Source organism: Notolepis coatsorum (assembly GCF_963971535.1).
Source record: "Notolepis coatsorum genome assembly, chromosome: 15".
Taxonomy (NCBI): domain Eukaryota; kingdom Metazoa; phylum Chordata; class Actinopteri; order Aulopiformes; family Paralepididae; genus Notolepis; species Notolepis coatsorum.
In genome coordinates this window covers 2,334,623-2,406,711 of record NC_140179.1, presented here as the reverse complement: position 1 = coordinate 2,406,711, position 72,089 = coordinate 2,334,623, and the positions used below count along the sequence as shown (strand labels likewise).

At 43.9% G+C, this 72,089-nt stretch overlaps 2 protein-coding genes across 2 annotated transcripts; one reads left to right on the top strand and one right to left on the bottom strand.

Moving 5' to 3' along the window:
* Positions 1 to 18,899: 18,899 nt before the first annotated feature.
* Positions 18,900 to 31,021, bottom strand: LOC311241936 (uncharacterized protein). Its single transcript, XM_084330889.1, has 9 exons — positions 30,914 to 31,021; positions 28,026 to 28,228; positions 26,643 to 26,741; positions 26,404 to 26,499; positions 24,962 to 25,072; positions 24,747 to 24,870; positions 22,146 to 23,340; positions 21,986 to 22,035; positions 18,900 to 20,932 (listed from the first exon to the last, which is right to left on the bottom strand). The coding sequence occupies exons 1-9, from the start codon at positions 30,945 to 30,947 to the stop codon at positions 19,674 to 19,676; spliced, it is 3,171 nt and encodes a 1,056-aa protein (XP_084187015.1). The 5' UTR covers positions 30,948 to 31,021; the 3' UTR covers positions 18,900 to 19,673.
* A 10,084-nt stretch (positions 31,022 to 41,105) lies between these two features.
* On the top strand, positions 41,106 to 55,760 carry LOC311241626 (protein adenylyltransferase SelO-1, mitochondrial-like; the record flags this gene model as incomplete). Its single annotated transcript, XM_084330502.1, has 9 exons — positions 41,106 to 41,620; positions 49,572 to 49,775; positions 50,734 to 50,911; positions 52,663 to 52,793; positions 53,574 to 53,851; positions 54,073 to 54,235; positions 54,920 to 55,105; positions 55,318 to 55,474; positions 55,557 to 55,760. 9 exons carry the CDS (start codon positions 41,106 to 41,108, stop codon positions 55,758 to 55,760), a joined length of 2,016 nt encoding a protein of 671 aa, XP_084186628.1.
* Positions 55,761 to 72,089: the final 16,329 nt, after the last annotated feature.

Below are 72,089 nucleotides of genomic sequence, written 5' to 3'. Positions count from 1 at the left end.
TGTCATAATAGGACATTCTAGAACATTTGCGATGTCACAGTATGATGTCATAATAGATCATTCTAGAACATTTGTGATGTCAGAGTATGATGTCATAATAGATCATTCTAGAACATTTGTGATGTCAGAGTATGATGTCATGATAGATCATTCTAGGACATTTGTGATGTCAGAGTATGATGTCATAATAGAACATTCTAGAACATTTGTGATGTCACAGTATGCTGTCATAATAGTACATTCTAGAACATTTGTGATGTCACAGTATGACGTTCGAACATTCGTTTTTAATAAAAAGAAATTAAAAATTAAAGATAAAGTATACTTTTTTTAATATCCTCAAATAAAGTGATTCATCTGATTAAATTAGTCTTTTTTCATTCAGTATTCAATATTGTCTGATTCAATATTAACATTCAGTATTCAATAGTGTCTGATTCAATATTATATTATATTAACGTTAACATTGGAGCGGGCCGTGGCATTCAGGGGGTAAAAAGGAAAACCCGGAGTGGCACTCAAAGTGTTAACATTCAGTATTCAAGTAGAACAGCTAGCTAGCCGTTGTGGACACTCACCTTAGGCCTCTTGTTTGAGAAATGCAGGCTTCAGTCTGTGTCACTCCTGATTCTTCTTCAGAATGAGATCTATTATGACATCATACTGTGACATCACAAATGTTCTACAATGTTCTATTATGACCATACTGTGACATCACAAATGTTCTAGAATGTTCTGCCATTCATTCCTTATGGACCAAAAGTTTGCGGTTAAAGTCGATTTGTAGCCAAACGGTGGGGTGAAACTTTCCAAAAAGTAATAGCAACTCGAGTTGGACCAAAAAAAGCTCTGGCAGGAGTTGGACAAAATCGGCAGAATAAATAATAAGTAAATAGTATAGATTACAATAGTGTGGGTGGTCACTAACTATAGCTGTAAGTACACCGAATAAACTGAAAAAATTACAAATGGTACAAAACAAAGCAGCACGTATAGCGCTTCGCTGTGAGTACAGAACTAATGTTGCAGCGATGCACAGTTGTTTAACTTGGTTACTTATCAAACATAAATTACTCTGCTCACTCCTTGTATTCACTAGGAATATTCTTGTTACAAAGATCCCCTTAATTTTATATAACAATTTATCTATAAGTCTTGACAGACACAACCATTCCACCAGACATGCTTCTGCACGAGGTTTTACACTTCCAAAAGTGAGGTTGAATGCAATGAAGCGAACTGTCATGTTCCGTGGTCTGCAGGAATGGAACTCTCTTCCCAGACATGTTAAGCAGGAGAATAGTAAATGTTGTTGTAGGTGGTTAACTGGGTCCAAAAAATATACAAGTTAGTACTACTAAAGTGTAGTGCTAATCAAATGTATGTACATTGATTGATTGATTGATTGATTGATTGATTGATTGATTGATTGATTGATTGATTGAAAACTGTATTAACAGATTGCAGAATGGCAGGGCCGGATTAACGACCGGGCCGTTCATTTTTTTTTTTTTTTTTTTAGATCGATGTCATACTGTGACACTGAAATGAAAAAATATTTCATCAACAAAAATATTTAGTCAACAAAAATATTTCATCAACTAAAATATACAGTACGTCACACCCCGCGCCTCTCCCTGCCGTCTGCAAGTGGCTAATCTTGAGTTTCCGACCCCCCAGTAAGCTAACCATGGATAAATCCAAAAAAAGGAAAGTCTGAGGAAAATAGAGGGTTTAATTCAGCGTGGACAGATTAATTTGCTTTCACGACTAACGATGCAGGCTTACCTGTAGTCTATGCCTGATATGTGGTGCGAAATTAGCAAACAACGATTACTGTCATTTTGATTACTGTAGTTTGCCTGGTATGTAGCCTTGGTTAGTGGCTGCCCCACCAATGTTTTACATATAAAAACGCCACTGTGCGTGCACGTGTATGTGTGTGTGGGGGCCTCCACAAGAGTTGAGATCCCCGACTTTGACAACGAGGTGCAGGAGGAGACGTCCGAGATCATCAGTTTCGGTGAATCAGGTAAGTTAATTTTTTAAAAGGTTCTTTTAATTTTTTTTTTTACTTTACCAGTTTAGTGTCCCGGTGAACATCCAATAACTATAATCCAAGCAGCTTTGTATTCCCAAATATGTTTTACAACTATTACAACGTTGCTGCTATGAATCTGAGGCTAATAATTCCAGACATGCATTTAACATGTTATCCTCCAGTCATGCTTCTTCGTTTGTCCAAAATGCAAGTTCATATTTGTTTGTTGCGCGTCTTGTAGTTCCAGGGTCGTTTTTGGACACACACACACACACGCACACGCACACACACACACACACACACACACACACACAGACACACACACAGGGAGAACCCTACTGTAGGACACACATATGCACACACACTAGAGTAGGCCGTAGGGTCTGTGTCCATAAATGTTTTTCCTAATTTTATGGTATGCTTCCTTTCCATTTCTAGATATCAAAAACGAAAGGAAAATGGTAAGATCAAGAAAATGGAAGATCTTACCTCCAAACAATATGAAAGGAAACAAAAACAATGGAGAGAAAATTCGAACAGGCATTATGCTAAAAAGAAAACACTGAATGCCATCTTGGATTTGACCCCTCCCTCCATCAATGAGCCAGATGCCGCACAGGTACCGGAGCAAGATGGAGGCCTACCGGTACCACCAAGCCCCCCAGAACTGCCATCAAACTGCCCAACACCAGAGCAGACGTCCACCCCCAAAGCAAGAAGACGTCCACCCCCCAAGCAGGAAGAAAAAGGAGGATGCAGGATGTCCAGGTAGTACCAAGCCCTCCTGAGCCACCTTTGAACTGCCCAACACCAGAGCAGACCTCCACCCCCAAAGCAGGAAGAAAAAGGAAGGCAACCATAACCTCACTGAGGTCAAAACTGAGGGCGACAAAAGATCAACTGGAAATCCAGTCCCGAAAATACTCTAACCTAACGAAGCAGCTTAGAAGGCTATAAGAAAAAACAAAAAAAGACCAGCACCTTTGATGGGCACCATTGAGAAGAGAGCCACCCACCAGAGAGAGCCCAAGACCCTGCCCAACAACAGCCAGAGACGATTGATGGGACATGTTGTGAGTCGTTTCTTGCACCAGGATGACAACTCAACCGTCATCAATGGCAAAACAGGGGAAGTCCGCAAGAAAGGACAAGTGTTCAGGAAGAGGGCACTGACTGACACTATGGAGAGACTACATGTTAAATTTTTCAGTCAGCATGCTTGCTACAAACTCTCAAGGGCTCAATTCTGCAGACTGAAGCCCTTTTGGACCGTGAGACCCAACGTTTCCCAAAGAGAAACCTGTGCCTGCAAAATCCACGAGAATTTCCAGTTCAAAATCAAGAAGCTTCACCAGCTTGGGATTGTTGCCACACCATCCACAACTGTTGAGTCCTGTGTCTGCAGCTCAAGTGATATGGAATGCATGTACAGAAGGTGCATTCAATGCCAAGGCAAAACCTTCCCTACAACTATTGATCCATCAACCAAGGGAAACATAATTTCCTGGGACCAGTGGGTTACCCGGACGCATGTATGCCTTCTACAACAGAACTCCGTTTCCGCGTTCAAGTTTTGCGCTCTGATTGGCCAGGTCATGTGACATGTGCGCCAATTGTGGGACAGCAAGTTCTGCGCCTATTTCCGGGTCTAACAGCCTGCAAACTACCTGCCGTTCTATCGCCATGCTCTAAGACAAACTCTAACCTTAACCAACTTCGAAAGAGTGCCTACGCTTAACCGTCGGAATCAGGGCAGGCGTTCTATCGCCATGCTCTAAGACAAACTCTAACCTTAACCAACTTCTAAAGAGCGCCTAAGCTTAACCAGTGTAGAAACTTGAAGGGAGAATTGGCGAGGCGAAATTGGGATGGGAGAAAAATAGAAAAGAAATGGGAGAAAAAATGGACAAAAAATTAAAAAGTAACGACCGGCTTGGTCCAACTCGAGTTGCTATAACTTTTTGGAAAGTTTCACCGCACTGTTTGGCTACAAATCGACTTTAAACGGGAAATGTTGGTCATAAGGAATGAATGGCAGAACATTCTAGAACAGTTGTGATGTCACAGTATGATGTCATAATAGGACATTCTAGAACATTTGTGATGTCACAGTATGATGTCATAATAGATCATTCTAGAACATTTGTGATGTCAGAGTATGATGTCATAATAGAACATTCTAGAACATTTGTGATGTCAGAGTATGATGTCATAATAGAACATTTGTGATGTCACAGTATGATGTCATAATAGGACATTCTAGAACATTTGCGATGTCACAGTATGATGTCATAATAGATCATTCTAGAACATTTGTGATGTCAGAGTATGATGTCATAATAGATCATTCTAGAACATTTGTGATGTCAGAGTATGATGTCATGATAGATCATTCTAGGACATTTGTGATGTCAGAGTATGATGTCATAATAGAACATTCTAGAACATTTGTGATGTCACAGTATGCTGTCATAATAGTACATTCTAGAACATTTGTGATGTCACAGTATGACGTTCGAACATTCGTTTTTAATAAAAAGAAATTAAAAATTAAAGATAAAGTATACTTTTTTTAATATCCTCAAATAAAGTGATTCATCTGATTAAATTAGTCTTTTTTCATTCAGTATTCAATATTGTCTGATTCAATATTAACATTCAGTATTCAATAGTGTCTGATTCAATATTATATTATATTAACGTTAACATTGGAGCGGGCCGTGGCATTCAGGGGGTAAAAAGGAAAACCCGGAGTGGCACTCAAAGTGTTAACATTCAGTATTCAAGTAGAACAGCTAGCTAGCCGTTGTGGACACTCACCTTAGGCCTCTTGTTTGAGAAATGCAGGCTTCAGTCTGTGTCACTCCTGATTCTTCTTCAGAATGAGATCTATTATGACATCATACTGTGACATCACAAATGTTCTACAATGTTCTATTATGACCATACTGTGACATCACAAATGTTCTAGAATGTTCTGCCATTCATTCCTTATGGACCAAAAGTTTGCGGTTAAAGTCGATTTGTAGCCAAACGGTGGGGTGAAACTTTCCAAAAAGTAATAGCAACTCGAGTTGGACCAAAAAAAGCTCTGGCAGGAGTTGGACAAAATCGGCAGAATAAATAATAAGTAAATAGTATAGATTACAATAGTGTGGGTGGTCACTAACTATAGCTGTAAGTACACCGAATAAACTGAAAAAATTACAAATGGTACAAAACAAAGCAGCACGTATAGCGCTTCGCTGTGAGTACAGAACTAATGTTGCAGCGATGCACAGTTGTTTAACTTGGTTACTTATCAAACATAAATTACTCTGCTCACTCCTTGTATTCACTAGGAATATTCTTGTTACAAAGATCCCCTTAATTTTATATAACAATTTATCTATAAGTCTTGACAGACACAACCATTCCACCAGACATGCTTCTGCACGAGGTTTTACACTTCCAAAAGTGAGGTTGAATGCAATGAAGCGAACTGTCATGTTCCGTGGTCTGCAGGAATGGAACTCTCTTCCCAGACATGTTAAGCAGGAGAATAGTAAATGTTGTTGTAGGTGGTTAACTGGGTCCAAAAAATATACAAGTTAGTACTACTAAAGTGTAGTGCTAATCAAATGTATGTACATTGATTGATTGATTGATTGATTGATTGATTGATTGATTGATTGATTGATTGATTGAAAACTGTATTAACAGATTGCAGAATGGCAGGGCCGGATTAACGACCGGGCCGTTCATTTTTTTTTTTTTTTTTTTAGATCGATGTCATACTGTGACACTGAAATGAAAAAATATTTCATCAACAAAAATATTTAGTCAACAAAAATATTTCATCAACTAAAATATACAGTACGTCACACCCCGCGCCTCTCCCTGCCGTCTGCAAGTGGCTAATCTTGAGTTTCCGACCCCCCAGTAAGCTAACCATGGATAAATCCAAAAAAAGGAAAGTCTGAGGAAAATAGAGGGTTTAATTCAGCGTGGACAGATTAATTTGCTTTCACGACTAACGATGCAGGCTTACCTGTAGTCTATGCCTGATATGTGGTGCGAAATTAGCAAACAACGATTACTGTCATTTTGATTACTGTAGTTTGCCTGGTATGTAGCCTTGGTTAGTGGCTGCCCCACCAATGTTTTACATATAAAAACGCCACTGTGCGTGCACGTGTATGTGTGTGTGGGGGCCTCCACAAGAGTTGAGATCCCCGACTTTGACAACGAGGTGCAGGAGGAGACGTCCGAGATCATCAGTTTCGGTGAATCAGGTAAGTTAATTTTTTAAAAGGTTCTTTTAATTTTTTTTTTTACTTTACCAGTTTAGTGTCCCGGTGAACATCCAATAACTATAATCCAAGCAGCTTTGTATTCCCAAATATGTTTTACAACTATTACAACGTTGCTGCTATGAATCTGAGGCTAATAATTCCAGACATGCATTTAACATGTTATCCTCCAGTCATGCTTCTTCGTTTGTCCAAAATGCAAGTTCATATTTGTTTGTTGCGCGTCTTGTAGTTCCAGGGTCGTTTTTGGACACACACACACACACGCACACGCACACACACACACACACACACACACACACACAGACACACACACAGGGAGAACCCTACTGTAGGACACACATATGCACACACACTAGAGTAGGCCGTAGGGTCTGTGTCCATAAATGTTTTTCCTAATTTTATGGTATGCTTCCTTTCCATTTCTAGATATCAAAAACGAAAGGAAAATGGTAAGATCAAGAAAATGGAAGATCTTACCTCCAAACAATATGAAAGGAAACAAAAACAATGGAGAGAAAATTCGAACAGGCATTATGCTAAAAAGAAAACACTGAATGCCATCTTGGATTTGACCCCTCCCTCCATCAATGAGCCAGATGCCGCACAGGTACCGGAGCAAGATGGAGGCCTACCGGTACCACCAAGCCCCCCAGAACTGCCATCAAACTGCCCAACACCAGAGCAGACGTCCACCCCCAAAGCAAGAAGACGTCCACCCCCCAAGCAGGAAGAAAAAGGAGGATGCAGGATGTCCAGGTAGTACCAAGCCCTCCTGAGCCACCTTTGAACTGCCCAACACCAGAGCAGACCTCCACCCCCAAAGCAGGAAGAAAAAGGAAGGCAACCATAACCTCACTGAGGTCAAAACTGAGGGCGACAAAAGATCAACTGGAAATCCAGTCCCGAAAATACTCTAACCTAACGAAGCAGCTTAGAAGGCTATAAGAAAAAACAAAAAAAGACCAGCACCTTTGATGGGCACCATTGAGAAGAGAGCCACCCACCAGAGAGAGCCCAAGACCCTGCCCAACAACAGCCAGAGACGATTGATGGGACATGTTGTGAGTCGTTTCTTGCACCAGGATGACAACTCAACCGTCATCAATGGCAAAACAGGGGAAGTCCGCAAGAAAGGACAAGTGTTCAGGAAGAGGGCACTGACTGACACTATGGAGAGACTACATGTTAAATTTTTCAGTCAGCATGCTTGCTACAAACTCTCAAGGGCTCAATTCTGCAGACTGAAGCCCTTTTGGACCGTGAGACCCAACGTTTCCCAAAGAGAAACCTGTGCCTGCAAAATCCACGAGAATTTCCAGTTCAAAATCAAGAAGCTTCACCAGCTTGGGATTGTTGCCACACCATCCACAACTGTTGAGTCCTGTGTCTGCAGCTCAAGTGATATGGAATGCATGTACAGAAGGTGCATTCAATGCCAAGGCAAAACCTTCCCTACAACTATTGATCCATCAACCAAGGGAAACATAATTTCCTGGGACCAGTGGGTTACCCGGACGCATGTATGCCTTCTACAACAGAACTCCGTTTCCGCGTTCAAGTTTTGCGCTCTGATTGGCCAGGTCATGTGACATGTGCGCCAATTGTGGGACAGCAAGTTCTGCGCCTATTTCCGGGTCTAACAGCCTGCAAACTACCTGCCGTTCTATCGCCATGCTCTAAGACAAACTCTAACCTTAACCAACTTCGAAAGAGTGCCTACGCTTAACCGTCGGAATCAGGGCAGGCGTTCTATCGCCATGCTCTAAGACAAACTCTAACCTTAACCAACTTCTAAAGAGCGCCTAAGCTTAACCAGTGTAGAAACTTGAAGGGAGAATTGGCGAGGCGAAATTGGGATGGGAGAAAAATAGAAAAGAAATGGGAGAAAAAATGGACAAAAAATTAAAAAGTAACGACCGGCTTGGTCCAACTCGAGTTGCTATAACTTTTTGGAAAGTTTCACCGCACTGTTTGGCTACAAATCGACTTTAAACGGGAAATGTTGGTCATAAGGAATGAATGGCAGAACATTCTAGAACAGTTGTGATGTCACAGTATGATGTCATAATAGGACATTCTAGAACATTTGTGATGTCACAGTATGATGTCATAATAGATCATTCTAGAACATTTGTGATGTCAGAGTATGATGTCATAATAGAACATTCTAGAACATTTGTGATGTCAGAGTATGATGTCATAATAGAACATTTGTGATGTCACAGTATGATGTCATAATAGGACATTCTAGAACATTTGCGATGTCACAGTATGATGTCATAATAGATCATTCTAGAACATTTGTGATGTCAGAGTATGATGTCATAATAGATCATTCTAGAACATTTGTGATGTCAGAGTATGATGTCATGATAGATCATTCTAGGACATTTGTGATGTCAGAGTATGATGTCATAATAGAACATTCTAGAACATTTGTGATGTCACAGTATGCTGTCATAATAGTACATTCTAGAACATTTGTGATGTCACAGTATGACGTTCGAACATTCGTTTTTAATAAAAAGAAATTAAAAATTAAAGATAAAGTATACTTTTTTTAATATCCTCAAATAAAGTGATTCATCTGATTAAATTAGTCTTTTTTCATTCAGTATTCAATATTGTCTGATTCAATATTAACATTCAGTATTCAATAGTGTCTGATTCAATATTATATTATATTAACGTTAACATTGGAGCGGGCCGTGGCATTCAGGGGGTAAAAAGGAAAACCCGGAGTGGCACTCAAAGTGTTAACATTCAGTATTCAAGTAGAACAGCTAGCTAGCCGTTGTGGACACTCACCTTAGGCCTCTTGTTTGAGAAATGCAGGCTTCAGTCTGTGTCACTCCTGATTCTTCTTCAGAATGAGATCTATTATGACATCATACTGTGACATCACAAATGTTCTACAATGTTCTATTATGACCATACTGTGACATCACAAATGTTCTAGAATGTTCTGCCATTCATTCCTTATGGACCAAAAGTTTGCGGTTAAAGTCGATTTGTAGCCAAACGGTGGGGTGAAACTTTCCAAAAAGTAATAGCAACTCGAGTTGGACCAAAAAAAGCTCTGGCAGGAGTTGGACAAAATCGGCAGAATAAATAATAAGTAAATAGTATAGATTACAATAGTGTGGGTGGTCACTAACTATAGCTGTAAGTACACCGAATAAACTGAAAAAATTACAAATGGTACAAAACAAAGCAGCACGTATAGCGCTTCGCTGTGAGTACAGAACTAATGTTGCAGCGATGCACAGTTGTTTAACTTGGTTACTTATCAAACATAAATTACTCTGCTCACTCCTTGTATTCACTAGGAATATTCTTGTTACAAAGATCCCCTTAATTTTATATAACAATTTATCTATAAGTCTTGACAGACACAACCATTCCACCAGACATGCTTCTGCACGAGGTTTTACACTTCCAAAAGTGAGGTTGAATGCAATGAAGCGAACTGTCATGTTCCGTGGTCTGCAGGAATGGAACTCTCTTCCCAGACATGTTAAGCAGGAGAATAGTAAATGTTGTTGTAGGTGGTTAACTGGGTCCAAAAAATATACAAGTTAGTACTACTAAAGTGTAGTGCTAATCAAATGTATGTACATTGATTGATTGATTGATTGATTGATTGATTGATTGATTGATTGATTGATTGATTGAAAACTGTATTAACAGATTGCAGAATGGCAGGGCCGGATTAACGACCGGGCCGTTCATTTTTTTTTTTTTTTTTTTAGATCGATGTCATACTGTGACACTGAAATGAAAAAATATTTCATCAACAAAAATATTTAGTCAACAAAAATATTTCATCAACTAAAATATACAGTACGTCACACCCCGCGCCTCTCCCTGCCGTCTGCAAGTGGCTAATCTTGAGTTTCCGACCCCCCAGTAAGCTAACCATGGATAAATCCAAAAAAAGGAAAGTCTGAGGAAAATAGAGGGTTTAATTCAGCGTGGACAGATTAATTTGCTTTCACGACTAACGATGCAGGCTTACCTGTAGTCTATGCCTGATATGTGGTGCGAAATTAGCAAACAACGATTACTGTCATTTTGATTACTGTAGTTTGCCTGGTATGTAGCCTTGGTTAGTGGCTGCCCCACCAATGTTTTACATATAAAAACGCCACTGTGCGTGCACGTGTATGTGTGTGTGGGGGCCTCCACAAGAGTTGAGATCCCCGACTTTGACAACGAGGTGCAGGAGGAGACGTCCGAGATCATCAGTTTCGGTGAATCAGGTAAGTTAATTTTTTAAAAGGTTCTTTTAATTTTTTTTTTTACTTTACCAGTTTAGTGTCCCGGTGAACATCCAATAACTATAATCCAAGCAGCTTTGTATTCCCAAATATGTTTTACAACTATTACAACGTTGCTGCTATGAATCTGAGGCTAATAATTCCAGACATGCATTTAACATGTTATCCTCCAGTCATGCTTCTTCGTTTGTCCAAAATGCAAGTTCATATTTGTTTGTTGCGCGTCTTGTAGTTCCAGGGTCGTTTTTGGACACACACACACACACGCACACGCACACACACACACACACACACACACACACACAGACACACACACAGGGAGAACCCTACTGTAGGACACACATATGCACACACACTAGAGTAGGCCGTAGGGTCTGTGTCCATAAATGTTTTTCCTAATTTTATGGTATGCTTCCTTTCCATTTCTAGATATCAAAAACGAAAGGAAAATGGTAAGATCAAGAAAATGGAAGATCTTACCTCCAAACAATATGAAAGGAAACAAAAACAATGGAGAGAAAATTCGAACAGGCATTATGCTAAAAAGAAAACACTGAATGCCATCTTGGATTTGACCCCTCCCTCCATCAATGAGCCAGATGCCGCACAGGTACCGGAGCAAGATGGAGGCCTACCGGTACCACCAAGCCCCCCAGAACTGCCATCAAACTGCCCAACACCAGAGCAGACGTCCACCCCCAAAGCAAGAAGACGTCCACCCCCCAAGCAGGAAGAAAAAGGAGGATGCAGGATGTCCAGGTAGTACCAAGCCCTCCTGAGCCACCTTTGAACTGCCCAACACCAGAGCAGACCTCCACCCCCAAAGCAGGAAGAAAAAGGAAGGCAACCATAACCTCACTGAGGTCAAAACTGAGGGCGACAAAAGATCAACTGGAAATCCAGTCCCGAAAATACTCTAACCTAACGAAGCAGCTTAGAAGGCTATAAGAAAAAACAAAAAAAGACCAGCACCTTTGATGGGCACCATTGAGAAGAGAGCCACCCACCAGAGAGAGCCCAAGACCCTGCCCAACAACAGCCAGAGACGATTGATGGGACATGTTGTGAGTCGTTTCTTGCACCAGGATGACAACTCAACCGTCATCAATGGCAAAACAGGGGAAGTCCGCAAGAAAGGACAAGTGTTCAGGAAGAGGGCACTGACTGACACTATGGAGAGACTACATGTTAAATTTTTCAGTCAGCATGCTTGCTACAAACTCTCAAGGGCTCAATTCTGCAGACTGAAGCCCTTTTGGACCGTGAGACCCAACGTTTCCCAAAGAGAAACCTGTGCCTGCAAAATCCACGAGAATTTCCAGTTCAAAATCAAGAAGCTTCACCAGCTTGGGATTGTTGCCACACCATCCACAACTGTTGAGTCCTGTGTCTGCAGCTCAAGTGATATGGAATGCATGTACAGAAGGTGCATTCAATGCCAAGGCAAAACCTTCCCTACAACTATTGATCCATCAACCAAGGGAAACATAATTTCCTGGGACCAGTGGGTTACCCGGACGCATGTATGCCTTCTACAACAGAACTCCGTTTCCGCGTTCAAGTTTTGCGCTCTGATTGGCCAGGTCATGTGACATGTGCGCCAATTGTGGGACAGCAAGTTCTGCGCCTATTTCCGGGTCTAACAGCCTGCAAACTACCTGCCGTTCTATCGCCATGCTCTAAGACAAACTCTAACCTTAACCAACTTCGAAAGAGTGCCTACGCTTAACCGTCGGAATCAGGGCAGGCGTTCTATCGCCATGCTCTAAGACAAACTCTAACCTTAACCAACTTCTAAAGAGCGCCTAAGCTTAACCAGTGTAGAAACTTGAAGGGAGAATTGGCGAGGCGAAATTGGGATGGGAGAAAAATAGAAAAGAAATGGGAGAAAAAATGGACAAAAAATTAAAAAGTAACGACCGGCTTGGTCCAACTCGAGTTGCTATAACTTTTTGGAAAGTTTCACCGCACTGTTTGGCTACAAATCGACTTTAAACGGGAAATGTTGGTCATAAGGAATGAATGGCAGAACATTCTAGAACAGTTGTGATGTCACAGTATGATGTCATAATAGGACATTCTAGAACATTTGTGATGTCACAGTATGATGTCATAATAGATCATTCTAGAACATTTGTGATGTCAGAGTATGATGTCATAATAGAACATTCTAGAACATTTGTGATGTCAGAGTATGATGTCATAATAGAACATTTGTGATGTCACAGTATGATGTCATAATAGGACATTCTAGAACATTTGCGATGTCACAGTATGATGTCATAATAGATCATTCTAGAACATTTGTGATGTCAGAGTATGATGTCATAATAGATCATTCTAGAACATTTGTGATGTCAGAGTATGATGTCATGATAGATCATTCTAGGACATTTGTGATGTCAGAGTATGATGTCATAATAGAACATTCTAGAACATTTGTGATGTCACAGTATGCTGTCATAATAGTACATTCTAGAACATTTGTGATGTCACAGTATGACGTTCGAACATTCGTTTTTAATAAAAAGAAATTAAAAATTAAAGATAAAGTATACTTTTTTTAATATCCTCAAATAAAGTGATTCATCTGATTAAATTAGTCTTTTTTCATTCAGTATTCAATATTGTCTGATTCAATATTAACATTCAGTATTCAATAGTGTCTGATTCAATATTATATTATATTAACGTTAACATTGGAGCGGGCCGTGGCATTCAGGGGGTAAAAAGGAAAACCCGGAGTGGCACTCAAAGTGTTAACATTCAGTATTCAAGTAGAACAGCTAGCTAGCCGTTGTGGACACTCACCTTAGGCCTCTTGTTTGAGAAATGCAGGCTTCAGTCTGTGTCACTCCTGATTCTTCTTCAGAATGAGATCTATTATGACATCATACTGTGACATCACAAATGTTCTACAATGTTCTATTATGACCATACTGTGACATCACAAATGTTCTAGAATGTTCTGCCATTCATTCCTTATGGACCAAAAGTTTGCGGTTAAAGTCGATTTGTAGCCAAACGGTGGGGTGAAACTTTCCAAAAAGTAATAGCAACTCGAGTTGGACCAAAAAAAGCTCTGGCAGGAGTTGGACAAAATCGGCAGAATAAATAATAAGTAAATAGTATAGATTACAATAGTGTGGGTGGTCACTAACTATAGCTGTAAGTACACCGAATAAACTGAAAAAATTACAAATGGTACAAAACAAAGCAGCACGTATAGCGCTTCGCTGTGAGTACAGAACTAATGTTGCAGCGATGCACAGTTGTTTAACTTGGTTACTTATCAAACATAAATTACTCTGCTCACTCCTTGTATTCACTAGGAATATTCTTGTTACAAAGATCCCCTTAATTTTATATAACAATTTATCTATAAGTCTTGACAGACACAACCATTCCACCAGACATGCTTCTGCACGAGGTTTTACACTTCCAAAAGTGAGGTTGAATGCAATGAAGCGAACTGTCATGTTCCGTGGTCTGCAGGAATGGAACTCTCTTCCCAGACATGTTAAGCAGGAGAATAGTAAATGTTGTTTCAAAATCGTGGTAAAACAACATTTTCAACCAAAGAAATTGACATTCCCTAATAGATAGTGTGTACGTAAATGAAAATTTATGAGTCTGATAAAGAGATGGGTATATACATAGATGAAAAGGCATGTGTCTGATAGGGATATATTATTAAAAGATTGTATAATTGGCTGATATGAACATAGATAATGTATGTAAATAGCGAAATAGTATATTATGCTGTATTGTATTATGAATTAATTATGAGTAGGTATTATTGTATTGTATTATGAATTCATAAGGCGTATATATTGTTGTATTGTATTATGAATTTGATTAGGGTTTTTATTGTTGTTTTAATTGTCTGTATGACATGTGAATGTTGTGAGTGTATACAGTCTGTAACTGTATTTTACGTGTTATGGACCCCAGGAAGAATAGCCCCAGCACTGCTGTGGCTAATGGGGATCCAAATAAACTTAAACACCATGCAGGGAAGTGAAAGACACCCACTTTGGTGGCAGGAACCAGCAAGTGACGCTTCATACTGGGGTCAAATACCTGAGTGGGGGACGTGTGGAGTCTTTTGCCTCTCTGTCAGCGTCCCTAAAGCATGATGCTGTTGCAACGTGGGCTCATCTTAATCCAGTGCTCAAGTCCATCCGGGAGGAACATCCAGAAGTGAAGCACATCCATTTTATTTCAGATGGACCCACCTCCCAGTACCGCAACAAGACAGCGTTCTATCTGGCCTCGACAGGGCCTTTCATGAGAGGGTCTGAATATGTCACCTGGAACTTCTCAGAGGCATCTCATGGCAAGGGTGCCCCTGATGGGGTAGGGGGTGCCCCTGATGGGGTAGGGGGTGCACTGAAGAACCTAGCAGACTGGCTTGTTGCTTATGGAACTAGCATCCCAGACACCAACACACTGCATGAGCAACTGGCAACACACTCATCTGTAAGGCTATACATGGTAACAGAGGAGGAGATCATTTCGGCCCAGGATTTGATTCCTCCATCCCTGAATACAGTGCCCGGGACTATGAAGATTCACCAGGTAAGTCAATGTGACATGAGGTTGAACAAGTTTGATTGATTAATTGATTGATTGAACACAATAGATTGTAGAATGGGTACAATACAGTACGGCTCAATACACACAATTGTTAAGGGAATGCAGACCAGAGAAAGACTTTCGTCTTGTTTACATCAGGGTCCCCCATTTTCAATTCATAATGACATTTATGACATACACAACATACAGATATACATCATGGCATTTATGACATACAGATATACAGTACTGTTACAATTGTGAAATACACGATATGCAAATATACAGTACTGTTAAACAGAGATCCTAACAGAAAATATATACATACGAGGGGGAGGAGACTGTACATTGGGAGGTGGTGGGGGGGTGGGGGGGAGGGGATGGGATGGGAGGGTTCGATTCCCGCTTGGGGACCAGGTTTCCATGATGCCAGGTACTCAGGTGGGGTATCTCCCAGGCCTTCCTGTGTGGAGTTTGCATGTTCTCCCCGTGCTCACAAGGGTTTCCCCCCCGATAAGATAAACCCAATGGAAAAACATGCACAACAGATCGCTAACGCTGTGGCGTCCTTGACAAAGACGGACAGGAGCACTTGGATTGGTCCCCGGGCGCGGCTCACGTTGACGCCTGTCTGCTCCCGGCTGCCCTTGGGGGGGAAGGACGACGGGATGGGTTAATCGCAGAGACGAATTGCATCGGCGATTCTAAAGAGACAATGCATGCGTGTGTGTTCTGGTGTGTGTGCTAAAAACTAACCGCTGTGTGTACCGCTAAAAACATTGAGTGTCGTTGCATGCCGAATAAAGACCTCTGCAACAGGTCCTGCATTATTATTATTATTATAACCCTCAGGGATTGAACGCCCAACAGGTAAAACCCCTGACCCTGATGGACCTTTTGAACATTTGGTAATGGATTTCATTGAATTGTCACCATGTGAAGGAAATAAATACTGCCTAGTGATTGTTGATGTGTACACTAGATGGGTTGAAGTGTTCCCTACACTACAGGACACTCCATTGCTGTAGTCAAGACATTAATCTTTACTGAATTTATACATGAACCAATATTTAGATAAGGAATTCAATTCCATCTATTTATATCTGCTATAATTTCCTTTTTGAGAGGACCATAATTAATTTATATTTTGATCGATTTAGTTCAGAGCCTGAGTATGACCGTATTCATCCAGTACTGACAGCGCAGGTAGGTTGGGCTTGAGTGATACACAAGAATGTCTTCCGCAAATAAGGCCAGTTTTTGTTCCCCTGCTGCCATTCTTATAACCTTTAATCATGTTGTTCTGTCGAATCCATTGTGCCAATGGCTCAATACAAATTTGGAATAAAAGTGGACTTAAAGGGCAGCTTGTCTTTTGTATCTCTCTTAACAGAAAATAATCAGTGAGTTCACCATTGGTTTTCGATCTAGCTGATGGCCTGCCGTATAGGGCTTCTGATGTTACTCGGTTAAACCCCACATTCTCTATAACATTAAATAGGAATGTCCATCTAACAGAATCAAAAACCTTTCCAGCATCTAAACTCATCAATATAGCCTGTATTTTATTTTGATTTAAGTCTAATCATTTGTAAAGATGATCTTCTAAAGTTATCATGAGTCTGACTGACAACAAATCCTATTGGGTCCATATTGATTATTTCTGGTACATTTTTTTTAATGATTTATTAGCTTTCATTCTGGCTATAACCGAGTAAATCTCTTTTGTTATCAGTGAAATTAGTGCTTTATTTAGTTATTTAGTGCAATCTTCTGTAAGGGTTGGTAAGTTTAATGATTTGAGTAGTGTCTCCATTTTCTGGTCATTGTCGACCTGTTTTTTCTTTTTCTTTAATCCACTTTTTCTCCTTATTTTTCAGTTTTTCTCCCATCCCAATTTCGCCTCGCCAATTCTCCCCTCCCCTGTCTCGAACGTTACTAGACTATGCCTCCCACTGGTCGGCTGCAGTGAGGACCAAGCCTTGAATCACGTGTCCCCTCCGGTACACGAGGAGGCAGCTGTCGCATCTTTTCACCTGAACAGCGCAATCTCTCAGTGGCGAGGAGTAACGCGTGGGAGGCTCACGCTGCCCCCGATACTTCCTGATTCTGCTTTACAGGCGCACCAACCGACCTGTAGGAGTCGCTGTCCACAACGTCCGATCCCCACCCACCGGCTTTCCCACCCTCTAACACTGCCAATTGTGTTAGTATGACGACCGGCCAAGCCGGTAGCAACGCCGAGGTGGGCTCGATACGAGCATCTCCTGCGTTAGTGGCAAGCGCCTTGCCCACTGCGCCACTCAGCCGCCACGTCAACCTGGGGTTGTGAAAATAATTTTTCACAATATTCCTTTAAACAATCTTTTATTTAATTAATTTGGTGGTGGTTTAATTTTTATATATTTTCATCTGCCTGTTTTTTAAGTTTATAAGTCAGTCATATTTTGTATTTGCTGCCACCCTTCATAGTACTTTTGTTTAATGTATATCGGTTTCTTTTGGATTTCTTCATTTATTTCTACTTTAATTTTAGGATCTATTGAGTTCTTATGTTCAGACTCAATTCAACCTGAAGGGTGTTGAGTTTTTCTGCTCTTTGTTTTTCTAAGGAAATCTTTTTTATTGTAATTCCCTCTCATTACTGCACAGCACAGGCATCCTAGAGCACAGACACCTCTCCATTATTGTTATATTCTAAATAATCTGATATTTCTTTGAACTGTTCAATCCTACTGTACGTTTATTCAATATGCTAGAATTAAATCTCCAATGTTTATGCTTCCTAATATACATAATTGTTCAGGACAAACATAATGGACAGTGATCGGAAAGATCCATTGTTCCAATGTGACAATTTTTCACCCTGCTGCTATCTGTTCCAAAATAGATTATAGAGTATGTTGAATGTGGAGATGAAAAGAAAGTGGTCTCTAACTGATGGATTCAGGCGTCTCCAAACACCGATCAGTCCTATCTGATATTATTGCTCATAAGTTATCTTTTTACAACAAACTCATACATACATGAACAGATCAATACATATTTAGTGAGTAACAATATCCTGTTTGAGCATCAGTCAGGCTTTAGACAATCTCATTCCACTGAGACTTGTCTGGTGTATCTGACTGACTGCATCAGAAAGGAGATTGATGCAAAGAAATTCTGTGGAATGATCATGTTGGACCTACAAAAGGCCTTTGATACAGTTGACCATAGTGTCCTTTTATTTAAATTGAAGGCGATTGGGTTTAGTGGGTCAGCCTTGAACTCGGTCATCTCATATCTATCAGGCAGGTCTCAGATGGTAGATGTAAACAGGACTTACTCCTCAGCCAAGGCGATCACCTGCGGGGTGCCTCAAGGGAGTGTCCTGGGGCCTCTCTTCTTTCTCATTTACATAAATGATATGAAGAATGCCTGTTCATCAGACCTCTTTCTTTATGCGGATGACTCAGCCATTCTGGTCTCCCATAAGGACTTGGCAGTAGTGGAGAGGACCCTTAGTGAGGAGCTATCAAATGTGCAGACATGGCTGTCAGATAACAAACGATCTCTTCATTTAGGGAAAACAGAGGCCATCCTGTTTGGATCAAAGAAACAGCTTGGTAAAGAAATTGAAATGAAGGTAGGTGAGAAGCAAATAACAAACAAGGATTCTGTAGTATATTTAGGCTGCATACTGGACAAACATCTTACAGGAGAGGCCATGGCTAAAAAAGCCCACACTAAAATCTGCCAGAAAACGAAATTCCTAGCTAGAAAAGGGGAACTACTGGACCAGGCAACACTTAAAATGCTAGCGGGCGCATTAGTACAAAGTCACTTTGATTATGCTCCCACCTGCTGGTTCAGTGGCACTCCACAGGTCCTGAAAAACAAACTTCAGACAGCTCAAAACAAATTAATGAGAGTAGTCCTTAAGCTACCTCCACGCACTCACCTAGGGCCAACTTTCTTTAGGCAACTAAACTGGCTTCCAGTCAATAAAAGGGTCATTCACATTCAATTAGGTCTACACAAGATAGTTCAAAATACAGGTCCGAAATATCTATCCAATTATTACTTTAATCGATTCCGTGACAATCATTCATATTCCACTAGAAGGAGCAGTACTGATTTTATTCTGCCAAAATTCAACTCACTAATGGGCACAAACACTTTTTTATATTCTGCGGCATTGGAGTGGAACAAGCTTCCAGTGGCCCTGAAAAACATCGAAGAGGGGGGAAGCTTTAGACGTGCCACAAAGAAATGGCTAGCCACTAGCCAGTGAAGTGAAAAGAAAAGAAAATTCTAATAATACAAACAAAAACATGCAGCTTCTTGGACCCCTAATTAAAGTGCACCGAGATCTATGAACAACTCTAACCAGAATGTTCTTGTAGATGGGCAACATTCATAGGCTACTATCCGGTTTTAATTAAAGCCAATATCAGCAAACGGGTACATTCATCCAACCCTACTCCTTATGCGAAGTTACGTGTTGTGAGTTCGCTGATGCATCTTGAGGTGATACGACTGCTTGAATCCTTTACCACACTCTACACAAAGGTAGGGCTTCTCCCCTGTGTGGGTCCGCTGATGTCTCTTCAGTCGATTAGCGCTGAGGAAACTCTTGTCACACTCGGTGCAGGAGTACGGACGCACCCCGGTGTGGTAGCGCAGGTGGATGGTAAGATAGCAGGACTGGGTGAACCTCTTCCCACAATGTGAACACTGAAACGGCTTATGTCCCGTATGAAAGCGCTCGTGCTTCAGAAGCTCAGCGTGGGAAAAGAAGCCCTTCCCACAGTCGGAGCAAAGGAACGGCCTCTCGCCCGAGTGGGTCAACTCGTGTCGGGTGAGAGTGGCCTTATATACAAAACTCTTATCACACTGAGAGCAGCTGAAAACATTTTCCCTGGTGTGGCAGTGCTCGTGCTTTTTCATATTCCGCTCCCTCTTGAAGCTCTTCCCGCAGAAGGAGCACATGAAGGGCATGTCCTCCGAGTGGATCTTCATGTGGCTCAGCAGGCCTCCCTTGTAGAGGAAACCCTTGCCACACAGCTTGCACTGGTGCGGCCGTTCCTTCTGGTGGGTGCGTTGGTGAGCCGTGAGTGCGGCCTTGTAGGCGAAGCCCTTTCCGCACGTGCAAACGTGCAGCCTCTCTTCCTTGTGAGTCAGCAGGTGCCTGTTGAGGTAGGTCAGACAGCTGAAGGACAGTTCACAGTGGGAGCATTTGTAAGGACGTTCCGTCTTGTCGGTGTCCTCCCCGTGGGTCTTGAGGTGCCTCACCAGGGCGGACTTCCAGGCAAATGCCCGGCCACACTTGGAACACAAGTATTCGCCGTTCTCCATATGGGTGCTCTTGTGTTCTCTATGACCCGCTAGGGACTTGAAGAACTCCCCGCAGATCAGACACTCGTACTTGCGCCCCTCCTTGTGCGTGTGCTTGTGCCTCTCCAGCGACTGCTTGAAGGAGAAGCAGCGGCCACAATGTGAGCAGACGTAGGGCCGCTCGCCTGTGTGGATGCGCCGGTGGGCTTTCAGCAGCGACTGGAACTTGAAGCTCTTCTCACAGTCGGGACAGCCAAAGCGGCTATCTTGATCCGCGAGAGGCTGAGCGGATGATGCGTTGCACTGGGCTTCACCGGAATGGGCCTTAGTGATGTGCCGCTGGACCTGCGCTTCATCCGTGTGGGAGAAGGAGCACTGAGGACAGGAGAAGGCGTGTGAGGATCCGTCTGCTACAGAACCTTAGGGAAAAATGATAAAAGTAGATTACATTTAGATAATCAAACTATATACAGAGTATGGATGTAATCTGCAATTAAATGTTCAACTTTGATTGAACATCATGCATACAGAAATAGGTCAAGCTAAATAAAAATGTCATAAAGATCATAGGTACACAAATGATCAAAAACATAAAACCCCTAGCAAAACAACTAGAATTCAACTCCCGAAAGATCTGCTTTTAAATCTCTGTCTTGTGGTTTGATTAATGTGTATCTTTTTATATATATATATATAAATGTGTTGGCTAACATTTTTGCGAATCTTGCCCTTCTCGCCTTGGCCAACCTGCATGTGAAAATTAAATGCTTTCTGACAAGTTTTCTGAGTGTGTCTGAATCATAATCTTGTCAAACGTTCAATGTGCGCACTAACCTCTAACGTTACAATATCAGAAATGGCAGAAAGCAATGCACTGGAGATCACCACTCCTTCTCAATTCATTGAAAGAAGCTGAGAGGAACAAGGATAGTTTGTGTTTTGGACTATGCAATGTAGGAACCATATTATGTTTGCTTCTTTATTAAACATCATTGCTGGAGTATTTCTGATTTAAATATTCTAGACATTCCTTCTAGAAGTTTCATATTGTGTCAGAGTGCAGTGCAGTGCATTAGATAATATTATAGGCTACCTATACCCAATGTGTGCTCATTCAAATACAATGGGCAATGAATCCATCCAAGTTAACGTTATTCATTTTGTGCCCAAGCTTAATTATTACTTAGCAAGAAAGTCATCACCTATGGGCAATTCCAAATGTTTATTGGCAATGTTACCAAAGAGGGTAATGTCTCTGATGTTACAACAAAAGAATAGCTTTGAGTGGAATGCCCTCTAGTGGACAGAACAACAAGTACATACTATAACAACCACATGCTGTAGGCACTGGCATACTGTAAGCCTGTAGGTAAATTACACAGTAATAGGCTAAATTTTTAGTTATATTAGACTAGAATTTAATTTAAATTCAAATGGGATTATAGAGGATGATTGACAGCCCTAAGACTCACCATCCCCTTCCGTTGAGGTAACCAGAGGAGAACCATAGGAATGCTCTGCACTGTTTAAGGGAAAGAAAAGGAAAACAGACTTTAAATTGTGAATTAAGCTAACGGTGACACAGGAATAATAATTATGAATCAGGCGGAAGTGTCCACAAGGTGTCTTCACCTGTTGAAAGGCACCGGCTTGATATCCGGTGGCGTCACAGTGCCACCGCGCTGCCTGCTTCTAGGGGCTGCAACCTTCCCGATGCTTTTCTGCAAGTTCATCACCTGGATCTTCATGGCCGGTTTGCGTTTACGCCCACTGGTCCGGACTTGGACCAGGGAAATGACCTCGTCCAGGAGTTTAGGGGCCAGGACCCTAGGTTCAGTGGAAGGGTGTCGATTGATCTGACCCTCGCCTCCCCCCGAATTATGGTCACAGGCGCCATCGCCGCCCACCTCTGGCGGCTGGGAGGCACTTTCGGGACACACGCCGGCGACCTCTTCCGCTTTCTCTTCCGCCGTCGCTACAACCTCTCGCTCTTCCTTTAGGTCCTCTGTGAATTCATCTGAGTCGACCCCGGTGCAACCGTCCGCGTGAGCCTTCAAGTGTTTCGCCAACGCCAACTCCCAGGTGAACGTCCTGTCGCACCGCGTGCACACGAACACGCCGTCCACCATGTGTCGCCGCTTGTGTTCCGCGTGGGCCGACGAGGACTGGAAGGTCTCTCTGCAGATCCCGCAGTCAAACGTCTGTCCGCTCTTGTGCGTGTGCCTGTGCCTGTCCAGGGACTGCCTGAAGGAGAAGCACCGGCCGCACACGCCGCACCGGTGAGGCCGCTCGCCAGTGTGGATGACCCTGTGGGCCGTTAGCGAAGAGGCAAACTTAAAGCTCTTGTCACAGTCCGGGCAGTCGTGAGGTCCGGTGGACGGTTTGTGTGGATTGGACTCTTGGTCCTCCTTAGCCTCACCCGGATGGACGATGAGCGCCACCAAGCTGCTCTCACGCCGCTCTCGGCTCGCTTCCTCTTCCACCTCGTTATCCACCTCCGCTCCTCTCGTCTCCTCTTCCTGAAGAAGCTCTTCTACGGGCTCCTCGGAAAGCATTTTCATCAGGTCTTCAGACACCGCCTCGATGGCTGCTCCTTCACTTCCGTCCATCCCCACCTCGGTGTCTGAGCTCGGCCCTAGTTCAACCTCTGTGTAATCCGTGACCGTGACCACTTCCACTTCCACCTCGTCCACGAATGAGACGGCACCGGTGTCATCACTGAGGCACTGGCCGTCACAGTTGGCCCGTTTGGCGGATCTCGCCGCTCCGCCGTGGGGAACGACCGAAAGGGAAGAAAGGATGCAGTCACCCATAGAAGACGGGGGAACTGCTCAAAGAGAACGAAAAAAAGACAAGAATCAAGATTTCATGATCATTCACTTCCATTTATTTCTGGGATCTAGTCTAAATATCATACTTCTAAAACTGGAATGGAGCACACGTGCTTAGACCCGTTTATGAAGACGAGGGCCCGGTGTTTCTCAGAATAGGATTACACAGAGTGCTCCAGTACTAAAACATAGATACCAGATTCCTCCCTGTGCTTTCACAGGCTGCACGTTAGCCTAGCTTAGCACAATGAATGGAAGCGGACAGTACCGGTTAGCCCTAGGTCTAGCAACACCTCTGCCGGAGTTTAAGCTAGGCTACCGGTATTGTCCGCTTCCATTCATTGTGCTAAGCCATAATGTTGGCATGTTCCTTTAACACTTTGATTGCCCAACCCGAGTTTTCTCGGGTTTACCCCCCGCAGGTTGAATGCCCACTCACGAGAATTCTCGTATTTTCTCGCGATCAGGAATTGGAATAATCCATTTGGATACAATCTGATCTCAGGTAAGGAATCTATGTTACCAGTCTTAGGATAATCATACTAGTTTTCACGGAGATATAAGCTTTTATGTGATTATGTGATATTGACTGTGCGAGCGGTCAGGAAATAGGAGAATCGATTTTCAGCTCGCGGCCAGAGCGTGCGTGCGTACACATGTACTATCGATGATCTAGCGTTTATTTGAAAACGATTCGTGAATGGGCCGATGAATGACAACGTTCTAGAGTATTCCAGTAAAGGGCGATTATCGTGGAATGTCTTCATTTTTCCATGAAAACGAGTGCTTTTCAAAATGCTAGAAAACGGAAATGAAGCGATAAAAAAACAATCTGCTACGACAATGTTGACTGGAAAATGAGTCTTTGATAAGCAACGGGCAGATTAGACACATAGCCATAATTTAAAACATAGATTAGGCGATATTAACGTTAACATTGAAGTGGTGCTGTGCATTCAAGGAGGTAAAAAGGAATTAAGCTTGGGCAGTGAAAGTGTTAAGTGAAAAGTAGGGATGCTCGATATTGGCTTTTTTACAGATACCGATATACCGATATTGTCCAACTCTTAATTTCCGATACCGATATCAACCGATACCGATATATGTAGGGTTTCCCCCCCCCCAAAAAATTGAATAATTTCAGGTAATTAACATTACATATCTCTTGTTGTGGAATTAACACAACATTATGCATACTTTTGACAATAAATAAAATCAGAATTTGTTCTTACTTGCTTGCCTGGGTAAATAAAGGTTATAGAAATGTAAAAAAAAAAAAAAATTGAAAACCGATACCGATATTTTCCGATATCACATTTTAATGCCGATATCGGCCGATAATATCGGTAGGCCGATAATATCGGACATCCCTAGTGAAAAGCAATGCCTGTGATTCACTCACCATGTTGCTCCAAATGCCCAAGATGTTTATGATGCTGGAGTAAGCTCTTCAGATCTGTAGGTTCAGAGACAGAATGGACACAATCCTCCAGACCTGAGGGGGCATTCCCTAGCCAAGAAACGGTCTGTGGAGATTCCAATATAGTACACATTACACAGCATAGCTTTAAATGGAAAGTACTAAACACTTGTCAGGGGTCACCTGATTTTCCTCACCTGCTCAAGGTCAGGAATCGGCAACAGCTGAGCCAGTCTACAAAGGAACTCCCAGAACAGAGTCTGCAAGTCGGCGTCATACTGTGGTCCATATTCGGCGGAGAAGACCTCCTGTGAACAGCAAACAATGATGTGAAAGACAACAGGTTTTAGAAAGTTGCATAGATGTTAATGTTACTATGCACAGGTCTAGTTTAGTTAGGATGTCTATTTGCTCCCTTTTCTGCAGACATAGGAGAACCTTTTAACCCCCGTCTCCGTCTCAACCGGTCCCATGGAACAGCTTCATAGTATACCGTCTTCTGTCTGGCCTGCAGTGCTGAACCCTCCGAGTGACTTCTCCTGCCCCCACGGGGCATACGGCCCTGAGCTATTGTCTTGTATCTCATCCTGTGTCCATACGCTTGCAGTAGTTCTATCTATTACTCTATTTCACAATTGTCTTATATACTATGATTCTACTGTCACCATGTATGCATATACTCACTACATGTATTTATTGCTCCATCTCCGCCCACTACAAACATGGGAACTCTCTGACCCCCTCCTATTGCTAGGTTTTAGTGAGTTTTTTTCCTTACCTTCGCGTGGGGTATGTCTGGGAATGTTGCATTTATTTATTTTGCATTCATTTAAAAAATGTTGGACCTTATGGTGTTCTTGTTTTGTTCTTGACTTATTGTGATGTTTCTTCTTGACTTGTTTAAAGAAGAAGTGTACGGCCCATGGGGACATTAACGTGTTGTCGGGCCTTACAAATAAATTTGATTTGATTTGATTTAGTCAGTTAACCCTTGTGTGGTGTTCGAGTCCTGTTTTCAATGCTTACTAAAATTGAAATGATACAATTAAGTATTTTTTAACCTGAGACTGATTGGCCTTGGCTCAATTTCTGTGAACACATTTTCATTGAGTGCACACTGTGCCCCCCCCCCCCCCCCCCCCCCCCCCCCAACACATTTATATTATATTATTATATTACATATGTGGTGTTCGGGTCCCAAAAGGAACCCAAAAGTGTGGAAATTGTAGGTGAAAACAGGTAGATATATGGTACAAATTAAACAAAAAGGTTCACTGCATACCTTCACTGTCTGCCTCCACCTTGTTTCATTTCTATCTTTCAAGATAAACATGATTCATTCCCTTCATGTCTCGATTGTAACAGACATCGCATTTTAACACACACAAAAAATAGCACTTATATTGATAAAGGCAATGTAGCATTTCAATGGCAAATATTAACCATTCATGCTATCTGGATTGCTTGTAATTGAGATAAAACTTAACACTGGTTATGGATTTTGACTTGTTATTGTTTTGTAAAATCCCAATGTTGTGGGTCCACCAGACCCATTAACAGTGGGTGAGTAACAAAACACCACACACAAGGGTTAAATTGCTAAAAGAAATGGGAAATGTTTTAGGCGATGCCGCCTCACCGTGAAAAAGTGCTCCTTCTCATCGGGGTCTTTGAGAAAAGTCTGGACCAACTCAATAAAATTTGCCCCCACTCCCTCCACGTCTATTTCATTCACCTGCAACGGGATTAACACCAAATATTACTTGGATCATTTTACCATAAGGATGTGACTTAATTGTTCACAAGGTGTTTGTGTGCAAATAATGGTTTTTAATGCATTCATGTAAATGAATCTATTTTGAGCCCAGAGACACTCACCTCTTCTGGAGCGCGGGTCAGTGGTTTGATCCTGTCCAGGTACGAGGAGATCAACTCAGGATCCACCAGTTGCTCATTACGGCACAACTCGAGAATGTACTGAAAGTACACATTGCGTCAAAATAATGTTCACAAATGCAAGGTTCAGCAGTGTTATACAAGGCAGAAGAAACTAACAAAAAACTTCATCAACCAAATAATTTACTTAAAGGGGAACTATTTTACTGTTTCTTTCACTATTTGGGCACTTTTACACAATTCCTGTGAGTCTATGGAACACCTCTGTAATTTTTAATTTTTTTTATTCCTTTTTTTGTATTTCTAATCAAGTCCTCAAAAACAGCATTTTTCTACCTCAAGATCTCAAGCCGTTTTGAGCCTGGCCACCTAAACCACTGCGCAGCGGCGTAGTCGCCTGAACATTAACAAGCAGCGGTGTCTCTCTGACATCACAAATCATCACATTTTCAAATGACTCAGTTCAGTGAGGGTGAATATTGTGAGAGGAGAATTGGAAGAATGCGCCAATATGAGAATTTTGAGACATAGATCATATTAATATAAGTTCACATAGCTAGGAAACAATGCTAAACACTCAAAAAGGCCATTTATAAGATAGTTCCCCTTTAAAAGGAACACGCTAACATTATGGGAAATGTGCTTACCGTCTTCTCCAGTCAGACAAGAATATAGATTTCCTCTCTGTGCGTACAGTAGAAAGCTATCCAACGACAAGATAGCCTAGCTTAGCACAAATGAATGAAAGCGGGTACAGACCATTATCCCTTATCTTAAAACTCCAGGAGAGGTGTTTTTGGCCAACAGCTATCAGCTTCGATTAATTTGTGCAAACTAGGCTAGCTTGCAGCCGTATAGCTTTCTACTGCACGCACAGAGAGGAAATTGGTGTCTGAAATGTCCCATAATGGCCCCTTTAAAAGTTTAAATGTAGAATTTGGGAGCCCTTTCTCAACACAATCCATCCTGTTCCTCAAAGCAATGTAAACGGGGCCACACAGCAGTCTGTACAAGCTCTGAAATAAACGCCTACTGTGCGTGCACCGTGTTGTAGGTTTCAGATCTTGTACAGACTGGAGTGTGTGTGTGGCCCCATTGATTTGTATTGTTTTTTGTGATTAACTAGCCAAAACAACAGGTATCCAGTATGAAAAACAGAATGGCTTGTCCTGAGAAATGACTCAGAAATTATCGATATCTAAAATTGTGAATTTACCCTTTAATGAATCAGCATAAAGATGAGAAAGACAACAAAAATCATGACCTCATTACTCTCTTCGCTATAAATACGTCACACAAATACTGAAAATGTAGCTTCCCACCAACATATAATCACTTGATACTCAATTGGTATTCACTTCTCACCCTGGCTCGTAATCCCAGATTAAGTTGTGTCCTGTACTTGCACATTAGCAATTCTGGGATCGTCTCCATCACCAAGGAAATGAACTCTGCCACTGTCCAATAGTTCATGACATCTTGTTGCTTCATCACCTGCCACATGGACGCGGTCATAAGTTGAAGGGGCGGGACCAACAGGCGCAACGATGGAAGAGGAAGGCTGACACCTGAAATATAAAGCGTTTGTGATGTTAAACAGACAAATGTAAACATCCGTCCATTTCATCCTAATTCGACTATTTTACTAACATGATTCGGTTGCATCAAGAATCATAGGTGCTTGTTGTACAACAGGCGGAAATAAAAGTGATGCATGTAGGTTTTACAGTGTTTCCTTTCCTCTTCATTCAGCAGTGGTGGGCCACCATAGCTGCTAAAATGGCAAATGTACAAAACGTTATAACCCAGCTAAATTTACCACCAGGCACAAACAAGCATGAATGAATGAATGAATGAATGAATGAATGAATGAATGAATGAATGAATGAATGAATGAATGAATGAATGAATGAAAACTTTATTTAACAGATTGCAGAATGAGCACAATACAGTACGGCTCAATACACACAATTGTTAAGGGGATGCAGACCTGAGAAAGACGTTTGTCTTGTTTCCATCAGGGTCCCCCATTTTCATTTCATATAGACATTTATGACATACACAACATACATGACATTTATGGCATAGGGACATATAGGTATTTAGTACGGATACATTTGTGACATAAACGGTATTCAAATATACAGTTGTTACCTCTAGATCCTGACAGAGTATATACATATGATGGGGAGGGGACTGTACATTAGGAGGGGGTGGGTGGGTGGGAGAGAGATATACATTTGGCAGGGAGGGAATATATACATGCGGTGGGGAGGAGACTGTCTATTAGGAGGGGGTGGGGGGTTTTGGGCATTTACGGTGGCCAGTTTCGAATTGCAGCCTCCCGTAGGTGCTCTTTAAGAGCGGTTTTGAATGTGGGTAGGGATTCACATTCCTTTACAGCTTTGGGTAGGGCGTTCCACATTGATGTGGCATAATTGCGAAACGTGTTTAGTCCCTTGTTTGAGCCGAATCTGGGTTTAACATGATTTGTTGAGCTTCCTCTGGTGTAGTGGTTGTGGTATTCACTGACCTTTGGGAAGTATTTTGACATGTACAAAAGTCGTATAGTGTACCTTGTAGACCAGGCCATTGCAAGTTGCTGTACTCTGTCGTCTACTCTAAGCCATCCTAGGTTGTCAAAGTGCGCAGGGGTGAGGTGGGTTCTGGGGGTAAGGTCAAGTAGTAGTCTGACCAGTTTGTTTTGTGATGTTTGTAATCTTGTTTTAAGCGCCTTTGAGGTGCTTTGGTACCATGAGGTGCACGCATAGTCGTAGTACCCTTGAATGAGTGCTCCTGCCAGAGTCTTCAGGGTATTCTTGTTTACCAGAGAGGAGATCCGGTACAAGAATCGAGTTCGTTGGTTGACTTTTTTTATTACATGTCATTGGAATGGATGCCATTTTGTCACAGGAAAATGGCAAATGTACAAAACGTTATAATCCAGCTAAATTGACCACCAGGCACAAACAAGCATAGGCCCAGTGTATCCATTGCCACCACAACCTGCATCAGATTAGATTAGATTAAAATGCATTGTCATTATACAGCACAAGTACAGTACAACAAAAAAGTTTGGCATCTAACCAGAGTGCAAATGTAACAGTAAAGTGCAATAGTAATATACAGGTGATTAAATTGGATATAAAATATATAAATGAGTACTACTGAGTAATAGTGCTAATCAGATGTATGCACAGTATTATACCCTGGCAACCATGCAAGGTGCCAACCTGCTCATCGGGAGCACTTATGGGTTAAGTAAGTGCCTTGCTCAAGGACACTTCGCCACACTGCCCGGGAAAAGTGGGAACCTCCGGATTACCAGACGACTGCTCTACCTCCTGAGCCACTGTCGCCCCTAGTATTATGTACAGAGATACATTACAGGTATAAAGACATACTGGCCAGCGATATAACTAGTAAGAGTAGGTAAGGGATACAGTATGTACAGATATAGACATAGTATCTACATATATGTAAAAAGGATTACATGCAGTCAGATATGACAGATACTATATACAGCATTATTGTATAGAGCAATAGAGCTATGGCTGCATTAGAACCAAAACTAGCACCCAACAGTGATGGACGTGGAACAAACAAACCAAGATGATCTCCTGTCACTAGTCACTACTACAAAACAACTTCAGAATAAACACTGGCTTTTAGAAACAGTGAAAAGCATTGATGGCACTGCATGAAGATCTAAAGGTGCGTGTCCAATAGCACAGAGCATTATACCTATATGTCCCTATGCCATAAATGTCATGTATGTTGTGATTGTGTATGTCATAAATGTCTATATGAATTGAAAATGGGGGACCCTGATGGAAACAAGACAAACGTCTTTCTCAGGTCTGCATCCCCTTAACAAGTGTGTGTATTGAGCCGTACTGTATTGTACCATTCTGCAATCTGTTAAATAAAGTTTTCATTCATTCATTCATTAACAAGTGTATGTATTGAGCCGTACTGTATTGTACGTACCCATTCTGCAATCTGTTAAATAAAGTTGTCATTCATTCATTCATTCCCCAACACCTTGCTGTGTTAGTTCATGCATGCTCCGACCAAATCCAGGACTCAATTACAGTAATATCTCATTTGTATTATTGCACCAACAGGCCAGGCAGAGCTATAACCTCGTTGGCAGACCAGCTAACAACTAACCCATTTAACAAAGTTAACGTTCTTCAGCAATATTCTAACATTTGTAAACTATTGTGATTTGTGGACGTTAATTAGCCTACCTGTAAATACTCCCTCGAAAAGTTCAGAATCCATCTTCTCACATGCGAAGTTAGGCTATCGATAGATATCGATTAGCTAACCAGCGTTAACTATGGGGGTTAGCTGGCTAGCATTAGCTCACGTTATTTTGGCTAATGCGCCTGACCGGTCGGTAACGTGAACGACAAGCAATATTGTAACGTTACCGTACTACAGAAGCAGCATAGCTGCCATGTGATAACTAAACCCGAAATACAACGATTTAACTGTTACATTATCTAACTAGCAATGTCTATAATAATAATAACACGCTGGCTATGTATTTAGCTTAGCTTCTCGGTAGCTAGCTTCAGTTTCAAAACAGAGCGATACCAGTACACACACGTCACTTCCGGTTTACACGTGTTTGTAAGTTATTGTATTATTTAATATATAAATAATAAAATATATAATAATAATATAATAATTATTATTATTATTATTATTATTATTATTCTGTAAACTGCTGAGACGGACAAGAACGCGATCTCTAAAATTGCACTACTGAAACAAGGAAAAAAATTGAGGGGATCAAACGTCTTTATGAATGAGCATCTTACAAAGCGCAACGGCGACATCGCCAAACAGGCACGATACATGAGGAAGCAGAAATTAATTCAATCTACATGGACCTCTAGCTGCAAAGTATTCATCAAGCTGAATGGACCACCGGAGGAGGCCAAAGTGCTACTCATCAGAAACATGGAGGAGCTGGACAAATACCAATAAACATCATGACGGGACTGTAAGGTAATAGAGACACACTGGACACAATTACACAACTTACAACCATGACGCATAGGCCTACGGAAATAACCAATTCACCTACATCTGGAGATGATGTGGATTTGACACAGTGGATTCTTGAACACGAAAAAATGAAACTCAAAACATTTGAATACACTGAGCACAATCTACAGGATATAGAAAATGATATTGACCCAGACAATAATCTATTCTTCAACATCAACGACAACTGCTGCTACTATACTGAAGATCAGTACAACAGGACAATTAAGACAGTTAACAAACTATCAATAATTCACTTTAATTCAAGAAGTCTGTACGCAAACTTTAACAGCATTAAGGAATACTTAAACCAGTTTACACAACCATTTAACATAATTGCCATTTCAGAAACTTGGATGAACGAGGAAAAGGGAATGGATTTTGAAATGGTCGGATATGAACTCAACTATATGAACAGAAAAAATAAGAGTGGAGGAGGAGTGGCTGTGTATGTGGATAATAACTTGAATTATAAGATTGTAGAAAAAATGACAAATGTGATTGATAATTTATTAGAATGTATAACAATAGAAATATGTGTAGAAAAAAAGAAAAATATAATTGTGAGCTGTATATATAGAGCACCAGGTTCGAATATTGAAGTTTTCAAGGACTGGATGGAAGAAATGTATATATAAACAATAATCAAAAGGCTATTTTCATCTGTGGGGATTTTAACATTGATCTTTTAAATCCAAACAAACATAAAATGACTGAGGAATTCATCAACACATTGTATAGTTTGAGCCTTTATCCAAAAATCACAAGACCCAGCCGAATCACATCCCATTGTGCCACTCTGATAGACAATATATTTACGAACATTATAGAAAACAATACAGTGAGTGGATTACTAATAAATCAGCGACCATTTACCAGTTTTTACAGTTTATGACAACAACTACACAGAAAACAAGCAGGACAATAAACTACAATTTAAACGAGTAAGGACTGAAGAATCAATGAACGCTTTCAAAAATGATTTGCTACTACAAAATTGGGAGATAGTATATAAAGAGGATGACACTGATAAAGCATATGAAACATTCTTATCTATATTTAACTTACTATATCACAAACATTGTCCAATAAAAGAATATAGCAGTAAACATAAACACTCAGACAGCCCATGGATCACAAGGGGATTACAGAATGCATGTAAAAAGAAAAATACACTATATAGAGAATTTATAAAACATAGAACTAAAGAGGCAGAAAATAAATATAAGAAATATAAAAACAAGTTGACTAATATTATGAGAAGATGTAAGAAGGATCATTATAGTAGAATATTAGATATCAACAAATATAATATTAAAGGTGTTTGGAAGATATTAAATGGTATTATCAGGAATGGATCAAGACAAATAAACTATCCTCAGTATTTTATGGAAAAGGATCAAACTATTAGCAATATGGATGATGTGGTTAACAACTTTAATAATTTTTTTGTAAATATTGGACCAGAATTAGCGGGAAAAATCCCAGATCCAGTGACTCCTGAAGACATAAAAGACAATTACATTGAAAGAAATCCTAGTTCAATGTTTCTGGAAGCGGTAGATGAAAATGAAATTATAGAAACTACTAATAAATGTAAAAACAAGACATCTACAGACAGTAATGAAATAGATATGAAAATAGTAAAAAATGTCATTATTGGGATTTCAAAACCACTCACGCACATCTGCAATTTATCATTCAAAACTGGTCGATTTCCGAATAAAATGAAAATAGCAAAAGTCATACCTCTGTTCAAGACTGGAGATAAACACCACTTCACAAATTATAGGCCTGTTTCTCTACTTCCTCAGTTTTCAAAAATATTAGAAAAACTCTTCAACAACAGATTGTTATGGTTTGACACCGACCCCAAACGCTAACGACACAAGAGAGTAGGATTCAGAGTTGCCAAATACGAGGGCTTGTTTATTTGATAATAAGAATAAGTGAAACAAGGAAAGCAGGTCAACAAGAACAGGTACAATGAACAAGGGGCAAAGTTCTGCTGCTCTGCAGCTTCTCCCGGAAGGGTAGTCTTGGGAAGCAGGAGCAGACCTCTGTACCGCTCTGCAGACTCTCACGGCGGACCTCTCAGATGTTGTGCAAGACCGAGAGAGGGAGAGAGGGAACGGGTCAGTGACAGAGCAGACTTGAAACGAGCTGGAGGACAGGGTGTTATATTCTTCGTGTTAAACAACACAGTGATGTGCAATATTCCAAAAACAGCCCAAGTGAATCATCTTCATGTAAACACACAGTGAGCAAAAATCCAAACACCGTCCAAATGTGAAATACTATCTTCGTGTAAACACACAGTGAGCAAAAATCCAAACACAGTCCAAATGTGAAACAATATCTTCGTGTAAATACACAGTGAGCAAAAATCCAAACACAGTCCAAATGTGAAATAATATCTTCGTGTAAATACACAGTGGGAGGTGGAAGATCCCAAAATATTATTCCATAAAGGAACGGGCAAAAACGATAATGGCTGGGTGAGTGACTGTCTGACAAAAAGGTGGTAGACTTCAGTGTAAAGGTTACACACGAAAATCGGAAATAGGTCAAGACAGTCAATCTAGAAAAACTCACCCAGACGAGCTGCGTAAAGGAACAGGAACAAACAGTGGAGGCGAGCGCGCGCCACGGAGCAGGTATCCAAGCGAAGGCTTCTAGGAATTCCTGGAGATTAGCACAGTGAAACAGAAGCAACGGGGAAAAACATCCAGCGACAAATCAAGACGAACCAACAACTTAGGGTGGGGAAAACGGGGTATAAATAATGAGGGATCGATTGATTGAAAGGCAGTGACAGCTGGGGAATGTGATTGAAAAGCGTGGGGAAGTGAGGGAACCAATCAGCGACGTCTCAGATGACGTCAGCGGGGAGAAACGTGTGAACGAGGGAATTGAAATACTTGACAGAAAAAATGAATGAAAACAAAGCGAGGGTGGTTAAAGGAACAGAACGAGTGAGAAGGCAAGGACAGAAACCTCACAGTACCCCCCCCTCAACGGGAGCCACCTGGCGACCAGGCCGACCCGACCCGTCAGGATGGGCTCGATGGAAGTCAGTGATCATCCACCAACACGGGAGGCGCCGGATCAGGAGCTGGAGGCAAAAGGGGACTGAGGGAGACGGGCTTAACCCGGGAGACATGGAACACGGGGCGGATGTGCATGGATGCAGGAAGCTTCAGGCGCAGGGCCGCCGGACTGAGTACCTTCAGGACCTCGAAAGGTCCGACGAAACGGGGTTTGAGCCTCCTGGCCGAGGACCGTAGCGGGAGGTCCCTTGCGGAGAGCCACACCCTCTGCCCAGGGCGGTAAGTCGGCGCAGGAACCCGGCGCCGGTCGGCACCACGACAGGCGCGCTCAGACGTCTGGAGCAGCGGACCAATCATCACAGTACTTCAAGAAGCCCGTGGTGGGGAAAGAGCCAAACCTTACAGCACCCGGCGACCCACACGGCCCCGGCCTGCCCGGACGGGACCCAAGGAAGCCGGCGATCAGGGGCACTGGAGAGGGGGACAAAGACAGAGGCCCGGAGAGGGGGACCGGAGACGTGGACAGAGGACCGGCGAGGGAGGCCGGAGACGGGGACTGGGACCCGACAGCGGAGGCCGGGCACAGGGACAGAGAACCGGCGAGGGAGGCCGGAGACGAGGACTGGGACCCGGTGAGGGGGCTGGACGGCACCCGAAGACACCGGGCACGACAGGAGGGGCTCCACCCCTTGATGGCACCGGAGGACCAGGCGATGTGGGGCTCGTGCAGCGCGAGCCAGGGCCTGCCCAGGACCACAGGGACAAGAGGAGAGCTGGTGACGAAAAACTGGAGCCTCTCAACGTGGTCACCAGCAACGGTGAGAAGGACTGGACAGGTGCGTTGAGTGACGTCAGCCAGGCGGCGATGATCCATTGCGAAGACCTCCAAGGGCCTCTCGAGGTCCTCAAGCGGAATGCCGGCCCGGGTGGCAAACCCAACGTCCATGAAACTCCCCTCAGCACCAGAGTCCATGAGTGCACCCACCGTCGCCCGCTGGTCCGCCCAGGCTAGGGTGACGTCCGCCAGACGGTTGGGTGGTGCACGGGTGGGTATGGACGAGAGGTCCGGAGGCGACTCACCAGCGGGCCTCCGGGGCGGGGGACAGGAAAGACGGCTCACCAGGATCTCCCGGGGTCTTGGCGAGCCTGGTCCTCTTGGCCGGGCACGGCAATTGGAGACACGGTGTCCATCCCGGCCACAGTAGAGGCAACGGCCGGAGAAGAGCCTGGACTCCCGCTCGGCCGGGCTAAGGCGGTTGCGTCCCAGCTGCATGGGTTCCTCCTTGGTCACGGCTCGGGAGGGAACAAACCCATCAGTCACGGAGGGGGCAGGACGGACAGCACTGTAGAGGCGGCCGCTGGGAAAGGGAGCCCCTGAGCGGCGGTCGACGGCACAGTCGTAAGGCCGGCGAGGCGGAAAGACCTGAGCCCTGGACTCCCTGAACACCCCCTCGGGGTCGTAGTACTCGGGGGGTACGTCTGGGGTAAAGAAAACCTCCTCGAGGTCGTGGTCCTCGGGGGGTACGTCTGGGGTACCGAAATCCTCCTCGAGGTCGTGGTCCTCGGGGGGTGCGTCTGGGGGTCCCCGTCGGGTTCTCTCACGTCTTCTCTCCTGGAGGCGTCCGTCGACGCGGATGGCGAGGCTGAACAGGTCCTCGAGGGAACCAGGTTCCTCCTGGGTCGCGAGCTGGTCCCTGACTGCGTCACAGAGCCCCCTCATGAAGGTTAGGCGAAGAGCAGGTTCGTTCCATCCACTCTCCACCGCCGCCAGTCGAAACTCGATGACATAGTCCGTCACCCTGCCGCTCCCCTGTCGGAAGGTCCCCAACCGGGCTCCAGGGTCCAGACCTCGGGCTGGATGGTGGAACACTCTGCGGAGCTCCGCCACGAAGTCTGGGTAGGAGAACAAAAAATCTGCCTCCATTGCCCAGGAGGAAGTGACCCACTGGGCAGCATGGCCTGAAAGTAGGTTGGTTATATAAGCCACTTGGGACCCACGAGCAGAAAAACGGCTTGGTTGATGACGGAAAACCAACTCACATTGCATGATGAATGTGGCACACTCCTCGGGATTACCGTCGAACAGCCGTGGGACGGAGAGAAGGGGTTCCCGAGATGCGAGATCTGCTGGGGCTGCGGGGAATGTTCCTGAAGGGTGTGAGAGGTGAAAGGCATTAACGGTGTCGCCCAGCGAGTGAAGCTGAGCGAGAATGTCGGACTGTTGTCCCGCCAAAGCGGCCATTGAACCTTGAACAAGCAGGACCTGCTCTCGGAGTCCCTGTACAGCAGCTGCAGCCGCATCCAGCTGTAGGGCGTGTTCCTTGGCTGACTCTAACTGGACTGCCGCTGCTGTGCTGACTCTCTTGCGGGCGCAGACTGCGCAGGCCAGTACGAACCCCTTGACGTCGTTCCTCATGGTGGGCCACCAGAATCGACGAGCCAGGAGGGAGAACGTGCGATGAACGCCCGGGTGGCAGGCGAACCGGCTGGTATGGCCCCACTGGAGGACCCGGGACCGGACTGAGTTGGGGACAAAGAGACGGTTAACAGGTACATTGCCTGGAGCGCGATGGAAGCGTAGGGCACGCCTTACCACCCCCTCGATGCCCAAGGTGACTACTCTCTCTGTGTCGGCTGGGGTCGTCATTGGTTGGTTCGTAATGTTATGGTTTGACACCGACCCCAAACGCTAACGACACAAGAGAGTAGGATTCAGAGTTGCCAAATACGAGGGCTTGTTTATTTGATAATAAGAATAAGTGAAACAAGGAAAGCAGGTCAACAAGAACAGGTACAATGAACAAGGGGCAAAGTTCTGCTGCTCTGCAGCTTCTCCCGGAAGGGTAGTCTTGGGAAGCAGGAGCAGACCTCTGTACCGCTCTGCAGACTCTCACGGCGGACCTCTCAGATGTTGTGCAAGACCGAGAGAGGGAGAGAGGGAACGGGTCAGTGACAGAGCAGACTTGAAACGAGCTGGAGGACAGGGTGTTATATTCTTCGTGTTAAACAACACAGTGATGTGCAATATTCCAAAAACAGCCCAAGTGAATCATCTTCATGTAAACACACAGTGAGCAAAAATCCAAACACCGTCCAAATGTGAAATACTATCTTCGTGTAAACACACAGTGAGCAAAAATCCAAACACAGTCCAAATGTGAAACAATATCTTCGTGTAAATACACAGTGAGCAAAAATCCAAACACAGTCCAAATGTGAAATAATATCTTCGTGTAAATACACAGTGGGAGGTGGAAGATCCCAAAATATTATTCCATAAAGGAACGGGCAAAAACGATAATGGCTGGGTGAGTGACTGTCTGACAAAAAGGTGGTAGACTTCAGTGTAAAGGTTACACACGAAAATCGGAAATAGGTCAAGACAGTCAATCTAGAAAAACTCACCCAGACGAGCTGCGTAAAGGAACAGGAACAAACAGTGGAGGCGAGCGCGCGCCACGGAGCAGGTATCCAAGCGAAGGCTTCTAGGAATTCCTGGAGATTAGCACAGTGAAACAGAAGCAACGGGGAAAAACATCCAGCGACAAATCAAGACGAACCAACAACTTAGGGTGGGGAAAACGGGGTATAAATAATGAGGGATCGATTGATTGAAAGGCAGTGACAGCTGGGGAATGTGATTGAAAAGCGTGGGGAAGTGAGGGAACCAATCAGCGACGTCTCAGATGACGTCAGCGGGGAGAAACGTGTGAACGAGGGAATTGAAATACTTGACAGAAAAAATGAATGAAAACAAAGCGAGGGTGGTTAAAGGAACAGAACGAGTGAGAAGGCAAGGACAGAAACCTCACACAGATTAGATAAATTCATTGATAAACATAATTTACTCACCGATAGCCAGTATGGATTCAGAACACACCGGTCAACATCACTAGCATTAATAGAACTCATTGAAAAAATCACAAATTCCATAGATCAAAAAAAACATGTAGCTGGAGTATTCATTGACCTAAAAAAAAAGCATTTGATACTATTAATCATGATATATTAATCAGGAAATTGGAGAGATATGGGATCAGGGGGGTAGTATTGGACTGGGTAAGAAGCTATCTAAATAAAAGACAACAATTTGTGACAATGAGAGATTATAAATCTGAATGTTTGGACATTGCTTGTGGTGTCCCCCAGGGGTCAGTGTTGGGTCCAAAACTGTTCATCTTGTACATTAACGAGATATGTAAAGTATCCAATATATTTAAATGTATTTTATTTGCGGATGACACTAATCTTTTTTTTTCTGGTGAGAATGTCCAGCAGCTTTTAGAGGTCATCACATCTGAAATGAAGAAATTGAAGGAATGGTTTGATAGAAACAAATTATCATTGAACTTGAGCAAAACTAAAATTATGTTGTTTGGAAACTGTAGATTGGATACTCAGGTACAAGTTAAAATAAATGATGTGATTATTGAAAGAGTTTATGAAAATAAATTCCTAGGTGTAATAATAGACCATAAAATCTGTTGGAAACCTCACATAAAACATGTCCAATCTAAACTCTCACGAAGCATTTCAGTCATGAGTAAAGTAAAGCACATCCTGGATAGAAAATCACTCTACATTCTCTACTGTTCACTAGTTTTACCATATTTAAATTACTGTGCTGAAGTCTGGGGAAACAATTATAAGTCTACACTACAACCACTTTTTATACTCCAAAAAAGGGCCATAAGGATAGTTCACATTGCAGGTTATCGTGATCACACTAACATATTGTTTCTGGAGTCAAAGACATTGAAGTTAAATGATCTTGTGGAATTTAAAACGGCACAATTAATGTATAAAGCAAAAAGTCATGCACTTCCAAGAAACATTCAAGAATTGTTCTTTGATAGGGAGGGGGGTTATAATCTGAGGGGAGAACACAATTTAAAGGTGCTAAACGTATGCACTACCATGAGAAAACACTGCATCTCAATATGTGGAGTGAAACTGTGGAACAGTCTAAATGTGGTGCTAAAGCAATGTCCAAACATGAGACAATTCAAACTGATGTATAAGGAAATTATGTTCACAAGGTACAGGGATGAAGAAGGGACTTGATATTCACGGGTGTTTACATTTTTATTTTGTTTTCTATTTTATTTTATTTTATACATATATAGTTTTTGTTTTTTGTTTTGCATATATATATATATATATTTTTTTTTTCTTTTCTTTTCTTTTCTTTTTTATGTTTAAAATAGTACACTCATTTGAGTAGTGGAAAAGGGGTAGGATTAAATAAGTGTATACTTCTTCCTACTCCTTTTCGAACATGCAGATTGAGTTGTTTTTCTTTTTTGTTATTGTTTGTTGTATTCATTGCATGTTCGAAATAAAGACTTCAAATAAAAAAATCAAATAAAAAAATCTCCTCTCCTCTTCAGCACTGAACAGTCAGATCTCACTGTCGATGATGTTTAGGGCGAATTTTGATGTATCTTGTTGGTCTTTCTCTCTGTTTGATCATGCATTTGATTTAACCTGTGCCTGTTAAACATTAAAAAAAAAAATAACGGATGGATTGATTGATTTTGAATTTGTATTAACAGATTGCAAATCTGGTATGTCATAAATGTATAGATGTAGCAGTACTGTCTATCTGTATGTCGTGTGTGTCATTATGTCCTGATGAATTGAAAATGGGGGACCCTGATGTAAACATGATGAAAGTCTTTCTCTGGTCTGCATCCCCTTAACAATTGTGTGTATTGAGCCGTACTGTATTGTACCCATTCTGCAATCTGTTAATAAAGTTTTCAATCAATCAATCAATCAATCAATCAATTCAATCAATCAATCAATCAATCAATCAATCAATCAAAAGCAGAATGGGTACAGTACACAGTACGGCTCAAGATATAGATGACGCATGTCAGCACCAAGGACAGTGCCCATTCAGGAGCACCTTGTTGCTAAGAAGCAAAGACATGATTGGACGCAAGAAATGGGATAGGTTGATGATCGACTGACTGGATGTGTATTTAAGTTAATAAAACATTAGCAAAAAGCGTAAACACTCGCCAGTGTTGTTGTTGTGCCTCTGAACAAACTCCCTGTCACCGTGTCCCTATCTCGTTTCTACCACTTTTCGAGAAAATCTGTAGGGGATTTAGTTTAGTGGTGTTATCGTTTCTGTTCTGGCTTGGTTGGTTATGCCGTGCAATACGGTAATCGAGCGACGGTCCCATGATGATGCCACACCTTCCCCCACTTTAATAAGCCGGTTGAATATTACATTATAGAGTTATTATACTTATTATTACATAGAGTATCGTGGCTGTGGGGCCGCCGCTATAGACAGACTGGTCTGCTCGTCAAGCCATTCAGAATGGATCCTCCTCACGAAGAAGAAGTGTCCATGATGATCCCACCGACCCTGAGGCTGGAGCGCCTGCCTTTTGACAACGTCGCGTTGAAAAAACTACCAGTGGACACTTCTAAGGAAAAGGGGTCTCGAACCGTTAACGGAGCTTGTTTCTCTCGCGTCCACGCGCTGCAACCGGTGGCCAATCCAACCTTTGTCGCCCTTTCACAGCCAGCGTTGGCACTGCTCGGACTGAACGCGCCGGAGGATGTGTCGCGCCATCCGCACGGCGCGGAATATTTCAGCGGTTCCAAATTGCTGCCGGGTTCCGAACCAGCAGCGCATTGTTACAGTGGCCACCAGTTTGGACTGTTCGCGGGCCAGTTGGGAGACGGTGCGGTGATGTATCTCGGTGAGGTGGTGGTGGCAGCGGGAGGCACACCGGCGTCAGATGAACCCGCCGCCAGTGTGGGGCCAAACACCGGCTGTGGACGATGGGAGATGCAAGTGAAGGGTGGAGGAGTCACACCTTACTCCAGGTATATAGTCCATGTTTCATGTGTGTGATGGATTGGTATCTGTGTGTATTGAGCTGTACTGTACTGTACCCTGTACCCTATATGAATTGAAAATGGGGGACCCTGATGGAAACAAGACAAACGTCTTTCTCTGGTCTGCATCCCCTTAACAATTGTGTGTATTGAGCCGTACTGTATTGTACCCATTCTGCAATCTGTTAATTAAAGTTTTCAATCAATCAATACGTTCTCAAATTAAGTGGGGAGCTGACTGTCGGAGGTTCCAGGGGGTCCCCCGCAGCAAAATAGGGAATATGAGTTAATTATTTTATTTGTTCACTAATATATTCTTCACTAGAAATAGTAGGCCTAGTGACAATGTCAAAATAAAAAAAGTAATAAAAGACCGATTTTATAGACCGATTTGATCATAATTATGTGACATGACATCATATATCTTGTCAGATCTGGGTGACTCATGGGACAAAATCTATAAAATGTACATTTAGTCATTTGGCTGACGCTTTTATCCAAAGCGTCTTACATGTGATGTTCTGTACAACAGGTCGGCAGGAACGGTACAACTCTGGCAGCTAGAGCTGTTCTTCAAACGGTGTCGAACTTGAGTGCTACTCTTGAGTGCACAGGACATGAGCATAGTAATAGCTTAGGCACAGTGAGTTCTGTATCGTTAGTGGCTTAGCTTGGCATCGCCTTCTGCACTATCTCGCGTACGTGCACGCGTACTGAATAAACCACAAATGTACCTCTAATACCAGTATTAGTCTGACCACACCCCTCATCAGCTTACCTTCATAAGCAGGTGTGTGGTCACCTGCTCTCCTCCTTCTCGCTTTCACCACAAGGAAGAGGTGCCTCGGTAGATCCCCACACTTGACACCATGATGGAAGAAATTGGATTAGGAACAGCTTGGGAAACAAGGATACGTTGACATCATATCTTTATTTTCTCTCTCACTATTTTCGAGAAAATACGGCGATATTGTCTTCGTACTGGAGTGTCTAGAAGATGATGATCATTCTACAAACCCTCCACCGGTTTTCGTATTGGGAGCACGCCGCTGCATGCTTCTCAACTGCAGTTCCTTGCTGTGTTTGTTGGGGTGAAACCTGTCAGGCCACAGCTGAACTGTCGGACATGCCGCTGTTGTGAGGAGCGGTGCGTTCCAGGTTGGGTGAGTAGTGTTTGCTGGCGGGCTCCACTTGTCTGTTAGTGCTATGGGGGCTACTTGACAAAGTTTATGGAAACCGGCCCCAGGCTAGGGTCCTTTGTTTAGCCGTCTAGGCGACAGAAGGCCTTGGTCTGGCGACCATTATAGTTTTAACTAGTGGGCCGCGACCATTGACACTGGTGATCCCTGTGTGTTCTGGACGAGTGGATTCTCTCTGTCACCGTGTTAAGACCCCATCTTTCATATCCAAATGAGAGTATTCCTTCACGAGGGGATATGTGCATGTAATGTGCGATAGCGGCAGATTCATGTTCAAAGTCAGCTATACAGGCCAGTTGGTACTGTGCTGATTCCGCCGGACGTGTTAATGTCACCGTTGTGAAGCGGTGTTGACGTCTTGTTTTCTCTTTTCTCTTAAAAAGTGAGGAGGGTTCAGAACGGCGGCCTGTCTGGGTGAGTGTTATGTCATTGTTTACATGTTCATAGCTTACGGTTAGCCGGTCGGTGGCCTGGCGCGGGGTAGCTTGGCTTCTCGCGCGCCGCCGGGAGCTCGCTCCTGATCGCGTGCGTCGTAGATCGGCGTCTCGCGAGCGGAAGCAATAGCACCCGAACGGTTGGAGCAGCCGTTAGCTTGATGCTATTCTGTTGAACGTGCTTTGATTTTTAACATGTTTTACACTCTTGACCACGACGTCATCCTTGACAGGGGATGTTCGTCGACCCTGCCTGAGCCTAGACGGGGATTGCGTCAACAAAGAGGACTGTAGCGACTGGTGGAGCGGCGACGCTGCCCGGATCGAACAACACGGGACGGCTGTGTTCTACGGTGGCTTGTGACTGCACTTCGCTGATCTGCGTTCCGGGCAGGTACGGGGTTGGCCAGACCTCATAAACACGTCTTCTGGTTTTACCTTGCTAAATGTATTGTGAATAACGGTGTTTTTTCCCAAAACGTGTGTTGTTGCAATGCATTTGAGATACGTTGCGGGTTGTGTGTGAGCTGTTTTTGTCACTGGCAGTTAGCTTCTCCGTGCAGGTCGTGATGTATTGATCTGGTTGTTGTGTGAGAAACATCATGGTGTTTATGTGTACCGTGTACTCACTACTAAGGCAACTAACCTATGAAGCTATGCTTGGTGACGAGTGAGTAAAAGAATGTTCTTTCTCAGACTGTAATGACAATGAACAGTGAGTTCACACATTAACAGGTTTTCCTGTTTTAACTGGCCGTATTGAGGGTAAAATAGGAGGATTGTGTTTCCCCCCCCGGTTCCCTGGGGACTTTATCACCTCCTATCAGACATGTTGTGCATTAATTGTGTCTTTTGTGTGGTAGGGATACGATGTAACTCTCAGCTTGATTGCTGAGGTTGTGCTAAATCTGCTGGAGAAACTTATTTCCTAAAGGGAAATTGGTTTGGTTGCTGTCATGTGTGCTTAGCAAGGCCTGTGGTCGATACTAATCAAGAATGATGTATTCTCTCATTGTGAAAAAAACGGCGTTCCTCTGTTGAGTGTTTTTGCCATTTTTTGTAGGTGATGATGGGTTGTGTGTGTCATGTGACCTACAACTGGGTTGTACTGGCCACAGAAGCACATGTGTATGTTGGACCGGGGTTCTTAGAGCCCTCTCTATTCTGTGTTTTTCCTTAGTAAAAATCAGATAGCAGGTTAGCTCGTGCGCTGTGTGGAGCTGTGAAACGCTTCATAGAGCTGACTATGACTGTGTCATATTCTCTTTTTGTCGTTACGTCGTATCATGGGTGTGGGGTCGTAAAGGGGTGAACTGGTAACCTTTCCTCTCCCCATTGTTCTGTCGGTCAGGGGTACACCCCCTGTCCTTCAAGGTTCCCGTCACGTGGCGGTTCGGCACGTTACGGGGGGGGGGGGGGGGGGGGGGGGAGGGAGTTCCTGGTCCCACGGCCTGGTATATTGGGCGTGTGCACCGCAGGAATTCCCCCGCCATAGAGTACGTCACCGTGCGCGTCTCTGTTGGTAGGACTTCCGTGTGCTGTTCAGGTCCATGTGATGGATCTGTTTTCAGGGGGGGTGGTCAGGGCTCCTCCTCACCAAGCGCCTACTCAGGCCTTCTGTGAGTTCGGACTCCTTCTTCCATGTGAGGAAGCCTCCATCAGAGTACAGAGCCTTCCTCCTCAGATTGTCAAAGTGAGTGGACCCTCTAGAAGGGTCCTTTTCTATTGTATGTATATTCGATTCAATTCGTTTATTGAGTGTGTATGGGTTCGGTGCCTCTTCCCCGGAGGCCCTAAAACCAGTTTTTTACATGGCTCAAGGTGCAATATATTCTTTTCAATCTGTACAGCTCGCGTGGGAAGTCTCTCTGGGGATCCCCGTCTCTTTCCTATGGGAGGGTGGTGGGATGTAAAAATGTGAACATTTTTTACCCCGGCTGTGTAGACTGGGATACATACTGTTGATGCTTCCTTCTTTCTATTCCAGAAGTGTTGGAGTTAGGGAGTGTCACACCCCTCTTGTCGTTCCCCTGGGCGCCTTGGGGATTCAATGACAGGTCTAAATAGCCTGTTCATTGATGGGGGTGTGTCCCGACGCACGTATAGTGCTAGCTCGCTGTAAACAGGCGATTGACTGGCACGCCTTAGTTGCTTGTGGTTGAAACAGCGTTTTTATAAAGCAACTGAGATGGGGGTTTTTCCTCTTCCGGCGACCACATCCCATGACCTGGGTGGGTTGTCGACGGATTCTCGTTCATGTCTGGGGGATGATGACGGGATGGATCTGAACATATGTAGTGGGGTCTCACGCCCTTGGGGTGGGCCACCAGGCGCGGTTCGTCCCGACGTCTGGGTGGCGCCTTCTTTTCATGTTAAGATCAACACGCATATCTGCCCTTCTCCTGGAGTAGGCATGTCGGCGTGGTTAGGGCACGGGACTGGTTCTGGTCACGCTGGTCCAGATCAGTTGAACCCGTTGTCCGCCGGGGATGCAGATCTGCTGTTCTGGTACCCTGAGGGACTTGGGCTTTTTTCAGGGGGAAAAATGCCAGGTCGGTCTGGGTGTCACAGGGTTAAGCGCTATGGAGACCCTGGTTGGGTATGTTTTTACTCAGCACTGTCGTCATGGCTTACAGCCATGCCATTCTGTACGCGCTCGATCTCGTCGGATCTCGGCCGCTACACAGGTTGGTCCTGGTTAGTACTTGGTTGGGAGACCGCCGGGGAATACCAGGTACGGTGTGCTTAGGGGCTGGTTCTCCATTATTTTTCGCTCCTCTCTCACGCATGGCGAAGAGGGGCCTGTGGGGGTGGTTTTTTGACCTCCTCTGGTGACCCTGTGCTTCCCGTACCGCCAGGCCCGGTCCGAAGTGATGTTTGCGACCCGTAGGCCTGGGTTAACCCTTTTTGGAAACTGAAACACTTGTACTGCGGTATAGCCGGTGTATACCCGCAGGTGTGTTTTGGAGTTTTTTCTTGAGGGGTTATAGGAACAACCACCGCATTGGGTAACACCGAGGTGGTTGATTCCCTGGTGTGTTGGAGCAGTGTCAACTCCCGGGTTCACCGTTTGAGGGTGCCCCTGCACGTTCATGACGTCTGCCAATCGTGTCAGCCTTCTCTGCCTCGACCCCTCTGGGTGGGGGTTGTTAAATGGAGGCTTGGTCATGCAACACCGCCAGCTTACGCTCCTTCCGCCGGGGCGGCTGTGTTCAGCTGTCCCCTCTGGCGCCTGTCTCGTCCGCAGTCTCCAGGCTAGGGTTAACAGCCTGTTGCCTGGTTTTTCCCCGGTGCGCTGCCTGCTTCCGTTGGTTAACCTTTTTTGTGTGCTTACGGCCATGCTGACTGCCTATTCTGCAGGGTCAGTGTGCCAGGCGGTGTACTATTGGGGGGACGGGGCCCGCTCGGCTTACGGCCATACCGACCTGAACACGCCCGGTCTCGTCCGATCTCGGAAGCTGGGCAGGTTCTGGCCTGGTTGGTTCCGCCTGGGAATACCAGGTGCAGTAACTGAGGGGCCTTTGTCCGAATACGCTGGCGATGTGGGGGGCGGGGCACTACGTGCCCACCTGGTGGGGTCTTGATGCTGGCATCATGGACTTCTCCGGGCCCCCATTCCAGGGAGTCCAGTCCTTTTGGTGGGTCTGGGTCTTCCTTCGTGCTCCGCTGCTACGGCCTTGCCACGGGGTTGGGTTTGCCCTTGACCCCGTGATTCTGGGGGCAGTAACGAGGTTGTTCCTCCGTTCGTTCCCGGGTGGCATGCGGGTTGTGCGTGTGTGTAGTCGTGGGGTCAAGCCACGGTCTGCTCACCCTGTGCGTTGAGTTGCTTGAGTGCCTCTTCGCACGGTCGGGTCCGTCGCCCTCCCGTGACGTCCCTAATAGGGGGGCTACCCTCCATTAGGGGGGGTCGGGGGGGCTCGGCCCTCCCTGTTCTGATGGTTTTGGGGGGCTGTCAGCGGGGTGTATTTGTCAGCCAAGTGGCTCCGCTTGGCCTCCCTTGTGCAGAAGGCGATGCCAAGCTAAGCCACTAACGATACAGAACGTTAGGTTATGACTATAACCAAGTTCTGTTAGTTAGGGGCGATGCTTGGCATCGGACGCCGCTGCAGCCCTTGTCCTCACCTTGTGGTGAAAGCTTGGGAAGGAGGAGAGCAGGTGACCACACACCTGCTTATGAAGGTAAGCTGATGAGGGGTGTGGTCAGACTAATACTGGTATTAGAGGTACATTTGTGGTTTATTCAGTACGCGTGCACGTACGCGAGATAGTGCAGAAGGCGATGCCAAGCATCGCCCCTAACTAACAGAACTTGGTTATAGTCATAACCTAACGTTAAATGGGCATTCTTGGCCAATTAGGTATACATTTAGCCTTGGGGGTCGTTGACATGAAAATGTATATACTTTTTTTTTCTGGACTCTTTTCGTATCACAAACAGTACTGTATTTGCAAATCTGGTATGTCATAAATGTATAGATGTAGCAGTACTGACTATCTGTATGTCATGTATGTCATATATGTTACGATGAATTGAAAATGGGGGACCCTGATGTAAACAAGACGAAAGTCTTTCTCTGGTCTGCATCCCCTTAACAATTGTATGTATAGAGCTGTACTGTACTGTACCCATTCTGCAATCTGTTAATAAAGTTTTCATTCATTCATTAATTCAAAAGGTTTGAGAATTCTGGTCTAGAAACGATAGTCTCAGGTCCACCGTCCAACCATGACTGTCATCATTTGTATTCATCAGCCTCCTGTAACATTGGGAGACAGTGCGCATGCTCAGGAGGTAGAGCAGTCGTCTGGTAATCCGGAGGTTCCTTGAGCAAGACACTTAACCCCATAATAATTGCTCCCGATGTGCAGGTTGGCACCTTGCATGTGTCAGTGAACCAATTGATTGTAAATCGCTTTGGATAAATGCGCTATATAAATGCCCACATTTACCATTTATAGAACACACAGAATGTGTGAGCAGTTTTGGCCAAACCCTGTAGACACAAAGGTTTCCAGAAATACGGTAGGTTCCACGTCTGTAGGCTATATTTGCACATTTTAAGTACTGTATTATACTATAGCCTAGTCCACGGTATAGCCTGTTTCCAGAATTGTATATTATATCAGGTAGAAATGTCCACTGATACAAATGTAAGCATTGTAGTAGCATAGTCTTCGGTGTCATGGCCTATTTCCAGAATTGTATATTAAAGGAGCACTTCACCAAAATAGAATGCTGATTTATTTTGCAAATAAGCTCATCTCACACACACATCCAAAAAATTCAAAAACAGTTAATTTGGTTTGACTGTTATTGAGAGTAAATTTGTTTCAATAAGGCCATGTGTTAATTACAGAACCATGAAATGATGTAGATGAAAAAACAATAACAATACTTTGTCTTACTGCTACTTACTATCATTTCATTCAGCTGTAAATAACACAACGCAAGGAGTTCGAGTTTTTGGATGTGTGTGAGATTATGTGCAAAATAAATCGGCATTGTTTGTTTTTTTGGTGAAGTAAGAAATGTCCTCTGACACAATAAGTCTGTCATGAGTCATGCTCATTAGAAGCATGTGAATGTATTAGCCCAGAGAGCTGCTTAAGAGATCAACTTCTTGGCACACAAGAACTTTCTCCTATTGCTTGGCCAACTCAACAGAAGTAGTGCCAGCCCTTTGTATCAAACCTTGGTGCCTATTTACCTTCAACTTTATCCTGTGTAAGGGCGGCTGGGTGGCGCAGTGGGCAAGGCGCTCGCCACTAACGCAGGATATGCTGGTAATCGAGCCCAGCTCTCGGCGTTGCTACCGGCTTGGCCGGCCGTCATACTAACACAATTGGCAAGTGTTAGAGGGTGGAAGTCAATGGGTGGGGATTGGACGTTGTGGACAGCGACTCCTACAGGTCGGTTGGGTGACGCCGGTGCGGCGGAAACAGGAAGTATCGGGGGCAGCGTGAGCCTCCCACGCGTTACTCCTCCTCGCCACTGAGAGTTCGAGCTGCTGCGGTGAAAAGATGCGACGGGCTGCCTCCTCGTGTACCGGAGGGGACACGTGATGCAAGGCTTCTATCCTCACTACAGCCGACCAGTGGGAGGCATAGTCTAGCAACATTCAAGACAGGGGAGGGGAGAATTGGAAATACGAAATTGGGATGGGAGAAAAATAGAAAAATGGGGAGAAAAAACGTTATCATGTGTAAAATAATGAGATTATTCAAGTGATCTTTTCACCCATGACATCATGATTCATAACAACTCTTTCTGTAATTTACGGTGTAAATGATCTGATTCTTCCTCAGAGAAGGAGATGGACGGAAGGTACTCCGGTCCAGCATTAGAGAATTTCTGTGCAGTGAGGCGATGGCCGCCCTGGGTATACCTACCACCCGTGCAGCCTCCCTTGTGACCTGTGACCTCTACGTCAACAGAGACCCCCTCAACAGTGGCCGACGCATTCCTGAGCGCTGTTCTGTGGTCCTGCGCCTCGCTCCCTCCTTCATTAGGTGAATGTTCTGTGGTCTTGCTCCCTCCTTCATTAGGTGAATTGTCTCTCTAATATGTCACTTAGAGAGAACATTAGATAGAACATTTTGCCTTCTGTAAATGGCACACCTCCACAAGAACTAAGAAACTTTTAAATCCCAACACAAGCTGCCCAAGTGATCTGCTGGTAGGCCTACCAGTGGCATTCTTGGTATTCGGACAATTTCCCCCCAATTCTCAACGTTGTATATTGTGTGATTTTTAGACTAGGTTTTATAAATGAAAGTTTTGTAACACTATGGGTCTCCAAAGTGACCAGTATTAGTTGTTGATCATTCATGAACTCCGATAGAAGGTATATGTGCTATAAGTTCTACCTCAGTTAAATACATTGTTGGTACTCAGTTGATACACGGAGGACAGAGTTAGACCTCTTTTTTCAGTGTCAAGAGAGTCTGGATGTGGCAATTGCTCTTTAGTATGGCTAAACAAAGGGGCAGCTGGGTAGCGCAGCGGACTAAGCGCTCGTCACCAATGCGAGAGACACTGGTATCGAATCCGGCTGTCAGCGTTGCCTCCGGCTTGGCCGGCCGTCATACTGGCTCAATTGGCAGAGTCAGCGGGAGGGAAGCCGGTGGGTGGTAATCTGGTCGTTGTAAACAGTGACTCCTACAGGTCGGTCAGGGCGCCTGCACAGCGAGGAAGGGAGATGGTGAGGGTATGTGAGCCTCCCACACGTTACACCTCACCAATGAGAGTCCGCGCTGGCAGGTGAAAAGAAGTGGTTGGCTGACTCTGCATGTATCGGGTTCTTGAGAAGCGCTATATAAATAAAATCAATTATTATTATTATAAATAAAGAACATTCTGTGTTTGGAAGTGAAAGTAAGGGATTTTCATCCACTTGGCTCATAGTTTCTCTTCACTGTTCTCAGATTTAGAAACATTTTCACAGATCTTTTGGATATTTCTTTACAGATTTGGATCTTTTGAGATATTTCTGGTCCGCGACGAGTTCTCAGGTCTGCAGGGTCCAAGCGCTGGGCGACCAGACATTCGTGCTCAGCTGCTGGATTACATCATAGAAACCTTCTACCCTGATATACAACATGGCCACAGTAACAGGAAAGATAGGAATATGGTGTTTTTCAAAGAGGTAAGAAACCTAGCTCACAGGATGTGGCCCTACCCTCCCATTGGCTGACACTGGAATCCTCCTCAGCTTGGGTAGCACACTCCTACACAGAGAGCTGGATGACGTTTCACTACACTGTCAAACATCTCTGCCCAAAGGAGAATGTCAACTAAACTTATACTCATATTATTTTTCCCTTAACATAACTTCCCTCTATCCTTTCTAGCCTGCTTTATAAATAAGAACCGAAAATGATTATGTTTAATAATTTCACATCACAGCGTCTATACAGCCATGTTTAGTCACTTGTGTCCACGATGAATGCAGCCATAAAGGTATGGTTTACCTTTCTGATAACTATATCACTGCATAATCCCTATGTTCAGACAGGTTTAATATTTGGTTATACTATACATGCAATTTTTGGTAAACAATATCATCAACAGCATGTGGCCTAAAGCCATAGGTCCTGTGTTTCAAAGATGTATATCCGGTATGTGTTACACGAGGGGTGTAACACTAGATAATGTAATAATGCCGGATAATGTAATAATACCTGATAATGTAATAACTTTGATTTAAAATGACTTTATAATGTAATAAAACTGGATAATGTAACAACTTGCCAGATAATACATTTGTTACACGGATAACATAATCTCATCTCTGGATAACGTAATAACTTATTACATTATCAGATGGTTGTTTTATTCGGTGAGTACAATATTCTGGATGAATTACGTGATAACTTCACCAGATAATAATAATAATAATAACACATCAATATCACTATCTGTTTTATTTTTAAATGTGATTGTTGAAAAGTGGCACATTTTGCAACACATTTTGCACAGACAAACTTGTAGAGAGAGAGAGAGAGAGAGAGAGAGACACACACACAGACACACACACACACACCAGTGAACTGTTCTTTCTATTATGTGGCAAATATTAATGTAGACATGTAGAATCCTTTTCAAAACAATTGGATGCAAATGTCTGGATATGTCTGGATGGCTTTTGTTGAAGGAAGAGGCACCTAGTGGTCAGTAATAAAAACCACAACCATAGAAACGGGTCTCAGTCGGTTGACATGTCTGGGTTTTGGAAACCCAATTGGAAGTCCAATCCTAGAGCAGGACAACACCACAGTGGGCAGCGCTACACACTGAACAGTTTCCTTAACCAGACGTGGCACCATCTCAAAACATTTGGCGACTCAAACAACACTGTACATAATAACATTATTATTTGCCACAAAGGTTATTGGTGCTACATTGACTGACTATACAAATGTATTGTAGTTCGGTGGTATCTCTCTCTCTACCTCTATCTACCATTTTAATCTATTTTGTATTTTACTAACAAACTGTTTTACTCTATTTCACAGTTTGCTTTGGCAATATTGTAACAATTGTAGTCATGACAATAAATAATTGAATTTAATTGAATTTTATTTTAACTAATTGAACTGAATGAGAGAGAGAGAGCATGTGCACGTGCAAGTTGGTCTGTGTTGCAAAGTGCAACTCCCCCCCCCCCCCAACTCTTCTTGTTTAAATAAAACATAAATACAGTGATAAATAAAGTTATTACATTATGCATCCAAAATGTTTTACTCACCGGATAATGTAACAACCACCAGTTAGTAAAACTTTGACTGGCTTTGGTTGTTCTGTGGTTGGTTGTGCAAACGTTACATTTGCACGTGCACAATATGCACGTGTCGCCACAGAGCAGAGGCACATTTAAAGAACGGTCCTGTTTTCCAGGTGGTTGTGCGTACTGCCAAGCTGGTGGCCCAGTGGCAGTGTGTTGGCTTCTGCCACGGTGTGCTCAACACGGATAACATGAGCATCCTGGGGCTCACTCTGGACTACGGCCCCTTTGGGTTCATGGACAGGTAGGGATTAGGATGTCCGATATTATCGGCCGATATCGGCAGTAAAATGTGATATCGGAAAATATCGGTATCGGTAAAAAAAACTAAAAAAAACAATAACAATATTTTTTTTTTACATTTAAGCAAGTCGTGTCAAAAGTATGCGTGTTGGTTTAATTCAACAACAAGAGATATGTAATGTTAATTTTTACTTTTTTAATTATCATATTTTGCACAGATAATGCTTACATTTAGAAAGCCTTTTGAATGCATCCAGTGAAATTATTAGTTACCTGAAATTATTCCGTTTTTTTGGGGGGAAACCCTGCATATATCGGTATCGGTTGATATCGGTATCGGAAATTAAGAGTTGGACAATATCGGAATATCGGTATCGGTAAAAAAGCCAATATCGAGCATCCCTAGCCGATGACACATTATTTCATAAAAAGGAAAGGAGAGTTAGTGCTTTAGTTTGAGCAAATGGATGCCCTAGAAATCAAATGGTCCAATCTGCTCTTATTGAAATATTGAAACTAAAGAAACCTAAAATCAGAAGTTCAAACAGGAAGAAAGTATTTAAGTGGTAAAAAAAAAGGATATATGATAATAATAATAAGCACTGATGTAATGTTGTCAAAACAACTTAAACAACTCTTTATCCCCCATTTTCTACATTACGCTATTGGTCCATGATGAATTCATTAACAGTATTTCTTCAGTATTCATGACTTTATTCATGACGTCTACACACGTTCTGTAAATGATGATCATAAACACTCTTCTAACTCCCTGTGGCAGATTTGATCCAGACTTTGTCTGCAATGCCTCTGACAGAAGAGGGCGCTACTCCTACCAAGCTCAGCCATCTGTGTGCCGGTGGAACCTGGCGCGCCTAGCTGAGGCCTTGGGCTCTGAGCTCCAAGCAGCTGAAGCAGGGACCATCCTGGACGAGTTCGTGCCCATGTATGAGAACTTCTACCTGAGTAACATGAGGAGGAAGCTGGGCCTTCTGAGAGAAGAGGAGGTGGAGGATATTGAGCTTGTATCTGAGCTGCTGCGCCTCATGCACGACGCCGGTACAAGGAATCCTGAGATGTGTGCAGCAGGGCTGTTGTGTGAACACTTTTAAATGTTGCGTGAAATTGTTAAATCTATGCTAAATCTATTCTGCAAATTTACATTTTGAAATCATAAATTGTTGGTACTGGCCGTCTCTCTCTCTCTCTTACTCAATAAAACACACTCTCTCTCTCTCCTTCTCTCTCTCTCCCTGCCCTCACCTCCATCACCTTCTCAGGTGCGGATTTCACCAACACGTTCCGCCTGCTCAGTTCTATACCCTGGCCAGTGGATGGAGATAGTGAGCGGACTGCAGCCGGGCCAGTAGTGGAGCTCATCCTAAAGCAGTGCGCCTCTATTGATGAGCTAACGGTGGACAACACCCCTACGATGGAGTCCCGGTGAGGGGTCGTATGGTGGAACGGTGTATCTTTATTCTTTATTTTTTTTTATCAGCAGTCGCAGAAGACAAGAATCAGAAGTCAAATATCAGAAGTAAACACTCAATGGTTATTTTTTTTGTCTTTCTTTAAAAAAATAAAATAAAATGTATGTCATGCAGGCATTCCTTTGGAATTTTCACCACAAAAGTAGCATGTTAAAGATCAGAACACTCCCATACCTGTAGGTGTGTGGTTGCAATTCAAGTGGCCGATCTCCATCTTGGTTGGTGACGTGGGAATATTATGTTTGTCATATATCAAGGTCATATTTTAACCATCCCACTATATACACAATGCCAACATCCACCCTAGATGACCAGGACATATTATGTAGATATTAGATCGTTCATGTCATTTAATTGTATTTTCTTTGATCTATCTGCTAGCATTATGGAGAAAAAGCTTACCAAGACAATATGTAAGTTAAACATTTGGCTCTTAGTATAGGACTTATTTTTAATTGTATTTCTTATTTGTAAATAGATTAGCAATCAACATGTATAATAATCAATATATTTATCGAGCTAGTTGAGCTAGTTCATATAGAACTACATCCATTACCACAGGCGCCAAGACATTTCTTTTTACCCTTTAGATTGTTTTTATCAAAAGCCCTCTCTGTGTGTCTTTCTCTGGCTCTAGTGAACTGGCCATGATTCTATCCATGGCACACACCAACCCAGTCATGTTTGGCTTGGTGGCTGAGAGGCCAGAAGTGGCTCAGCAACTGTTGAAGATGGGGCGGCTAATGGAGCTACTTGGAACCAACCAGGATGAGCTCAGAATCAAGCAGCGTGACGATTGGATTCGCTGGGCCAGCCGATACCGGTCAGAAAAAACTGAGGAACCAATGAAATTACAGCTGTTTGTTTTGCCGGCTTATTTTTAATCAACAGTTTTCCCTGCATAGTTGGAGAGTACAGTGAAGTTCGTTTTGCCATTTAATATTTAATACATCTTACTGGATTCATGCATAAAGAAAGATATACATTTTACTGTTGTTCTTCACTACAACCTATTTGAATACATTACTGACACAGGAGGCGTTTGGCAAGAGAGTACGACGGAGTGAGTGACTTGTGTGCAATTAAGAAGCAGAGGATCGCCGTAATGAACAACACCAACCCGCGTGTGGTTCTTCGCAACTACATTGCCCAAAATGCAATACGGGCAGCTGAAAAAGGAGACTTTTCTGAGGTCAGCAGATATTTAATTATTAGCAATACTTAATTTTTTAGTATTTTTTTTTTATCAAACTAACCCTGTCCATATCTCTCAGGTCCAGAGGGTCCTCAAAGTTCTGGAGAACCCATATTCCAATCAGCCGGACTTCGAGCTTCAAGGTGGATCTAACAACACATGTGAAGATGGAGATCAGAAGTTCAAGGAATGGAGAAGCCAAGCTGGCAGAGATGATGCTCAAACCAGTGTCCTCTACGACAGCAAGCCCCCTGCCTGGGCGACAGAGATTTGCGTCACTTGATCATCATAGTGCCTCCCAGACCTCAAAAGGAGAGAGAGAGAAAGAGAGACTAACACTAACTTCATTGTCCTTTATACATATTCTCTCTCCTGTCCCTGGTCAAGATCATGGGAGCTTGTGATGTAGTTCAGTGTGTTCCTGTCGCCATCAGAATGTGAAATGATAAAGAGGAACTCCATATGCATGGACTATTACTAGGTTGTCTGTAATAGTAGACTTTCCCTAAATTCCGATTTTATTTTGATGTTTTAAAGCTGCAGTAATTATGTTCTGACCACTAGTGGGAAACAAGGGGCAAACAAAACGAATTAATCTCAAAAGCATGTATATAAACATAAAACTAACTTACTGGAACAATATTGTTATAACCAAGAGATTTTCTGCAAGTTTTTTTGTTTTGTGCATGGAACTTTCTCTTGGGCATTTCCTGGTTTTTAAACAAGGTAGATAAATACTTCACCTACCAACACAATACTGTTCTGACAGCACGATTGATTGATTGATTGATTGATTGATTGATTGATTGAAAAGTTGATTAACAGATTGCAGAATGGGTACAGTACAGTACAGCTCAATACATACAATTGTTAAGGGGATGCAGACCAGAGAAAGACTTTCGTCTTGTTTACACCAGTGTCCCCCATTTACAATATGGATGTAATTCAGATTAAAAACGTTTTAAATGCACAGGTTTATGAAACAGGCAGAGCTAAAGTAGAGGCCGGGTTTCCTCAACAAAGAAGATAAACGATAGAACAACAACATGCAGCTGGTGGCACGGGGTTGATTTGAGTAGGACACCATGAGTCAACGAGACCCTCTGATGGCAGGTGGTCACAAGAAGTTTTGAAAATGTGAAACACAGTTAGAAAATAGTTATTGCAGCTTTAAACACACGTTTTCAAGGTCAAGTAATGTCTATCATATGATGCCATTAAATTGTACAGCCTGGGATGACAAAGAAAATTCTATGGCCAAAATGTTCCCATCCTTATTTTAAATATCTACCTTATCTCTTTTTTCTTTTGATACAAAATACTGACACTGTCCATTAGACAGCTTTCAGCCATCTCAGGCAATGCAATTCAATGATATCATAGGAGTGCATAAGGCATAATTCTAGATGTTTAATGTAGGTACAGGGAATTGTCCATAATTTTTTTTAGGCCAGATCTCAGGCTATGTAACGTTAAGTCAGTGACATTGGAATGTATTGTCCACAACCCTGAGGACTAAACCAAAAGCTTAGGAAATCAAAAGAAATGTCTACTTTTACAGAATGAAAATTTACCATAAAACCCATTTTTTTTTATCCACTTTTTCTCCCATTTTCTATATTTTCTCCCATCCCAATTTCGTATCATCCAATTCAACCCTCCCCTGTCACAAACGCTGTTTCTTGCCTCCCACAAGCCGGCTGCAATGTGGACTAAGTCATACATAGCACAAGTCCCCTCCGGTACTTGAGGTAACAGCAGTCGCATCTTTTCACCTGCGCAGCTCGATCTCTCAGTGGCGAGGAGTAACGCGTGGGAGGCTCACACTGCCCCCGACACTTCCTGATTCTACTGTGCAGGCGCACCAACCGACCTGTAGGAGTCGCTGTCCACAACGCCCGATCCCCACCCATCAGTTTCCCACCCCCTAATACGGCCAATGTGTATTAGTATGAACGACCAGCTAAACTGAAAGCAATGTGGAGCGCTGAGCCCAGCGTCTCCGCATTCATGGCGAGCGCCTTGCCCACTACGCCACGTAGCCACCCCCATAAAACCCTTTTTTATGACCGCTGATGATGAATGATGGCTCAGTCAACCAGTCAACTAATGACCCGTCTGAGTCTGAAAGAGCAGGAACACAGGAATACAATGTACCGTTAATGTCAACGTCTTAGATTGAACACAGATTAAATGATCTGTTATGGATTTTAAATCAACTTAATTCAGTTTAACCCTTTGATGTGTGAGCTTTTTTTAGTTTTTTTTTTTAGTTCTAGGACTATAAAGCTTTCAATGACCAAAAGCCGTTGTGACATCATCATTAGAATGTTCAGTTCTAAAAATTCTGACAGCTTAACTTTTTTCACCAAATGAGTTTACTATTAGTTTATTAGGTACTTTAAATTGATAGTTAATTAAACTTTAGTAAATTGTTATTTAATTGTTAACTAACAATAAATTAATAATTGATGATTTTATCTTTACATTTACATATTACATACATTTAAACAGTTTAGTATCCCAGACCATGCAAGAGAACACGGTAGATGGCGGTGTTGCACCACCTTTGACATCAGTTAACCAAGTATATTAATCTACTCTGTTACATTATACTTGATAAGTTTCCTCTTGACTGACATTATATTTCACTGAATTGTTGTTTTAAAAGTTTTCTATTGGTAAAAGTAAAACACTTTATTTTGTCAATATATCAATATCATCGATGAAAAACGTACTAATACAACATTGACACAATTAAAATCTGTTGACTCCTATTATATTAAATTTAGTCAAATATAGTGTAACATTTTACAATACCCTTTTCAAATCAGCCATTTTGACATGTCATCACAGGGTAAACACAGGAATAATTAATAACATGAATTATGGACCCGTTCCATTTAGTTGTGCCAGGGCCCTGGTAAATGGCTGGCTTTTTTAATTTTTTATAAATGGCTGCTTTTTTATATAGCGCTTTTATCCAAAGCGCTTTACAATTTGTTACTCACATTTTACCCATTCAGTCACACATTCACACACCGACGGCGGAGGCAACCATGCAAGGTGCCAACCTGCTCATCGGGAGCAATTAGAGGTTAAGTGTCTTGCTCAAGGACACATCGACACGATGCCCGGGAGGAGCGGGAATCGAACCGGAAACCGCCGGATTGCCAGACGACTGCTCTACCCCCTGAACCACTGTCCGCCCTGGTCTTGTGCATGCTGTCTCAGTGGAATGGTTGAACTTGTGACACACCTACAGTCAATGGAACAGGACCGTAATTAGAGGGGAACTATGCCCAATTTCAGAATTCATACATGTTATTCAGATTAAGATAAGATATATAGATACAGTAGATATTTATTCATATAAAGCTAAATAGACATGGTACCGGTTTAAAACCAAACACAGATTTTCCATGTAGGCCTATATATATATATTTACAAGGCCTGGTTTGAATTCTATCCCTCAGAGCGGTTCCTGCACATGTCCCACCCACCTCCAGGGTCTTAACCCTTTCACTGCCACACGACAGAAGGTTAACCCTTTACTATCACACAACCGACGGCGACTTGTATTGTTGCAGTGAAAGGGTTAACCGTTTGGTTGTGCGGCAGTGAAAGGGTTAATGGGAAATGTAGCTTACCCACATTGCACCTGTTGTACAATGTGTCCGTTATTGCAATGCATTGAGTTGGTTTAATGCTTAAAAAAAACAGGGGATGTTTTAGTGAACCTATATAAGAGTAAAGTTGGACACTCAATACATTTAGCAGGTCAATATGGCCATCTGTTGTTGTTTCCTCTTCAGTCATCATCTTGTACAGGGAGTAGCTTGACCCCATTGACTTAGTTTGTGGCTAACTAGCTGGAGCTAATATGAAGAATAGCATGGATTATTGCTGAGAAAGGAAAGGAAAGGATAAACTACACAATTTGTAAACAGCAAATAGGACAAGGGTTCCTAACATCAGAACGACCCCTTCAAGTTATAGTTATTAGTGACCAATTGTATACAATCATTTGTATAGAACCGTTGCTTGTACTGTTGACTTTTTATGATTTCTTAAAGTTTTAAACTTTAGACCGCTGCTATATAGCGCCACCATCAGGATTATTGGCACCATAGCGTTATGGGTATTGTTTCATGGGGGTGGACCTCTGTTCAAGGTCTGGTGGAGCGTGGCTGCCAACTTACAAACCCCATTGGTTTAACAACACAAGTCCATGTGTTGTACTGGCTTCAGTCGGCCTCACAGTGCAATTATACCCCATTGTGAGAGCAAGGCTCTCTGCTATTCTCACAACACTGCATGCCCGGCATTGCCCGCACAAAGGTTACAATAGCATAGCATACATATTGGCGCTATTAGTGTTTTGGCAAAGCGAGTGCATTCATATATAATACCAATAAAGCCCGCGCTTGAGAACAGAACGGGGCCACGGCAGTGTAAATGATTCTTGACACACACACACCAGGGTTTTCCATACATAGGCTCAGCTTGGGCGTACCGCCCAGGTAGATTAAGACCCGCCCAGGTAAATTAAGACCCGCCCAGGGTAGGGCGTTCCACATTGATGTGGCATAATTGCGAAACGTGTTTAGTCCCTTGTTTGAGCCGAATCTGGGTTTAACATGATTTGTGATATGTGTGGTATTCACTGACCTTTGGGAAGTATTTTGACATGTACATGGGTACCTTGGTCGTGTAGTGTATCTTGTAGACCAGGCCCATTGCAAGTTGCTGTACTCTGTCGTCTACTCTAAGCCATCCTAGGTTGTCAAAGTGGGCAGGGGTGAGGTGGGTTCTAGGAGTCAGGTTAAGCAGTAGTCTGACCAGTTTGTTTTGAGATGTTTGTAATTTGGTTTTTAGTGCCTTTGAGGTGCTTTGGTACCATGAGGTGCAAGCATAGTCGTAGTACCCTTGAATGAGTGCTCCTGCCAGAGTCTTCAGGGTATTCTTGTTTACCAGAGAGGAGATCCGGTACAAGAATCGAGTTCGTTGGTTGACTTTTTTTATTACATTGGATGCCATTTTGTCACAGGAAAGATTAGCCTCTAGGATGGAACCCAGGTAGGTAATAATTTCATCTTTCCTTGTGACAATATTGTCACCCACTGTAACTGAGAAGCCGTCAGTCTTGCTGAGTTTGTTATTTGAACCGAAGAGAATGGACTCTGTTTTGCCCATGTGTAATGATAGTTTGTTGTCGGCGAGCCATATGCAGATTTTGCCTAGTTCCGAGCTGAGGGTTTTTTCAACCTGTAACTTGTTCTTGTCAGAGACTAGCAGGGCTGAGTCGTCCGCAAACAGGAACAAGTTGCAGTCACAAGCTGATGACATGTCATTTGTATAAATTAGGAACAGTAGCGGTCCTAGTATGCTTCCTTGTGGGATTCCCAAGGGGATTAATGAAGTAATATCTCATCTCTCTCATCTCAACACCACAGCTCACTGTGAGGGGGGGGGGGGGGGGGTAGGGTACCGTTTACCTCCACCATCTGTTCTCTCCCCTCCAGGTAGGATTGTATCCAGCTCACTGATAGACTATCAAAACCAATTGCTTTTAGCTTGTCAATCAGAATGGTGTGATTGACAGTGTCGAAGGCCTTTTGTAGGTCCAGCATGACCATGCCGCAGTATTTGCCCGCGTCCACCTCTTGCTTGATGTGGTCGTTCAAATAGAGAAGGCATGTGTCAGTGGAGTGGGATGTTCTGAAGCCAGATTGGAATTCGTAGATTAGATTTTTTTCCGCGAGGTACTTTTCGACCTGTTCGTATACTATTTTTCCCATGACTTTCGAGATGGATGTAAGGATAGAAACAGGGCGGTAGTTGCCTGGGTCTAATTTGCTGCCCTTTTTGTGCAGGGGTGTTACTCTCGCAATTTTGAAGTCCTTGGGGACGTGTCCCTGTTTTATGGAGAGGTTTATTATGTGTGTGATGACTGGGGTGATGGCGGCTGCTGAGTCTCTGAGGAATTTGGAGGGGATGTTGTCATGGCCAGTGGCCTTGTTCGGTTGGAGGGTGCTCAGTTTTTTTGAGTACCTCATCTGTAGTTACCATTTCCAGTTTGAAGTCGTCTTTGTGGACGCCTAGGTTCTTGTAGTATGCTACTATGTGTTCTACCCCATACTGCCCTGAGTGGGAGGGTAGTTTGTTTACCAGTGTTGTGGCTATGTTTGTGAAGAAAGTGTTTAAGTATTTGGCTACATCCAGCTTGTCTGTGATGAGCGTGTTGTCCGTCTTTATGTTAATGTTTGAGAACCTGGTTTTAAGTTTTTTTGCAGCCTAGTTGATTATTGAGTAATTTCCAAAGTTCACATGGTTTATTTTTGTTTTCCTCAGTTTTGTCATTGATGAATTTTTTCTGTTTCTTACTAGTTTGAGTTCAGTCACGTGGGCTTGGAGTTCACTGCTCGTGCTTTTGGTAAGCTTTGACTGACTTTTACGGAAAAAAAAAAATTCTCTGGCTTTCATAGCGGTCAGTATTTCAGTGTGCATCCACGGCTCAGCGCAATTTTTTACCCTGGTGGTTCTTAGGGGGGCCATGTTGTTTAGTATTGTTGAGAATTTGGTTTTGAAGCCAAGCCAGGTTTCTTCAACCAGTGTACCATTGAGCTCATCTGACCAGTCCAGGCTCACAGGTCACAGGTCTGTGGACTGGTGGACTCACAACATTACTGGGATTTTAAAACAATAAAGCCATAACAATTTATGTTAAAAATACTTAAAGGAAAACTCCAACATTTTGGGAAATTTGCTTATTTAACATCTTCCCTGGAGTTAGACAAGAAGATACATACCTTTTTTGTCTCTGTGCATGCATTAGGCTTAGGGAACAGTCGCTCCGTTAGCGTAGCTTAGCTTCATCACTGGAAGTGGGGCAGAGTTAAAGCCTGACGTTCCCTACAGTGCCCTACAGTCACGAAATACACTCCAAATACAACTCCAAAACGTTCCTGTAAACATGTTGTGACCTGTGTATTTACCACGTGGAGAAATAAAAAATTATTGAATTCGACAATTACGTTTTCTAAGCAAATATACTCTGAACAATTTTTTTGCCTAAGCACTCGTCTCTGGGCGCAGTCAGTGATTTCTATGTGAAACTGGGTGAGCTAGGTGTGAACTGTGAACCCCTCCAAGGAGTCACTTTGAGTGATCTATGACCACTGAAAAAAAAAGTTTGTTGGATTTACTTGATTTTTGCTTTCACACTGTGGGCTGTTTGGTCCGGACTATCGGACCAGAATTCGATAGTCCGGTTTTTCGGGTTTGTGTGAATGCGCGTCGAACTCGGCCCGTGGACCAAACACACGAACTCTGGTCCGACTGAAAACATAGGTCTCGGTTCGCTTCTTCGGACCAAACGCGGACCAAATAGGAAGTGCTTATTATTACCACTGCTCGCAGCATTCACTGCAAAACAAGCACACTGCATCTATCTATCTATCTATCTCTCTATCTCTCTATCTATCTATCTATCTATCTATCTATCTATCTATCTATCTATCTATCTATCTATCTATCTATCTATCTATCTATCTATCTATCTATCTATCTATCTATCTATCTATCTATCTATCTATCTATCTATCTATCTATCTATCTATCTATCTATCTATCTATCTATCTATCTATCTATCTATCTATCTATCTATCTATCTATCTATCTATCTATCTATCTATCTATCTATCTATCTATATATCTAACTGTGCATCTTGGGAAGAAGGAAGAAAAACGCGGCTTATTATATTATTACAGAGGCGCACGGCATTCACTGCAAAACAAGCACACTGTACACATATGGGCAGAAGACCAAATAAAACAGCTACTTGTGGGCACTCATAAAAACAACGTGGTGTACAAGTTGTTTAGCGAGAGGATGGTGGTAATGGGCTTCAATAGAACAATGGATCAATGCCACGTCAAAACTCGCCTCCGCTGATCTGGAGGGCTCTGCAGTCCACACACACAGACACACACACACGTGCGTGCGCACACACGGGCTCGCAGCCACACACACATTTCCACTGTCCAATACACGAGCGCCCTTTTCGACCGCGTGACATTGTTCAGAAAGTTCGGTGCGCCTGACAAATTGCTATGTGAACGCAGGCGAACCAAATGAAGAATGCAACAATGTTGCAACTTCACCACCAGAACCGCACCGAGTCCACCAAAACTATATGTGAAAGCGAAATTTAAAATTGTAAGTTCAGAATGTTAGACTCCTATCCATATTTCCTGCTGACCAATGATGTTGTTGATTGGTAGAGTCCTTTCTCAACACAATCCATGCTGTTCTTCATAGTGGATACCTGGAGCTCTATATATTAGCCACAAAATTAATGCAAAGTCAGATGGGGCCTTGCACCAGTCTATACACACCCTGTAATAAACGCTGGAGTCTACTTTCAGTGCACTGTGGAATAGGGTTCAGTGTTTATTTCGGGGGCTTGTACAGACTGGAGCGTGGCCCCATTGACATTGCATTTGTCTTCTGGTTAACTAGGCAGAACTGTGGGGTATCCAGTATACAGAACAGCATGGACTGTGCAGAGACAGGACTCACCGATCATTGGTAAGTAGGAAATGGGGATAAAGGTCCAAAATTCTGAACTTACCCAACCGCTTAAGCCCGACGGGACCGGTCCCAAAATGACATCACGTCATAAATCAAGCTCTCCAGACTGTCTGACAAAATTATAGTTTTTTTTCCAAACGTATTCAAGAATAAACATCATAACCATGTCACAACAGCAGTTATAATGTATATTTTCATCAATACGTTTGTTTACCAATAGATTAACTCAATGGACGCCAGACCCGAATAAAGTCGGGTTAACTCGCCGACGCTTGAGCGCCAAACCCGAGAAAAGTCGGGGTTTTCATCGTTATTTCTTTTATTCGATATTTCCATTCATTATCCATCCAGGGAGCCTGGTGTTATCATAGGGAATGAGTCTGAGATCGCAAAAGTCCAATACCGCCGCCTGGTAGGATGCGGCCGGTATTGCACATCCTTTGACACTTAACCCCTAATTGCTCCCGAGGAGCAGGTCCCTCCGCCATCGGTGTGTGAATGTGTCAATGAACGTGTGAGTGAACGGGTCAAATGTGAGTAACAAATTGTAAAGCGCTTTGGATAAAAGTGCTATATAAAAAAGCAGCCATTTACCATTTACTGTACTTGGGGGGGGGGGGGGGGGGGGGTTGTTGTTTAGTTGTTACCGAGAACACATTGGCTACTAATCTACTCATAACATCATTGCGTTCATTGACTGTCTTCCCAATAGCAGAACCCAGAGAAGTAAGACTCAAACTTGTGATGTTGTCAGTTATACATTTTGTAGACACACTGAACGTTTTTTTTTATCATACCCAAATTCGCTTTATTCTTAGTGTTCTGAGTTCTGAAACAAAAAATGTACCCATAACTACACTGTTTAAATGGCCCGATTTGTCAAATCTGCCTGCTTTCTGGGTTGCTGACATTTTGATTGGAAGGTTCAATTTAGTTATTTTCACATGATTCAATTCATCATGGCAACACCCAGAAAGCAGACAAAGTGGCCTTTTGCGCGGAGCTAATGATGCTAATGATGGAGCATCGCCGTCGGTTGTGTGATAGGGCTAACCTTCTGTATTGTCACAGTGAAAGAGTTAACCGGCTGTCGTGTGGCAGTGAAAGGGTTAAGACGAGATGGATATGAATGAACTTTCCTGATAGTACGGAGTTCACTCCACAAAACCCTGGCTCAATATCCAAAGACGCCACCAGATGTCACCTTTGAGACACTAGATTTCTCTCCCTCTTGGGAGTGTGACTCATCCTACTAATAATGTCTAGTAATGGTAGGTAGCATGGTAACATGCAGGGGCGGACCTTCCTACAGGCGATATAGGCGGTCGCCTAGAGCGCCACCCAGAGGGGGACGCAAAAAAAAAAAAAAAAAAAACATGTTTGAAAAACCCATTAAAATGTGTCTATCCAGCACAAATCATCTACCAGTATTAGGAAAACAGTTGCTGTAAGGTCAGCTACTTAAACATCCTTGGGAGACATCTCTGTAGCTGTCAGAATGCTCTCTCTCTCTCTCTCTCTCTCTCTCTCTCTCTCTCCCTCTGTCTGTCTCTCTCTCTCTCTCTGTCTGTCTGTCTGTCTGTCTCTCTCTCTCTCCCTCTGTCTGTCTCTCTCTCTCTCTCTCTCTCTCTCTGTCTGTCTGTCTGTCTCTCTCCATCTGTCTGTCTGTCTGTCTCTCTCCATCTGTCTGTCTGTCTGTCTGTCTGTCTGTCTGTCTGTCTGTCTGTCTGTCTGTCTGTCTGTCTGTCTGTCTGTCTGTCTGTCTGTCTGTCTGTCTGTCTGTCTGTCTGTCTGTCTGTCTCTCTCTCTCTCTCTCTCTCTCTCTCTCTCTCTCTCTCTCTCTCTCTCTCTCTCTCTCTCTCTCTCTCTCTCTCTCTCTCTCTCTCTCTCTCTCTCTCTCTCTCTCTCTCTCTCTCTCTCTCTCTCTCTCAATTCAATTCAATTCAATTCAATTCAATTCAATTCAATTCAATTTCAATTCAATTCAAATGGGCTTTATTGACATGGGAAACATACGTTTACATTGCCAAAGCCAAACAAAACAAAACAATCAAACAGAGAAAACAAAATAAATCAGTACATTACAGACGGAATTTCTAGTACAGTCTTTATGGTGGTTGCATTCCGCTGGATGTCCTTTTCTTGTCACAGCAGCTCACAAATCTTGCTGCTGTGTTTGCACATTCTTGTATTTCTCCCAGTAGGTATGGGAGTTTTGAGTTATTGTCCATGTTTTCAAAGTCTCTTTGGGTGTTTGCAATTTGTGGGAAGTATATGTCTCTGATGTCTTGGTATAGTGGGCAGGTTGTTAAGAAGTGGAGCTCGGTTTCCACCTCATCTTGTGTGCAGTGGGTGCATAGTCTGTCTTCTCTTGGGAGCCAGGTCTGCCTATGGCGGCCTTTCTCAATGGCTAGGCTGTGCTCGCTGAGTCTGTACCTAGTCAAGGATCTTCTTAGTTTTGGGTCAGTCACGGTGCTCAGGTATTCTGCCATTGTGTACTCTCTGTTTAGGGCCAAATAGCATTTCAATTTGCTCTGGTTTTGGGTTGTTTCTTTCCAATGTGTCAGATAGTTTTCTTTTTGTTTTCTTATAATTTGATTTAGTCCAGTGTGGTTACTGTCTGGTGGTTCTGCTTGTGTTTGTGAGCAGAGTCCCAGAACCATCTGGCTGAGTGGGCATCTATCGAGGGTCTCTCTGTGGGTGAGGGCTATGTTGTGGAGTGTGTCTGGGTCGCTTTCTTTTAGGTGGTTGTGGAATTTGAATGCTCTTTTTAGAATTTTGATGATTAGTGGGTATCTTCCTAGTTCTGCTCTGCATGCATTATTTGGCGTTTTCCGTTGGGTGCGGAGAATGGATTTGCAAAATTCTGCATGCAGAGTCTCAATTGGGTGTTTGTCCCATTTGGTGAAGTCTTGGTTTGCAAGTGGGCCCCAGACTTCACAACCATATAGGGAAATCGGTTCTATGACGGAGTCTAATATTTTGAGCCAGATTTTGACTGGAATGTCTAATATGATGTTCCTTTTTATGGCATAAAAAGCCCTTCTTGCTTTGTCTCTCAGGTCGTTCACAGCTTGATTGAAGTTCCCTGTAGCACTGATGTTTAGGCCGAGATATGTGTAGTTTTTTGTGTGTTCTAGGGAAATTGTGTCTAGGAGGAATTTGTGTTTTTGTTGTTGTAGGCTGGGCCTTTTTTGGAATATCATAATTTTAGTTTTGTTTAGGTTTACTGTCAGTGCCCATGTCTGGGAGAATTTGTGCAGAAGGTCAAGGTGCTGCTGTAGCCCTTCTTTTGTTGGGGACAGCAGCACCAGGTCATCTGCAAACAGTAGGCATTTGACTTCTGTGTTTGCTAGGGGGATGCCAGGTGCTGCAGTTTGTTCCAATGTTTTTGCCAGTTCATTTATGTATATGTTGAAGAGGGTTGGATTTCCCTCAATCCTCACAGCACATGTGTTGTTGGTGTACATTGACTTTATGAGGTCGTAGGTTTTCCCTCCAATGCCACTATCTAACAATTTGCACAGCAGACCCTTGTGCCAAATTGAGTCAAATGCTTTTTGGAAGTCAACGAAACAGGAGTATACTTTGCTTTTATTTTTATTTATTTGGTTGTCGATTAGGGTGCTGAGGGTGAGAATGTGGTCTGTTGTACGGTGATTTGGTAGGAAGCCAATCTGTGATTTGCTCAAGGTATTGTTGTTTGTGAGGAAATGTGTGAGTCTGTGGTTAATGATCATACAGAGGATTTTTCCAAGGTTGCTGTTGACACAGATCCCACGGTAATTGTTTGGGTCATATTTGTCTCCCTTTTTGTGGAGCGGTGTTATGAGTCCTTGGTTCCAGATATTGGGGAAGATCCCGGAGCTAAGGACAATGTTAATGTTATGGTTTGTAACCGACCCCAATCGCACAACACAAGACAGGTAAGATGGTTTGCCAAGAAACAGATATTTATTTAGAACAGGGAAAAAGGGCACTGTCCCTTTAAGGGAGAAAACACAAAACACTGGAATAACACAAGAGGGGAAGGTAAAGTGCCTTTAAGAGGTGGGCAGGTAAAGGGAACACTATGGGAAGGTAAAGGGAACGCCTAAGGGAAGGTTAAGGGAACGCCTTGGGAACAGAGGACTAGGGACTAGGAGAGCTAGGGATAGAGGACTAGGGACTAGGAGAACTAGGGATAGAGGACTAGGGACTAGGAGAACTAGGGACAGAGGGACAGGTACTGGGGAACAAAGGGAACAGGTTCTGGGGAACAGAGGGCCAGGTTCTGGTGACAGAGGGAACAGAGGCCCGCGGAGGCGGGCTGGGGACAGGGAGGAACTGGGGACAGAGGACCGCGGAGGCGGGCTGGGGACAGGGAGGAACTGGGGACTGGTGGAAAAACATCTGGGCCGCTCTGCAGAACAGAGGAGAGGGTTAATATTCAAAGGGAAAAAACAGAGCAGATGCAGAACAGTCCAAATAACAAAGTAACAAAGTAAATACTATCTTCGTGTGAACAAACACACAGTGGGAGATGGAATGTCCAAAATAATATCCACGAGAGAACAAAACAGAGTGGGAGATGAAATGTCCAAACTAATAACTAAGTGAGAACTAAAGGAGGCAATACGCTGGGGAACAGCAGCGGGACGAGGGCAAGGGGCATTACGCTGAGTGAGTGACATCACAATCTAAACTCACCCAGGCGTACGCGTAAAGGTACAGGGACAGCAGCGGGAACGGGGGCAAGAGGCATTACGCTGAGTGAGTGACATCACAATCAAAACTCACCCAGGCGTATGCGTAAAGGTACAGGGACAGCAGCGGGAACGGGGGCAAAAAGCATTACGCTGAGTGAGTGACATCACAATCAAAACTCACCCAGGCGTATGCGTAAAGGTACAGGGACAGCAGCGGGAACGGGGGCAAAAAGCATTACGCTGAGTGAGTGACATCACAATCAAAACTCACCCAGGCGTATGCGTAAAGGTACAGGGACAGCAGCGGGAACGGGGGCAAGGGCACTACGCTGGGTGAGTGACATCACAATCAAAACTCACCCAGGCGTATGCGTAATGGTACAGGGACAGCAACGGGGCGAGGGCATCGCCACCGGGTGGCTGGCTGTCCGAGCCGAGGAACAGAGCGCTGGGACAGCGGCGGTGGCGAGGGCGTCGTCCACCGGGTAGCCGCTGTCGGAGCCGAGGAACAGAGTGCTGGAACAACGGCGGTGGCGAGGATGTCGTCCACCGGGTAGCCGCTGTCGGAGCCGAGGAACAGAGTGCTGGAACAACGGCGGTGGCGAGGATGTCGTCCACCGGGTAGCCGCTGTCGGAGCCGAGGAACAGAGCGCTGGAACAGCGGCGGTGGCGAGGATGTCGTCCACCGGGTAGCCGCTGTCGGAGCCGAGGAACAGAGTGCGCGCCACACCTTGGTGTGCGCGTCGGAACAGTGGCGGTGGCGAGGGCATCGTCCACCGGGTAGCCGCTGTTGGAGCCGAGGAACAGAGTGCGCGCCACACCTTGGTGTGCGCGTCGGAACAGTGGCGGTGGCGAGAGCATCGTCCACCGGGTAGCCGCTGTTGGAGCCGAGGAACAGAGTGCGCGCCACACCTTGGTGTGCGCGTCGGAACAGAGAGACGCCTCGGGGTGCGTCTGCGAGGAGGAGTGTGCCAAGCACGAGGATCCTTGGAAGATGCGCGTTGCGCGCTGGAGACTGGAGAGCGTGCCAAGCCCTTGAAGATGCGCGTTGCGCGCTGGAGTCTGGAGAGCGTGCCAAGCTCGAAGGTCTGGAAGATGCGCGTCTGTGCGCTGGTACGGAGGAGCGTGCCAAGCTCGAAGGTCTGGAAGATGCGCGTCAGTGCGCTGGTACGGAGGAGCGTGCCAAGCTCGAAGGTCTGGAAGATGCGCGTCTGTGCGCTGGTACGGAGGAGCGTGCCAAGCTCGAAGGTCTGAAGTGGAACACTGGAATACCTCCCGTAGAGGATTAGAGAGCGCAGTACAGTGTCTCCCTCCAGGCAAACGGCGGCAGGTGGCGAAGGCTTGAGCGCATCTGGCGCGCTGGTCTGGAGTGGAACACTGGAATACCTCCCGTAGAGAATTAGAGAGCGCAGTACAATGTCTCCCTCCAGGCAAACGGCGACAGGTGGCCAAAGCCCTTGAAGATGCGCGTTGCGCGCTGGTGACTGGAGAGCGTGCCAAGCCCGAGGGTCCGGGAGATGCGCGTTGGTCTAGATGTGCGTCAGGACGAACAGCTGCGCTGGGGTCTGCAGTGGAGCGCTGGGGTGCCTCCCGTGGAAGTTACAGGGAGCGCAGAACAGTCTCCTCCACAGGCTACGGCGACAGCAGACGAAGGCTGGAGCAAACATCTCAAGGCTGGAGAGATCCATCTTACAGCATTGGTAGACCAGAGGATCTCCCGAAAGAGTCTAGATGTTAGAGAATATGACTCAGCATGAATACAACACGACCCCACGCCGAAACGAGGGGAAGCGCCCTGGTATTTAAAGCCCACAGGGGAACTAATTAGCCTGCCACCACAGGTGCGAGAGGTAATTGATAATAGTCCAGGTGTGGCCACTGAGAGTAAACGAGAGTAAAGAACGAGAGGGTGGGGGCTAGAGAGAGTGAGTGAGAAGGGAATTTCTAACAGTAGGCTTAAAGAAAACAGAGAAAAGGTGGTGAGCAGCGGGCAAAACCTCACAGTACCCCCCCCTCAACGGGAGCCACCCGGCGACCCAAAACAAATACAGACAGAGTGGCAGGGGGCAAAACAAGAGGTACTGGCCAAGCCAGCAGGGGAAGCCACCACAAGAGTGGGGCTAGCAAAAGAAACAGGGTCGCCGAGGGGTAGCAGAGGGGCAACTGGGGGAACTGGTCTAGAGGAACTGGTCTAGAGGAACTGGGTCTAGAGAACTAGTCTAGAGGAACTGGTCTAGAGAACTGGTCTAGGGAACTGGTCTAGAGAACTGGGCTAGAGAACCGGGCTAGAGAACTGGTCTAGGGAACTGGTTTAGAGAACAGGTCTAGAGAACTGGTCTAGAGGAACTGGGTCTAGAGAACTGAGGGGCAAGCAGGGTAGCTAAGGGGTAACCATGGAAGCACCGGGAAAGGGCTAGCAGAGGGAAGGTTAGCTGCCAGGGCACTGATAGCTACAGGGCCTATGCTAGCTGTACTGCTACATCAACATAGAGGCTGCGCTAGCTGCCGGAGCTAGGCTGGCAGACAGGGCTGGACCAGCATGAGAGCACAAGCTAGCTGGAAGGACAGTCCTAGCTGTGTGAGAAAAACTGACCTTGCTAGCTGAAAGGGCAGTCCTAGCAGTGGGATAAACTACACAAAAAAGTGGAGGCCATGCAGAGGGACCGGGTTAGCTGCTTGGGCCTGGCTAGCTACAGGGCCTATGCCAGCTGCAAGGCTGCATTAACATAGAGGCTGTGCTAACAGCCGGGGCCAAGCTAGCAGACCGGGGCCATGCAGAGGGAAACTGGGTTAGCCGCCAGGGCATGGCTAGCTACAGGGGGGTCAAACAGGGCAAAACGGGAAGCAAACAGGGGAGCTAACCGGGGAGACTAACAAGCTAAACAGGGGAGTAACAGGCTAACAAGGGAGCTAAACAGGACTAACAGGGAAGCTAAACTGGGCAAACAGGGAAGCTAAAGGGAACAAGAAAAAAAAAAGGCAAACCCAACATACACCGTCTGTGCTGGCTGGGGTCGTCGATTTGGTGGGGTCGTACTGTTATGGTTTGTAACCGACCCCAATCGCACAACACAAGACAGGTAAGATGGTTTGCCAAGAAACAGATATTTATTTAGAACAGGGAAAAAGGGCACTGTCCCTTTAAGGGAGAAAACACAAAACACTGGAATAACACAAGAGGGGAAGGTAAAGTGCCTTTAAGAGGTGGGCAGGTAAAGGGAACACTATGGGAAGGTAAAGGGAACGCCTAAGGGAAGGTTAAGGGAACGCCTTGGGAACAGAGGACTAGGGACTAGGAGAGCTAGGGATAGAGGACTAGGGACTAGG

Coding starts and splice junctions, on each gene's coding strand:
- LOC311241936 (XM_084330889.1), bottom strand. CDS start 30,947: ATGGATTCTGAACTTTTCGAGGGAGTATTTACAG. Junction 28,229..30,913: donor TTTCGAGGGAGTATTTACAG/GTAGGCTAATTA, acceptor TTTATATTTCAG/GTGTCAGCCTTCCTCTTCCA. Junction 23,341..24,746: donor TGGGCATTTGGAGCAACATG/GTGAGTGAATCA, acceptor CTCTTTGAGCAG/TTCCCCCGTCTTCTATGGGT.